General features: G+C 22.5%; 8 protein-coding genes across 31 annotated transcripts; 4 read left to right on the forward strand and 4 right to left on the reverse strand.

The window, feature by feature from the left end:
* The first annotated feature begins 6,279 nt into the window (after positions 1-6,279).
* On the forward strand, positions 6,280-16,424 carry LOC107994051 (homeobox protein 2). Of its 5 annotated transcripts, XM_062074052.1 has the most exons (5): positions 6,294-6,426; positions 6,492-7,035; positions 7,729-8,843; positions 11,036-11,161; positions 11,262-16,424. In XM_062074052.1, the coding sequence occupies exons 3-5, from the start codon at positions 7,802-7,804 to the stop codon at positions 15,293-15,295; spliced, it is 5,202 nt and encodes a 1,733-aa protein (XP_061930036.1). In that variant the 5' UTR covers positions 6,294-6,426; positions 6,492-7,035; positions 7,729-7,801; the 3' UTR covers positions 15,296-16,424. The 5 variants fall into 5 exon arrangements, with proteins under 5 accessions (XP_061930047.1, XP_061930066.1, XP_061930071.1 ...); XM_062074063.1 differs by having other exon boundaries at positions 6,280-7,035; positions 7,626-8,843; XM_062074082.1 differs by having other exon boundaries at positions 6,280-7,035.
* A 1,009-nt stretch (positions 16,425-17,433) lies between these two features.
* On the reverse strand, positions 17,434-19,832 carry LOC107994040 (cdc42 homolog). Of its 5 annotated transcripts, none has more exons than XM_017050777.3 (5): positions 19,695-19,832; positions 18,951-19,152; positions 18,502-18,611; positions 18,236-18,433; positions 17,434-18,136 (listed from the first exon to the last, which is right to left on the reverse strand). In XM_017050777.3, the coding sequence occupies exons 2-5, from the start codon at positions 19,126-19,128 to the stop codon at positions 18,131-18,133; spliced, it is 492 nt and encodes a 163-aa protein (XP_016906266.1). In that variant the 5' UTR covers positions 19,129-19,152; positions 19,695-19,832; the 3' UTR covers positions 17,434-18,130. The 5 variants fall into 5 exon arrangements, with proteins under 5 accessions (XP_016906266.1, XP_016906263.1, XP_061930098.1 ...); XM_017050774.3 differs by having other exon boundaries at positions 17,434-18,140; positions 19,695-19,831; XM_062074114.1 differs by having other exon boundaries at positions 19,648-19,797.
* An 810-nt stretch (positions 19,833-20,642) lies between these two features.
* On the forward strand, positions 20,643-22,902 carry LOC107994039 (peptidyl-prolyl cis-trans isomerase). Its single transcript, XM_062074119.1, has one exon. It carries the CDS (start codon positions 20,643-20,645, stop codon positions 21,135-21,137), a length of 495 nt encoding a protein of 164 aa, XP_061930103.1. The 3' UTR covers positions 21,138-22,902.
* On the reverse strand, positions 21,539-25,538 carry LOC107994038 (sodium/potassium/calcium exchanger 3-like). Its single transcript, XM_017050771.3, has 9 exons — positions 25,233-25,538; positions 24,372-24,602; positions 24,047-24,234; positions 23,804-23,951; positions 23,389-23,490; positions 23,247-23,300; positions 22,936-23,145; positions 22,630-22,731; positions 21,539-22,155 (listed from the first exon to the last, which is right to left on the reverse strand). Exons 1-9 carry the CDS (start codon positions 25,369-25,371, stop codon positions 21,821-21,823), a joined length of 1,509 nt encoding a protein of 502 aa, XP_016906260.1. The 5' UTR covers positions 25,372-25,538; the 3' UTR covers positions 21,539-21,820.
* An 817-nt stretch (positions 25,539-26,355) lies between these two features.
* Positions 26,356-34,589, forward strand: LOC107994035 (sodium/potassium/calcium exchanger 4). Of its 6 annotated transcripts, XM_062074180.1 has the most exons (10): positions 26,482-26,497; positions 26,651-26,751; positions 28,268-28,401; positions 30,414-30,587; positions 30,698-30,885; positions 31,043-31,280; positions 32,027-32,152; positions 32,443-32,658; positions 32,784-32,885; positions 33,019-34,589. In XM_062074180.1, exons 5-10 carry the CDS (start codon positions 30,706-30,708, stop codon positions 33,360-33,362), a joined length of 1,206 nt encoding a protein of 401 aa, XP_061930164.1. In that variant the 5' UTR covers positions 26,482-26,497; positions 26,651-26,751; positions 28,268-28,401; positions 30,414-30,587; positions 30,698-30,705; the 3' UTR covers positions 33,363-34,589. The 6 variants fall into 6 exon arrangements, with proteins under 6 accessions (XP_061930128.1, XP_061930135.1, XP_061930175.1 ...); XM_062074191.1 differs by lacking the exon at positions 26,651-26,751 and having other exon boundaries at positions 26,480-26,497; XM_062074169.1 differs by lacking the exon at positions 26,482-26,497 and having other exon boundaries at positions 26,513-27,111.
* LOC107994037 (voltage-gated potassium channel subunit beta-2) lies at positions 33,648-44,520 on the forward strand. 8 transcript variants are annotated; one of them, XM_062074231.1, is made up of 11 exons: positions 33,648-36,184; positions 36,563-36,682; positions 37,475-37,553; positions 38,405-38,664; positions 39,920-40,133; positions 40,680-40,807; positions 40,905-41,111; positions 42,411-42,508; positions 42,697-42,753; positions 43,235-43,444; positions 43,531-44,520. In XM_062074231.1, the coding sequence occupies exons 3-11, from the start codon at positions 37,513-37,515 to the stop codon at positions 43,630-43,632; spliced, it is 1,317 nt and encodes a 438-aa protein (XP_061930215.1). In that variant the 5' UTR covers positions 33,648-36,184; positions 36,563-36,682; positions 37,475-37,512; the 3' UTR covers positions 43,633-44,520. The 8 variants fall into 8 exon arrangements, with proteins under 8 accessions (XP_061930215.1, XP_061930223.1, XP_061930191.1 ...); XM_062074239.1 differs by having other exon boundaries at positions 43,238-43,444; XM_062074207.1 differs by having other exon boundaries at positions 36,563-37,553.
* A 3,606-nt stretch (positions 44,521-48,126) lies between these two features.
* Positions 48,127-56,288, reverse strand: LOC107994034 (sodium/potassium/calcium exchanger 3-like). Of its 3 annotated transcripts, none has more exons than XM_017050762.3 (6): positions 55,735-56,287; positions 52,892-53,388; positions 51,356-51,575; positions 51,039-51,230; positions 50,612-50,920; positions 48,127-50,490 (listed from the first exon to the last, which is right to left on the reverse strand). In XM_017050762.3, the coding sequence occupies exons 1-6, from the start codon at positions 55,817-55,819 to the stop codon at positions 50,171-50,173; spliced, it is 1,623 nt and encodes a 540-aa protein (XP_016906251.1). In that variant the 5' UTR covers positions 55,820-56,287; the 3' UTR covers positions 48,127-50,170. The 3 variants fall into 3 exon arrangements, with proteins under 3 accessions (XP_016906251.1, XP_061930110.1, XP_061930116.1); XM_062074126.1 differs by having other exon boundaries at positions 52,892-53,422; positions 55,735-56,286; XM_062074132.1 differs by having other exon boundaries at positions 50,451-50,527; positions 55,735-56,288.
* A 740-nt stretch (positions 56,289-57,028) lies between these two features.
* Positions 57,029-58,771, reverse strand: LOC107994033 (solute carrier family 35 member B1). 2 transcript variants are annotated; one of them, XM_028664911.2, is made up of 3 exons: positions 58,494-58,745; positions 58,177-58,412; positions 57,029-57,790 (listed from the first exon to the last, which is right to left on the reverse strand). In XM_028664911.2, exons 1-3 carry the CDS (start codon positions 58,561-58,563, stop codon positions 57,212-57,214), a joined length of 885 nt encoding a protein of 294 aa, XP_028520712.1. In that variant the 5' UTR covers positions 58,564-58,745; the 3' UTR covers positions 57,029-57,211. The 2 variants fall into 2 exon arrangements, with proteins under 2 accessions (XP_028520712.1, XP_016906250.1); XM_017050761.3 differs by having other exon boundaries at positions 58,177-58,771.
* Positions 58,772-60,948: the final 2,177 nt, after the last annotated feature.

Raw genomic sequence — 60,948 nt, forward strand, 5'->3', positions numbered from 1 at the left:
ATATATATATATATATATATATATATATATGATTGAACAATGAAAGCAAATTTATAAAAAAAAATTTAAAGCATGATTAGAGGGAAAAAGAATAAAACATATATCTTTTATAATAATATTTATATATTATATTTTTTATACAATGTGAAAAAAGCAAACAAACCAATTATTGAAATAATAAAAATAATGTGATTCAAAATATTATTGTTAATATTATTTTTTTGTTAAAATGTTATCATAATGCATATAATATATAAAATAATCTTATATATAGATATGAGATATAAAATAAATTCACATGGAAAAATTTCTTATAAAATTTGAAATAATGGAAAATATTATAAATAGATAAATAACAGAAAATTATTTGAAAAAATTTGGATGCATAGTTTATTTGTTGGATAAAAAAATATCAAAGAAAAAATTTAAATTGAAAATGGCTAAAAGAATCTTTATATAATACAATAAAAAATATATATTAAATATATTAAATTTTTTATTAGAAAATAGAAAAATTAAATATAATAGTAATATAATAAAAAGTCAACAAAAAAACAATGACAAAACAAATTATTGTATAATATGAAAAATGGAGATGAAATTAATGATTTAAAATTTATAATTAGATTGGATTATGAGACAAAAAATAAAGAAGAGAATTGATATATGAAGAAAATAGTAACTATAAAAATTCATTATGCACAAATCTAATATAAAACAAAAATAAAATGAATATTAATGTTATTGAGCAAACTTAGAAAGAAAATAACATTGAATAAAACTAAAAAATTGTAGAAACATAAAAAGAGTTACTTAAATTAAGAAATTTAATAAGAATAATAAAAAAAATAATAAAAAAAGAGATAAGAATACTTCGAAAAGATGAGATATGAGCTAAATTCTTAAATTTAATGTGCATTTTTGCAAAGTTTCATTAAAATTGATATGTATGCATTATCCTTTAAATATTTTCCTACATATTATTAAAAAAAAAAAAAATTATTAAAAAAAAAATTAAAAAAATTAAATTATTAAAAAAATGTTCAAATTTCAATGGCAATTTCAATGGCAAAAAATAGCAAATAAAACTAGTTTTTTTAGATTCTCTCTTCCATACTTATATGAACAAGTTCTATAAATCAAAAATTTTTAATATATTAACACAAATTAAAATTTCTTTTTCAAAGATTGTTAAATTACATAAATTATAAATCTTTTTTATATATCTTTATTTATAAATAAATAAATAAATAAATGATTTTTTTTCAGATGTTTGTACTTATAGTTCATGTTTGAGTTTATCACAAATTAAATATAAAATAGCTTTGATTATTCTTATTTATTATCTATCATTTATTATCATAAAAAATTTCATTTAAATACAATTATTATTAAGCTTTTTTATAATTTTTTTTTTAAATTTGATTTTTTACGATCATTATGATTTATTTGTATTTAATTTGTATTTTAAGTAATAATGGTAATAATAATGGTAATTTTAAGAAAGAAATTAACATGTTTAGCCAATTTCTACCTTTTCTTTAAATACATATGAAGTATAACATAAGATAAAAATTTAACGTAAACGTAAAGATATCAAAAAATAATTGAATATATGTATATTGTTTTACGTTATATCGTTTTTTCTATGAATCTCTATAAGAAAAATTTAAAAAAAAAATACATTATAATTTATAATTTTTCTATATAAAAAAAGATGATGAGTTTCTATATTATTATATCAACTAACATAATTATTTCGAATAATTAAATGATATTGATGATAGATTGATGAAAACTCTAAAACATAGAATTTTAATAGATATTATGTATATTATATATATTATATATATTATGTATGTTATGTATATTATGTAATGTTACATATAATATGATATAAGTTATGTACTTTTTTATGATGAAAATATTTCAAGGATTTTAAAATTATCTTGATTTTCTTAATTTTAAATTCTGAATAAAAATATATTCACTTCATATATTTTAAACTTAATAATTAATAAATACTAAGATATTAAGGAAATAATTTAAATAAATAATTTTTAATATACATATATTTAATTAAAAGCTAAAATAGGTACTCAAATTAATATTAACTTCAAAAAGTGTTTGCGGAGATAAAATAAAAGAAATAAAAAAAGATAGACGCAATATTCAGCGGAATATTAATATAATATAATATAATATAATTTGATCTATTCAAAAAAATAAAAAAATTAATAGGAATATTATTATTGAAAGCTAACTAGAAGCATTATTAGAAAGAAAGAATAAACGAAACCACATAGAGCAACATGTCATTAAAAGAAATAGAAATATCAAAGATATTTAATATGATATAAATATGTTATTGATCATATAAATCGATATTCTTTTATTAGCATTTAAATATAATTAAATTATAAATAAATGGAATTCCTATAATATATATTCTATAATTTTTTTCTTTATAAAAAATATATTTCTGTAATATATAAATATATTTCTGGGATAACTAAAAATGACAAAAAATTAATAATTAATATTCTAAATCTTTATATATCTCTTATTTTCTGTTCTTTATCATCATCGATATAAAAGAATCAAAGAATTATTGTTAAAAATAAACATTCAAAACATTCAAACATTTCCGAAATCGAATGAAGTTGTGAAATTCAGTCAAAGTCTGATCTCGAATTGCTATCATTTATATAGGCATTACTGTAAATATAATTTCTTTGTAAAAAATATTTAAATTCTTCAAATGAATTAATTTTTTTAGTTAATTTTACTGGTTGTACAATTTACATTTATAGTTTTTATATAATAGCTAACGTAATATGTTTTAAGAATTTAAAATATTCAATTTGAAATTTTTTTTAGAACATGAAAATTATATACATATATATAATTCGTCAAAAATTTTATATTCATTTTTTATTAACACATCAAGATATTTTTTATTAACACTGTAAGAAGCGACAAGAATTTAATATTGTTTTCATTATCAATTTAAAGAATATTAGTTTAAGAATATTAGTTATTAAGAATATTAATTTACAAATAAGTTCAAAATATTTTTATACAATGTGTACGATTAAAATTGCAAGTTTTTACAAAAACTTGCTTTAATTTATGACCATGTTATAATATAAATTACAATTTATAATTAATATATATACTATATATATATATGATTTAAATTTTTAAAGAAATCACATGATGAACAAATTATTATTTTTATTATTAACAAATTATTAACAAATTATTATTTCATAACATTCTATATAAATTTTTAAAAATTTTAAAACATATCATATATATACGAAACTTATTTGTTCAAAATTACAAAATAAATTAATGCACAAGATAAAATTTAAATATATATAATAATTTAATAATTTCGTAAATTTCATATTATTTCAAATATTTGTTTGGATACTTAAAATATTTTAAATATATTATTAAAATTTTTACTTATAAAAATTATGAAAAAAAATATACTTATAATTTTTTTCATTACATTTAATTATATAGAATTCTTAAATTTTTTTGTATAATAAAAAAAAATAATCACATTTATTGGATTAATATTTTTAAAAATAAAAATTTATCATATACAATTATAATATATTAAAATCAAGATAAATATAAAAAAACTTAAAAACATGATATTTTCAATGCGAAATCATTATTCTAAATAATTGCTTTATAAGGATGTATACATTTTAATATAAAATTATACACGTTGTTTAAATTTATAAAAATCTATTTTATATTTTATTCGTAATTTATATTAAAATGTAGTTTTAATTCTAACCATTACAAATAATATTACAAATAATATTGTAGTTTAATGTTTAATCAATAGCATTGAAAATGGTAAAATGATAAAGAAATTTTTAAAAATCTCAAATTGTAAGACAAAAAAATGCATGCTTGTCGTATTATAAATTAAATATAAGAATAGATTAATTATTCGATGTATTTTTTGATTCAAATAATTAGGATTTTTCATTATCATTTTCGCATTGTTATCAAGAAAACACAGAACTAATTGTGATGGGATTCTTAGAAGAAATTATATATATCATAATGAATGGATAACATACAAACATTTTGAAACAATAAAAATCTATGAAGCAATATAAGACAATTTAAACAATCTCACTATATATAGGATGGCAATGAGATCCATTAATGAAATTCCTTTAATTTTTTAAATAATAATAATTATTAATATTTAATTAATATATTATTATATAATATTTTAATTAATATTTATATAATTAATTATTATATAATAAATAATGGATAAATTATAAATGATATCGGTTATCATATTTAGAGAGAGAAGAAGGGAAAGAAAGAATCCAATATAAATATAAAATTTTATTTTCAAAATTTATTTCTAAAATATTAAAAATTTTCAGTATTACACATTACAAAGCTGCAGACATTACTAACACATTCAATATTATTTATCTAAATATATATTACTAACATACATGTATAATAATTGTTAATGTCGAATTAAGTTAATCTTTATAAAAGCTTTTAAATTATACTTTATACTTAATATTCAATACATTTATAAAGTATATACTTAAAATAATAATATTTATTATTTTTTTCTATTCCTCTTTGTATTTGATATCCCTTTAAAAATAAAATTATTAATAACAGTATTAAATCTAACTTAAATTTATATAATGATGGCATAAGTTAAATATTTTTAATTTTTTGAAAACGAATACAAGGAATTTTAATTTTAATTTTTATTTCATAAAAATATAAAGTAAAAAAAGTAATTGAGCGAAATTAAAATGACAAAAATGTTTATAAAAGTTTTTATAAACATTATTATTATAAACATTAACATTATAAACATTATTTTATAAAAGCATTTATTAGAGATGTTTTGCTTATAACTAATGTCTCTTTCAAAATTAATTAGGCTTAATTTTGTTTTTTTTGATTTTCGAAATTCCATTATTTGTGAAAGAGAAAAGAGAAAATATGCGCCATGGTACTTTTTATGTCTTAAATTTTTTCTGATATTGTCTGGCATCGTTAAGTGCTTTACAAATGATTAGATTTTTGGATTGTAAATGATACATTTCATAGATATTTACTTTATTAGTTATTCTATTTAATTTGTTGACAATTTGTGACAGCTACTACAGCAAAAACAGTTGTAACTTATATTAAAAAAAAGATACGTTAAAAAAATTTTTGCAAATATTTATTTTTTTAAAAAACTATTTTTAACTATTTATTTTAAAATAATTATTTTAAACTATTTATTTTAAAAGCGTTTTTCTGCATCAAATAATAATTATTTACCGAGCACATAAATATATTATAGAGTACATTATATATTAGTTCACTTAATTCTTACTAATGCTTTAATAATTAATTCATCATGTAGCTGTTATTCATGAGCAATTAGGAATCGATATAAACAGTCAAATGTGGTTTTCAAAAATTCAAGTTGATTGGTTATATCTAGTCTATAATATGTAAATATGTATATTTACATGATAATTAATTTTTAATATTTTATTAGTAATTTATTAATTTTATCATTCATAATATAATGTTATAATATAATGTATACATATATATACATATAGCGTATATATGTATACATATATATGTATATATATATATAAAATTAATATATTACATTATAATGTCTACAATATTACAATTTAATATTAATTTTTTTTATAAAATATTTAATATTTTTATTACACTAATAACTTTTTAATTCAATTCAATCATTTATTAAATTTATTATTTTTTAAAATAATAATATAATAATAATTTAAATAACAATTTATTGTTTTTAATTTATTAAAATTAATCATCTTAGAAATGTAAAAAATGCATTATTGTTATGTAAAATAATCAAGTTAAATTAAATGATAATCTATAAATTAATTACGATATAAAATAAAAGTTCTATTTAATTCAGAAATAAGAAAGCAAGAATATATAATAATAATAATGTTATATCCTCAAATCTATATAAATTTTTTCAATTAAAGTAATTATATTAGAAAAATTTGAAATTAAAATTTTGTTTAATTATGTATGTAATAATTTATATTGTTTATAATTTTAATCTTGAATAATTCTTGTTATTCTCTGTTATAACTGATCTTTTATTAATCGTTCCTATTGATTGTTACGCGGGATAAATTGAAACAAATGACGCAATGCGCAATCATGTTGCGCATTAATGATCTATTTGATGCAAGATTGTAAGCTAGTGTCCTCTCGAGGTTGAAACGCTCCGATGATAGCTTCACTATTCATTTCGAATGAGAAAATCTATAGTGCATACTATTCGGATTGTTGTATCGTGATAATATTTGCTCCTGATACGTTGTGAATTAGAATTCTAATCAATTTTACTGAATAGTTAAGTGTATAAACATTCATTTATATTGCTAAATTAATAATAATATTATTTCTTCTCATTATAGTTTTCTTATTAAATTTCATTTCATAAATAACATATCATATTGATATTAATTATATTTTTCGGATATAATACTTTATTCATATGACATAATTGAATATAAAATTGTATGAATATATAAATATGCATATAGTGAAAGTACAAGTTACAATGATAATCATGGCAGTGCATTGTGTCAATTAGAAGTGCGCCTACGTTCGCCGTCCAAGATCGATAAACGGTAGAGTTATACCTGAAACGAGCGTTCGCTTGCGCACAACGAACGAAATACTGAGTGTTCACTATTGAAAGAAAACGATGCCAATGACGAAAGCGACGACGCAATATTAATGACAATTGTGACGAAAACAGCAACGGTGGTCACAGCAATACGGTTAATGGCCATTCTATTACCGATAAGTATCAATAATGATGTGTTTGTGACAGTGATTGGTGAAAATGTTTCAAATAATCTTCGTTATGAAAAAATAAAATAGGTGTATAGAAAACATGAAAGTTTTAAAATTCACGGAGAAAGCTTTAAGTTGCATTGCTATGGCGTAAATACGGTATGGGATTTTAAATATTTTAATTGTTTAATTCTTTATTCGTTTATTCAATATTGCACTTCTTGTTAATTTTATAATTAATTTAAAACTAATAATTTTGATATATGTGATATTGAATAGCAATAACAACACTAGGAAATAATATATCGATTTAATGGAAATAATTTCATTTCACTTTTTTTGTTTTTATTGTTTATAATGTTGAAAAAAGATTAATTGATATTTGCTTCTTACAAATATGAATATTTTAATTATTAAGTTTTAAACCACGGTTTTATATATCTTATATATTTTTAATTTTTAATTTACGATTATTATTATTTTTTTTTCAATATGATTCATCACTATACAATTACTTATTTATCCATGTTAATGTTATCGAATTAACAAATCAACGGAAATTGAAAATCGGAAAGTATGGCATGGTTACTCGATGATACAATTACTTAACAAGATCACTCAATTGATCGTATAAACGATCGATTATATATATATATATATATTATATATATATTATATATATATATTATATATATATATATATATATACAGAATATGAATATATAAGTAAACTGAAATATTGCAAATAGAGTTGGAATTTCATTTGACAAAGAAATGTTGAAAACACTTGGTAATTATGATAGGACAAAAAACCATATATGTATAGTGCTATAACCTATACGTGCACAACAGGTGGAGAAAGGAGTACTCTACACATAGAAAAATATATAGGTACAGAGAGAACAGAAGGAAAGAAGCCACAATAATGAAGGAGCACGGAAGCAAACTTCCGGCGGAACAGCCTGCGAAAATTCTCAAGTCCTTGTTAAAAAAACCTGGTCAATCTAAAAGCAGATCGCAGAAAAATCGAGTTGTAATAAATGAAAAATTAAATGAATTTTTCGCTGCTGATTATATAATATTAATAAAAGAAGAATGTTGTGCTGATTATGAAGAAGATTGTGATTGTTGTTGTCAAGAACATGAATTAATGCGTTTAGGAAATTGCAAAGAATGTCGAGCCGAATTGAATCTTCATTTTGATCTATCGGATAATAATCGGTATCATGATATGGAAAGAGATGGAGAAATAATACACGAGAATACATTAAGAGAAGAAAATTGTGGCAATAAAAGATTCGAATGTGTAGAATTGCATTTAGAAGATGAAGACGATGAAGAATATGAAATAGAAATGGAAAAACATAAAGAGATCAAAAAAATAGAAAGAGAAGAAGAATTAATAGATAATAAAGAAATGAAAGAGATTGAAGAGAAAAGGGAACAAAAAAAAAACGAAGTGCGAAAAAGTGCAGAAACTGAAGAAAAAAAATTTAATATAGAAGAAGATGAAAGAAAAAGAAGAAAAATAACAAAATCGCAGAATACATGGGATAAAAATAAACGGATTGATGAAGAAAAGGATATTGAGAATCATAAACGAATGGGTGAATTTATATTGCCATCATTAACAATTACATCGTCGTTATCTTCGCTATCGCCACCTCCTCCGCCACCATTACCACCGCCGCCACCACCGCCACCACCGCCATCACCACCACCGCCACCGCCACCACCACCTCCACCACTGCCACCGCCACCGCCACCGCCACCACCACCACCACCACCGCCACTATCACAATCGTCAGTAGATAGACCATCATCGCTTCCAAAACAAGAACATCTACAAGAAACATTAAGTCCACCAGAAGGTTACAAAGATGTTTATTCTAATGGACAACTTTCTAACGTAGCAGAATGTTGCTTACAATCATCCTTAGATTATCTTCATTGCGAACGAAAGCCAGGTAAGTTCTATCTCAATAAAAGTATCTAACGATTCATAGCACTTTATTATTAATAATGATTTTTCTATTAATTTCCAAATACTTTCTAATTAACTATAAATGCAAATGAATAAGAAAATATTCGAATAAGTAAGAAATACATATTATATACATATATTATAGATTGATAATATTTACACACATTTCCATACCATTTATTTGTATAATTCATATCATATATTTGTATAAAATATATTATAACAAATAATATATATTTCGAAAAAAGTTATAGCGTTTTTATAACAATTTTATTTTTTCGATGTATTTACATATTTTTTATATATATGTATTAAATCAATATATTTATTTTTTAATATATTCATAGAAAATTTTTTGTAGGATTTTAAACACTAAAATGAAATTTGTAATACAAAAAAAAATTAATTGAAATTTATTTATTATACAAACAATTGAAATTTTCGTTCAATGAAGCGAGATGATGATAATATGGCGAACGATTGTAACGGAGCAATTTTCATCTAATGTTTATTATATTAGACTTTAATTACTTAATCGATATTTTTATATTATATTATATTTTATATATATAAATATATATAATATATTTTATATATATTTTATATTATACAATTTTTATATTTGTTTTCATTATTGGAATCAGTTTTTGAAAGATTCTATGAATATATAAACATTTTATATAAAAAACATGATTTCATACATTTCAAATTTTTATTTTTATTAATATTTATTAATTAATAATAATAATTATAATAAAAATGTAGTACATATAAATAATGAATAATTATTAATTAATATAAAAAGTATTCGTAATTAATTTCAACAAAAATTTCATTTATTAACAAAATATCAATAAATAAATAATATGTACAATAAATAAATAATATTTTTAAAACTTCATAGAATAATTTATATAATAATAAGAAATAATAATAATAATAAGAAAAAAATTACGATATCTATATCTATTGTTTAATATTTTTTCAATAATTTAGTAATATTTTATAAATATTATTTTATAATATAAACAAGTAATATTATATATTTTTTTAGAAATCTACAAAAATCTACAATTCACACAAATAAATTGCTATATCTATGTTGAAATATAAACAAAGAAATATCTAAGAAAAAGTAAAAATATATGGGTAATAAATATTTTTACAGTCATATATTTCGTTAAATACGCGAAATAAATTTTCTAATTTGAACATATAAAAAGAAAAAAATTTATTTCAAGATATATGTTATAAACAAATAACGAGAATGAAGAAATGATAAAATCAGTATATTCATTAATTTTTTTTAGTTCATATTATTCAATAATGTTTTCGCAATTCATTATTTATTAGTCCTATATGTTAATCATAATTAAAAATAAAATGTATATATTCTTTTTACACATTCGTTTAAATTTAATAATTTTTTTAAATTTAATAATTCTTTATTCTTTTTTATATTTACATTACTATATTTATATATACATTTAATAAAATATACTATACGAATATTTATTATAGATATATTTTTACCTTTTAGATTTTTGTTAATATTTTATATTTTTCATTTTATAGACATTTATTAATTAACGAAATTCTACATTCTTATTGAGATTAACTAGTGCACTTACAAATATTTCTTATACTAATTGTATATATTTGATAACAATATTAACGAAAACTATTATCAAAAATTTCGATTTCATTTTAAAATATATGTAAAATATATATAAATAATTAATTTAATTTATTAGTAACACATTGATTATTATTTTTCAATTATGCGTAATCATCATTACAGTTTTAATAATCTAATAACATTTTTAAAAAATAAAAAATAAAGAAAATAAAAGAAATCAAGAACTACAAAATTAATATATAAATATCAATCGCATAATTAATAAATATTTACCACGAATTATTATTTTATATATACGAATTATTATCTCTATATATCTTACGGGAAATATCAAAATTTTGATATTTATGATACAAAAAATGAATATTTGAATTTTGTAGAAAACTGATTTTAATCGTATTATATAAAATATATATATATATACATATATAAAGTAAGATATCAAATATTATATATATATTTTATATATATTTGCATATACTTTGTATATATTTTTTGTATTAAAATTAATTAAATAATATAATATGATTTTACAGATACGGAAATTGATGGAGAATCCAATCACAAAATAATGGAAAAAAGATGCAATCATAGAATAACAGAAAATAATAATGAACACGTACAAAAAACGGACGAACAATTACAAAATGCCACTTCTAATGGTATAATTATATTTTTCTTAATTTTTTTTGTTTATACAAAAAATATAAAATTAATTTCTCGTAAGAAACAATATACGTAAATATTTTATTTTTTTTATAGAATCTCATCATCGGTATCTCGTGGAGACTATAACTATGACAACTGTTACCGAACACCGAATTGTACGTGAAATCAGTGAAGATATTGATTTGCAAAATGGAAAGAAAATTAATCGAAAAAATATTTTGGAAGAAAATGTTACTTCCCATAATGTAACAAATAATCATAACACAATCAGTGAAAATAATTCTATTGATTGTATCGGATATAATAAAGAAATTCATTGTCGCAATGTTACCGATGATCATAATACGCAACCAATAATAATAAACGATATTGAAAATGATAATGAAAACCAGTTTGCGATAAATCAAACTCCATCTGATATAAAAGAGTTTTCTCTTATTTTTAAATTAGGTAACTCTTCTTTAACGGGTAATAGTCTTAAACCCAATTCGGCAGTTAGACAATTATTTCCTAATCCAAAATTTGTTTCGCCGCCACCAGTTCCTTTTGGAAAATTGATTTCTTCGACGCATGCTCTTGATGATCCTCAAGATAACTCGACATTTCTCGTTACTACAGATAATTCACATTTTTATGATGCAATGAAAAAATCGAAAATTTCTGAAAATCAAACTGTATTTCTTCATGAAGAGACAACGAATCCAATTAAAAGAACAATCGAGAGAAACACACTTCGAAGAAGTCTTCTTGATAAATATCGTACAAATTCTCGAAAGAAAATTCTTCCTTCCAAGAATTTATCATTAGAGGAACGAATACGTCAACTCACTTGCGTGGATCAAGAAGAAGATAATATTTGTCAAAATTCTATTAAAAATGTCATAGATTCATCGAATACGGAAATCGATGCCGAATTTTTTGCTTCGATACATACTCCATTATCAGAACACAAACAAAATAAATTATTATCAACGGAAACACTTATTCGTAATACAGCAGGCATCAATGAAATGTCAACAGTAACAACATTATCGACATCGATACCGATTAGTACAAAATTCAATACATTGTCTGATTTAACAACAATGACTACCACCACAATAACTACAACAACAATGGCAACAATGTTAATATCAAACTCTTCATTTGTAATGACAACGGCGACGACAACAGCTATGACAACAACTATTGCAAGTTCTAATTATTATAAACAAACTTCTTCAGTTGGTAATAATCCAATTCTGGATAACATACACAATCATTCGACATATAAAAAATTATCTGATTTGTTTGTACACAAAAAAAATATTTCTTCAAATTTACCTGATTTAGGACTCGGTAATAATGAAAAAAACAATATCGCTAAAGATAATCAACAATCAAAAAATTTATTAAAAACGAACAATTCTGATGTACGTAAACAATTTTTAGCCAGTCTTGCTCCATTATCATGTGTAACTGTTAATGATACAGATACTCAAGAAGACTATTATCAATATAATTCTAGAATGGAAACTCGTGGTTCTACAATTTATAATACTTATAATGCTTTTTCGCCGTACAATCTAGAAGATATTAAGGCAGTATTTTGTGAAGATCGAAATAATGTAGAACCAGATATTACCAAAGGAACACCAAATATTAACAAACCAGATGTAGGAGATAGTACAACAGATGAATTATTGGCATTTATAGAACAAGACAAATTTAGAACTGAAAAATTAAAACGACGTTATAATGAAGTCGAAAATCAATATCATCCAGTAATGAATAATATTATTGATTATAATACTGAAGATAAAATCGATAAAATTGTTAATGGAAGAAATGAAAATGATAGTCGAGAACAAATTGCAGTTACTTATAATGAGAATATTAATAAACATGAAAACAATGGAAACAAAAATCGTGCACTAATTAATGAAGTGCAAAGCATTGTTAATCGCCATTACAATAACAGTAACGACAATAATATTAGTAAGAATAACGATACTGAAAACGATAACGATGATAATGATGATGACGATGACGATGAACTAAATGATTATGGATTTAACCGTAGACCGTCAGTAACCGGAATCAAACGACGTCAGCAAGACAATAATACCGAAGAAAAATTTCACCAATGTGGAAGTTTGGAAAATGATAACACAAACGTTCTTGAAACAAATTTTCATTCTTCCTTACCGGCATATTATGAAAATAATTCTATTAAAGTTGATAGCCGAATCGCATTATATAACGAAACGATAAACGGTTCTACATCAAATTCGTTTCTTGACACTGTAGTTGCTGATGAACAAGATGCGAACACAATTAATAGAATAAATACAATGCAAAAACAAATTGATGATATCTATCAAACTATTGTGGAGAATACTAATGTTACTGCTCAAAATTCTTTGGATTGCACACAGTACATGGATAATGTTTTCATACAACAATATTCTCGGTTACCAGCAAACGATAATAACTTTCGTTTTTATCAAGATTCCAGAAATAGTCAGCATTTTCAAGAACAATTAAATATTACGAATACACGATCAATGCGAGGTATTGCAACCGGAGCTGAGGAGATTGATGGCAATAATGCTCTTGCTGGTATTAGTGAAGATAGAAATACAAATGGATTCTCTGGAAAAACTCAACGAAGAGAATCTATTGCAACTCCTTCTAATTATCGTAACATAGTGCCTACAACTACGTATAAAGGAGTTCCTACCAATGGCAAGTGTTACCGAACCATGTATTTTGTTCCATATAATGGTATATCCGATCCAACTTATCAAAATATTCAACGTATTTTGCCATCTCATCCTTCTCCTAGTTATGCGAATCATATTGAAAGATATCCATATCCTCGATCTAACAAAAATGATCATCGATTGCAAACACAAACGCAAACACAATCGCAAACACAACCATCATTATCAACAGCGCAGCAATTGAAATATTTCCATTTAGGAAATCGTTCAGTATCACCAATAACAAACATTTCTCAAAATCTTGATCATGTTTCGCCACTTCCTTCTTCTGGTTCATTCAGTAATCATTTTTCGAGATCTTCTTCTCTTTTTGATTCTCGGCTCACATCGTCTAATCCAATTACATTACAACCTACACAACAAACTTTGCATCTTCATTTGCATCATCGTCAGCAACCAGATGATTTTCGAATTTCTGGAGTAGCTTTTTCTTCAGTTCCTCATACTGCGAATCATTCGTTGCAATTTCATCATCACACGCAACAACAGCATCATTCATATCATCGGCACAATCATCAACCAAGCTTTTATCATTTACCATCCACCATATCTGTAACATCTTCTTCTTCATCCTCCTATACCGTAATAGCACCATCGAGATGTGCTTCCTTTAATGGTAGCGGGATAGCAACATCCGAGGGCTCTTATCGATTTTATCAATTACATTTAGGACGTACAGTTCTCACACCTTCCTCTGATCTTCAATCAGCTCAAACATTTTTATCCTCATCTGATTCTATTTCAAGTCCTACTAATTCCACTTCATTTTCTCCTTTACCATCATCTTCATATTTATCATCATCTTCTCTACAATCCACTTTTTGTTCGCCAACAGTTACACCTCAACAAATACCTCAACAAATACCTCAACAAATCTCGAACTTTATTCTTCCAAATCACACAGGAATTATTCATTCTGTTTCTAATAATCTCGTAACTTCTTCACCATCCACTGTCACTGTTTTCTCTTCTTCAACTATTTGTACCTTGTCTTCTTCATTGACATCATCATCATCTTTAACATCATCCTCTGCTTCTTTTTCTTCTTCCTCCTCCTCCTCTTCTTCTTCAACTTGTTCCTTTTCTTCCCCTTCGTCGTCTTCCTCCTCATCTTGTTCATCATCTTCTTCGTTACAAATTCCTTGTTCGCCTTCGAAATTACAACAACAACAAATAATTAACAATTATACAACAACAATGGAACGTGGAGTTCCTGAAGGAGCAGCTAACGTACCATCCCACAATGTTTCGCAATCCGAAATTTTACTTACGACAAATTCTTATATCACACACAATTCCAATGGTATTCAAGCTTTACCCACTCATGCGCAAAATTCTATATATTATGCCATGAACGTTTAAATCCATACATCGTTAGATATACATATATACGTTTATATATATATGTATATATATAATCCATAAACCATAAATCACAATATAAAGAATCATATAATGCAATCATTATTTAAATATTTAAATAATAATGAATTTATTATTCTTATTACACATGCTTAAAACACATACATATTTGAATATCAAAATAGAAATGTTCTGTTTATTTCTCTTAAATAAAGAGAACGAATTCATTCATTTTTGTTCATATAAAACAACAATAACCGATGATAAAAATTTGCATTTATATTAAGGCACGCAAATAGATAAACTGCCTTTTTTTTGTTACATTTCGAGTTAAATACAAATTGAATCGAATATAAATTATAGAGAAAAAATCGATTTGTATAATTTTGAAAAATTGTTTACTACTTATCATATGGCAAGATTCTAAATATATTATAATCGATTCTAGTCACGACGATATACTTACAGGGATATCAAATAAACCAAAGGATATTCACAATCTTGATGTGCAGATGTAAGTACAGCTGATACAAATTATTTTCAATAAATTGAAATTAATTTTTGCAGTGGAATTGAGAGATAAATGAATTAGAAATTTTATAATTAAAAAAAAAGAAAAGAAAGAAAGATGAAACATGTAAAAATTAAAAAAAATTAGATTTAAGTTAATATCAATATATACGTGTGTGTGTGTTTGTGCGTGCATTATATATATATATTATTTTGTGTGTGTGCGTGTGCGAGTATGCGTGCAATATATATATATATAAGATATTAGATATATATATATAATGCAATATTACATTGCTTTGTTTTTATGTTCAAAAATATCAGTATTATATGTATTATATAATTAGATGATAGAAACTTCAAACGATCAGAAATTTGATGAACGATATCAATTTAACTTTATAAAATATTTTTAAATATCAATTTCTATGATTTGCAGATCATTATTTTATTTAGAGAGAAAAAAGAAACTTTGCACAGAATTATTAAAAATAATAATAAATAATAATAAAAAATAACATTAAAATAATAAATAGCATTTTGCTTTTAGAATTAATTTGTGTATTTCATATTCTTTGTATTATAATAAAAATACAGTGTTTAAAAATAAAATAAAAAATGAGTAATTATTAAAACAATATTTTCGCATAAAACATTTCATAAATATTACTTATAAAATTCAAAAAAAATGTAAGTATTTACGATATATATGTAAGATCATATTTTTTGTAATACTCTTTTCATGAATATTGCATTATTATTGACAAAATATAAGAAAATATATCTTGTTTTATAAAATTTATAATAGATTTTTGTCAATAACAAATTTTAGCATGAATTATTTAGATATATACGTATCAATTATTGAATTATAACAATTTAAAAAAATAAAGTATCAATATAATATAATAGAAAATAAAATAATATTTGAATTTAAATGCAATAAATTTTAATCTAAAGTTAAAATTTTCTGATATACGCCAATTTTAGAAACAAGTTTTACATATATTATAATTTACTTAATTATTTCATATCATCATGAAAAAAATGCATGTAAATAAATAATTTAACCATATATTAAAATTTGAAGTTTTATTATTCTAAAAAAAATCGAAAAATACTTAATAAATAATGTAATTATATTAAAAGAAGTATCTATCTATCTTATAACTTTAATCATTTAAACAATAAATAAAATGTGAAAATTTTTTTATATTTATTAAATAAAAAATTTAAATTTTTTCAGTTGAATTTTTTTTCAATTTTTCCTTAAAATATAAATATTATAAAAAATGGGCATTATTTACTATATTTATCTTTTTTTCGATAACTTACCTATATTTCCTATGAAAATTGAAATGAAATGGAAACGAATTGAATTTAATAAATTGAATTGAATAAAAAACTTTTTTTCATTTATAAACTAAAATTAAAAATATAATATTGAGAAGATTTTAAATATTTTTATTATTTAATTTTTTTAAAAAAAAAAAATTTTTTGTCACTTTTATCATTTGTAAAATTTATTTATAAAGTTTGTAAAAAATTCTATTTAATTTTTTAAATGCAACAAAAATAATGTAATTTAAAAACATAACAATAAAAAATTTATAAAAAATTAACACACATTTCTATTTTAATCTTTTTTTTTTAAACTGATTTATTAAAAAATTCACACTACTAATTTATCAATAAAAACGTCTTACATATTAAATAGAAGAATGTTTTACAAGTATTTTTGATACGAAATTTGTATAGTTGTTCACAGTTAACGATTATTACAATTTTTCTTTCGCGCTATAGCCAAAAAGCATCAATGCTCGCTCGCTGCTTTAGATTGATTAAAACAAAAACCAATCATCGATCATATTTCTTCTATGAGTATCTTCACAAACGGATAAATGTGTATATGTATAAGTGTGAAAGCACGCATGCGAGCATATATATACATATATATATATATTGTATTTATATATTTATACATATGCATATATGTACACGTGCACATGTAAACACGTAATGTACGTGTATATAATGTGTGCATATCTTTTATATATAAAATGCTTGTTTTTACTTCTTTGCGAATCGAGCGTATGTCGAATGAGACGAAAACGAAAGATAGATCGTACCAATAATCAGACGAACTATCGTCAATCGAAGTATTTTCGTATGCACCGTATGACAAACTCACACAGTCATTGTTCGAACAGTGCTAATAGACTTTAAAAACGATGTTAAAAGCTTTCTACAAAACAATACATCGTCTTCTTCTAACTGGTTCTGGAGGTTCTAATGCTGCTAAAATTGCTTCGTCGAATACGTTTTTTAAACCTTTCTAAAAAAATAAAAAAACAATAATATCATATTAAGCAAATATTTAAAAAATAACTATAAAGAATACATTTTTTGAGATCACAAACAGAGTCATACTTGTGTAAGAGCACTACATTCGACATATTTTACTGCTTTGAGTTCCTTGGCAAGTTTTTCACCTTGTTCAGCTGATATAGGCTTTTGTTTATTTTTTGCAAGTTTTTCAATAGTTGCTGCATCATCTCTCAAATCAATCTGAGTTCCAACTAGCAAAAATGGAGTCTTTTGGCAATGATGAGTTATTTCTGGAACCCACTGATAAAAGATTTCTAAGTTGAAAAATCATTTTTGTAAATAAAGTTAACAAATATATATATACATACCTTTTCCTTAACATTTTCAAAAGATGATGGAGATACAACCGAAAAACAAACAAGAAATACATCAGTTTGAGGATAACTCAAAGGACGTAATCGATCATAATCTTCTTGACCTTTAAATAAATTATCAATATTTAATATAATATTGTAATTATATACATATATATATATATATATATAATTAAAATCATAAAATATATAAATATAATAAATGATTATATAATGGACAAATTTATCAAGACTATCTTAATAATTAATAAAATCTTCTAAAGAAATAAATACAGAAATATAAGTTCTTAAAAAGATTAAAAAGAAATTATTTCATTCAATAAAATAAAATGCTATATGATCTTATTTTTAACAATATCTATCAATATGTGTATTTATTTTTATAAATGATTTCTTTTTTCTAATCTAATAAACTATAAATTTAATAAATATACAACATTTACCTGCTGTATCAAATAATCCTAAAGTATATGGTTCACCACCAATCATAACAGTTACAGCATAATTATCAAATACTGTTGGAACATATTCGGATGGAAATTTATTGGTAGTATATGAAATCAACAGACATGTTTTACCTACTGCACCATCTCCAACTACAACGCATTTAATAGTCTGCATTTTTTTTATTTCTTTCAAATATTCCTGTTCAGAAAAAAAATATAACATGTTAGGTATACATATGTTTTGTACATAAGAAACTTTCTTACATAAGTATTCATATTAATCAACAATATAAAGTTATGTTTTATAATATGTAGTTTAATTCAATATAATTAAATTTTATCATTTTTTGTCATGTTCCATTATATTCCGTCATGTCCAATTATGTTCTTTAATGTATATTTTATTAGATATATTTTATTAAAAATATATTTTGAATTTCAAAGACTATATTTGTCAAACAAATAAAAAAAAATATTTATATAATAAATGAAAAGAATAACGATCATTAATATTCAATAAGTCAATGTAATTACAGAGATAGATTTGTGATGAAATAATTGTTTTTCAGATCGCCATTTTTGGTATTTTGTCAAATCTATCGGCTTCTATTTCGATAAATTATTATTTGAATGTATAATCAAATATATTCAATGATATTTTTCATAATTTAATCCATAATAAAATGTAAATTACATTTAAAAAAGGAGAAAATATACACGAAATTTGACTAAAACACTCACAAGTAACTGGGCGTCGACAACACACTTTACTGTCACAAATTTTTCAAACAAATATAGAAAGCCAACGATCAACGATTCATTATTTCGAAGATATAGAGTCAACTGCCATCTAGGATATTTTATCCTACTAAGAATGAATTATTTTTCCAGTTTCATCGATTCTATATAATTTATTATGATAATATATTAAAAATAATTCTATTTATCAATTAATTTATTTTATTAAAATTAAAAAAATAAATAAAAAATAATATGAAATATTTAAAAAATATAATTTATATTATGGTTAAAAATTTATAAAATATTTTTACTATTCAATTTCTTTTTAATATTAATTTATATTTTAATTTATATTAATATTAATATATATTTGCATTAAATATTAAAATATAATATATATAGTATATAGTATATACAAATTAAAATATTTTATGTATTATATATAGATAATATACAAAATTTGATTAAAATAAATTACTGGACATTGACAACATATTCAAATTTTAATAAAAAAACTAACGATCAATAATTCAATATTTCAATATTTCGAAGATATAGAGTCAATATATATATATATAGATAATATAATCTCGAAATAATATGTAATATATACATATATATATATAAATAAATATATTAACTTAGTTACATATCATAAATACAAATAATTCATGTTTAATTTAATATAGCATAATAATATAGATGGCGTATCGATTATATTTTATTCTTGTTTTTTTTTAAATGGAATGAAATAACCTAATTATTTTTATTTAATAATTTTGTTAAGTTAAGTTGTCTTTTATGCATAATAATATAAGCATAAAATAAAAAAATTTAGAAATTTCATATTATATATAAATTTAATTAAAGGAACGTATTATTTATTTAATATTGTTCATTATCTGTTATCCGTGAATATAAAGTGAAACTAAAGTGATTTTTGCGAATATGGGGTTACCTCGTGTATATTTTGATATATCGGCTGATGATAAATCATTAGGTCGTATCATAATGGAATTACGAACAGATGTAGTTCCAAAAACAGCAGAAAATTTTCGCGCCCTTTGTACGGGAGAAAAAGGTTTTGGATATAAAGGAAGTATCTTCCACCGAGTAATTCCTAAATTTATGTGTCAAGGTGGAGATTTTACTAATCATAACGGCACAGGAGGAAAATCAATTTATGGAGAAAAATTTGAAGATGAAAATTTTGAATTAAAACATATTGGTCCTGGCATATTATCCATGGCAAATTCTGGACCTAATACCAATGGTTCTCAATTTTTTTTAACTACTATAAAGACTACTTGGTTAGATAATAAACATGTAGTTTTTGGTTCTGTAGTGGATGGTATGGGTGTAATAAAAAAAATTGAAAGTTATGGTTCTCAAACTGGAAAAACTCATCAAAAAATTGTGATTACCAATTGTGGTCAACTCTAAAATATTTTAGTTTAATTATTTATAATATATTGTATACATATATACATAATATATGTATATATATACATACATATATACATATATTTTTTTTTCTTATTAAAATATATCCATTAAATTTTTTTAAAAATGAATATAATATAGAACAAGCAACAATAAATAGAATAATTTATTTTATATGTGAAAATAATTGACAATATCATATTTTCTCTTTTTAACATATTCTTTCATTCATATATTTGCATTAGAATTTGCTTCATATAAAATATATCATTAATTTGTAACGTGCAAATAATTGAAAAATAAAAGAATATAAAAAATGAAAAGATTATAAAAATAAGTGCACTTTTTTCATATTTCAATAAAATGTAAAAATAGTATAAATGAATTATTAAGTTTATCAATTTTATATATATAGATTTAATTCTCAAATTTTACAAATATATTTAAATTCATACATATTCATACATATATGTATATACATATATACAAAATACATTCATACAACTATATATATATATATATATAAAATATATCATAAAAGAAAGAAAATTATTTGCAATGAGTATAGCATTTTATATAGCAATTCATTATAGAATTAAATTCAGATATTAAATTCATAATTGAACAATTTAAATAAATGCATCAGCAAATAACAATATAACAAGTTATAAATTGTTAAAATGTCAATCAATACATATGGGTAAATTAACCATGAAAAATATATTAAGTTCCAAGATAGAAGCGAATACTAAAAAAATGATATACATAGTAAGACAAATTATTCCAACGGATCGTGTTAATTTAAATTTTCCAACTAAAAGAGATAAATAAAGGACGGTAAGAGTAGAAAATAATGATATGGAGCTATAAACTAATCCTTGAGAATTAATTGTTACATAATGATTGCCAGGTTCTTTTGAAAAAAGTGCTGCTTTTAAAAACCAAGGTAATCCAAGGCAAAGCAATACATCGAATACATTTGAACCAATTGAATTACTGATGCCCATAGCTCCATGTCCTAAAAATTAGAAGAATTATATGTCAATTACTAAATTTTATAAAACATATAATTTTAATTCAAAAATATTAAAATAAAATATTAGAATAAAAAAAATAATCATTAATTAGGAATATCAAGAAATTTTACTTTAATTATAAATATTCATGTATAAAATTGTTGACACAGTACATTAAATATCTATTATACAAATAATATTAGTTATCTATATATAAGAAAAATGAAATAAAAATTATTATTATTATTATTATCGTAACTTAGCATGTTAATATCACGATTTTTATTCGATACTTATTTTTTGATTTTTTATTCGATATTTTTTGATCGATTTAATGATTATTATGATAAATGATAGTGAAGGGTCATCGATCGTTTTCGAAATAGAAATAGCTTGTTCAAATAAAAATTAATTTTAATCGATATCCCATGTTAATACTAAATCAAAAAGTCAACATATAAAAAGAATAAAATTACCTTGATTCGCAACAATAACACTCGATACAGCCTCCGGTACACTCATTCCTGCCGCAAGGAAAGTTAATCCCATTATAGAATCGGGAATCCTAAATGTATCGCCTAAAATAACATTCATTATCACATAATATGAAATATATAGTCCATATTTAACTATTTTTTGTATTTGATATGCATTTATTATATATGCTTATGTCATATTATTATATTTTTTGTAACTACTAATTATAAATATTTATTAAAAATAAAATTTGACCAATTAAATAGACGAAACTTTTTTTAGTAAAAATTAAAAATTATGCATACCAATTACAGTAATGACCCATCCAACTATGTATGAAGTAGATGCTATCCATATTATGCACATAATAAAAGTAAGGGGATACCAAGATTTTAATGTATTTCTTCTGCAATCGGGAATCGTAATGAGAAGCACAAAATTTATAGGCCAAGTAATCAACCACCAAATTCGTTCACACTTCGATTTTGGCCAATTCGTCATATTTACAATTTCAACTAGAAAATAAATGAAGTATTTTACTGTATTTTATAATTATATGTATAATTATATGCACATTACACTATACTATATTTTTCGTATAATCCATATTACTTACGCGATTCATCTTCTTCACTCGATTCTAATAAATTAATATCTATGTTTTTAATATCTGAAAGAAATAAATGATATTTTTATAAATAAAAGTTAATTATATAATTCACAAAATTAAATAAAAAATTAATCAATGTAAATAATACCATTAGAAAATAAAGGAGTTTTTTCAGAAAGATTCTTATATTTTTTTTTTGTTCTTGTTGCATATTGAATAAATTGATGTATATTACGATCGAAACACATTACTGAAACGATAAAAATTTATATATAATTGAGCTAGAAAAGTAATCTACGCGAAAACATTTATAAATATATATAATGTTAAATATAATAATAATAGAATATAATATATATAAATGTTTTCTTTAAATTAAATTAAATTATTACATTAAATTATATTAAGAAAAAGTTTATATCATTATATCGATATTAGAATCTTAAAACTATTTGAATTTTTAATATATTCTTCTACTTATTGATCTTTTATTTATTGATAAAAAAATAATAAAAAATAATAGAGAATCAATTTAATAATATATACATATATCATAAACTTACCTAAAATATATAAAAAATATGAGAGAACAAGAATCAATGCTTCGTACCATTCAATACGACCATCTCGTAAAGTCAAAATTAATAAAAGAACAGTAATTGCATATGCAATAGTGTCTCGCGTTACAGGCCATGCTTCCAAGTTCAATATCTGCAAAGAAATTTACTTTAATTGTTCCTTTTATTTTTTTCATTTTACATATAATCAATAGCATTTTATTTATTGATAAATAAAAAAAATTATACCTGATTTGCAAATAAACCACAGCATGCAGGTACCGCTAATATATTGAAAACCGCAGAACCAACAATCGTACCAACACCTAAATCTCCCTCTGTAATAAAAGTACCTACAATATTAATGAATAGTTCTGGACTAGAACTAGCTGTTGCCATAATCGTCGCTCCTGCGACATCTTCAGAAACGTTAATCTCTGAAAAATCAAATATACATAATGATTTTAAAAATATTTTTTTTGTAATTTTTCTTCTATTTTGAGAATTAAAATTTAAAAAATTTCATTTTTCTTTCTTTTTTTTTTTTTTGAAATGAAAGTTATATGTAACTTACTATCGCAAATTTTTTTAATTGATGGCACAAAAAAATCATCACAAACAATAGCAAGTAATAAAAACATATAAATTGCTATTATAAAATGTATCAATATAAATCCCAATTGTCTTTGTTCTCGGGTAAGACCATCAGATGGAAATTCTTTGATCGCTGGAGGAGTACAATTGTCTGCTCTGTTTTTTCCAGGTTCAATAGTAGTTAATCCGATTTGTAATAATTTTCGAAATTCTTAAAAAAAATAATATATACGTTTTTCTAATAATAAATAATATATAATATGATTTAAATTTATAATAATGAAATATAAATTAGTAAAAAGAAAACATAATATTTGTTTTTGATACAAATAAAATATAATAAAAATAAAAAAAGAAATGAAATATTTGAATAGAATGTTTAAATTATACTATCTTTTGATTAAATAATATATGAATTGCTCTTAAAATTCTATAAGATATATTATTTATATATTATTGTATTAGTATTATCTATCTTATGACACACACACATATTATATATATATATATATATATATATAACATATTACGTAATCATTCTGAATTTTAGTATCTCTATATCACCTCCATCTTTTTTGTTCAACGTAACTATGAATTCATATATATACATGCACACATTGTAATCATCGAATGTCTACATAATTGCTCTTTATTACCTATCTTTGTTATTAGACGTTCGTTTATTTTGTATGTAGACATAATTAATCGTTATAGCAATAAGGGAGAAATTTAATTAAAGTAAAAAATGTAATGAGTGATATAATACATTTCTTATATATAAAACATATGAAAAAAAAGAAAAAAAATTTAAAAAATGAAGAATTAAGAAAATAAAACTTACGCATATCCGTAGGATTACTCGCACTTGTATTATTTAGAAAAAATATTGATAAAGTATTTATGAAAATTAAATACATTGTTGGAATAATAATCATGTAATATATTTTGTAACCTATCATTTGTTTGTGTTTTTTTATCATCGTAAAATCGTTATTTTAATTAGAACTAATTAAAAAAAATTTTCCTTTAGTGATCGAATCAAAGTGCCGTTCTGTATAATACTAATTTTGATTCGCTAAGTCAAATCGCATCGATGTTTTTCGTTTACTAGCATTATCGGTTTTAACTTTACACAGATAAGATATTATATAGAGCTTATAAAGACATCCCTTTACTGATAACCTAACAATAAGAATGTTCCTTCTAGTGGAAATCTTTAATTATCTATTAATTAAATATCTATTTATCATAATATATTGATTATGTCTATTCTATTTTAATATCATATATTATAAACTTTATATGTATTTTTTTTTATTTTTACTATCATTTATTTTATATAATTATTAATTATATAAAAAGGTGAAACTATATTTATCTTTATATACTTATATGCATATTTCAATATTAAAATAATATTCCATGTTTGAAAAAAGGAATAAGAATTAATTTGTTTCTTTCTCTTTCACACATATGCATGCATGCACGCATATTTCCTTCGATTTAACTATTTAATTTTTAAATCAAATTATAACTAATATAACAAATGTATTTATAATTTTTCATTATTAATTTTATTCTACATATAAAACACGAAAATAACAATATTATTTTTTTAAATTGTTTCACAACATAGTTATTTCTTCTAATTATAAATAATTTTAAATTTTTTCTTCTATTTCTATAATTTATTATTTCCTTTATTCGTTATATTATATATCTTACAATTAACATTTGCATATATAATTTATTATATTATTATGTTTTTTTGAAGAAAATAATCAAATAAAAAAGAATTGATGGCTGTTAAAACAATTGAAAAGAAAATTGAAAGAATTAAGTAAAGCAAAATAGTTGATTGTCGGAATAGAATATAACATATACGATACGACGTTCAATTTTCAAGGAAGCTATAACGACGATTAGTGTAATGACAATTTCGCATTTTGACCGCGGCACGATTCAGCGGGCGCGATGCGCGAGAGATGAGAAGAGTTAGAGGGAGGGGCGATTCTAACAAACGCTGTCGGACTTCGGAGTAGTTGTTAATGTAGTATATGTGTGACAACGGGATTGACAACATGGATACGTCTGACTTAGGAGGAGGTTCGTTAAAATATATTTTGAATATTATTGTAAAAAAAATGTTCTTTTATGGTACGACAAATTTGATTGATATAAAGATAATTAGAGTGATGGGTTGTGCTTCATTGACGGTGAAAAATAGAATGGAATAATATTAAAGAATTGAAATTAAAGTATCGAACAAGGTGGAGGAGTCGTAGGAAGAGAAGGAGTAGAAGGAGGTGGAGGAAGACGAGGAGAAGGAGGAGAAAAAGAAGAAGGAGGGATGCAGGATGGTTAGCATCAGCATTAGCAGCAGCAATAACAACAGAGGAAAGACTAGAAGAATATGCATCATAAGGAAAAGCGAGATAAAAGAGGATAAGTATGGGGTGGAAAATGAGGCAGAGAAGAAGAAAGAAACAGGAAGGAAACGAATGACAATGCAAGAAGAAAAACTAGAGAAAACATTGCAAAGAGTGCATTTTAAATTAAATTAATTTTTCTATCTACAGATGTGTCGTGCGGTGCTGCATATTGTGCAATAATATTTGTGATTTAGTTTTTAATGATTATTATAAAGAAGTAAAAACAAAGCAATATATGTTGAAAATAATTTTATATAGAAGATTTATCAAAGCATAATATCGCGTAAAGTAAAATATTTATTCTTATAAATTAAATTATATTCATTATTTTTCTTTTGTGATCATTATTTTGACGAAAATCGTGACATGCCATAGATATATTCAAAAATTTACAAAGGGATTTAATTGGCGAGCAATCTTATTCTTTGCCCATATCCCCGCTTTCTTTTTCTCTTTCTCTTTCTTTTTTTTCTTATATTCTTCTTTCTAACTCTTTTTAATGTTCTTTACTTTCTATTCTTTTTATTAATTTAACTTTAATTTTATATTTCATTTTTTATAGTGCATGACATTTTTATATATATGTATTACATATAAAAATATAAATTTTTTAAAATTCTTTCGTATATAACTTAATAAATCATTTCTTTAAGTATCTTTTAATGATACATTAAAAAATTTGATTTATTTATATCATAATATAATTTATATGGATATATAAAATATTTGTATGTTCTACATAAGATTTTTGTATTTTTATCAATTATTATTTTTTCTTTTAAATATATTTTTTGTTAAAATACATGCGATCATGTATAATGTTAGTATTACAATTTTTAAGAGCATATTCAAGAGGAAATGAATAAAGAAACGAATTCGAAAAATGAGCAATATTGTTCATAATGCTCTAAAATTCAAAATTCAAAAAATTTTAAATGTTAATATTTAGAATTCGCTAAAATTTTTGTAATAAAAATTCTTTTTCCTCTCTTTAAACAATTCATAAATAAATATATTGAAAGAAATATATATCAAATAGTTGAAATACAAATATTCAAAAATGAAGAAATAAAAATGCATGTATAATATTGAATAATAAAAAAATATTAATTACAGAAATGCAAAGAGAGATAAATTAAAAATACTATTATATCGCATCATACACGATAAACTTTATTAATAATAAAAACACACAACATATAACAAAACTTTAATATCTTTTAAAAGAAGTATGCTCTATTCAAAGAAAAATCAAAAGATTGTTGATTGAGAATCAACGTTTAATGATTAATGATCGAGTCGATGATCATCGTTTGTTTCCAATGAGACAAAATGGTTCGACATCGAATGGTCAAGCCACGTTATATCTAGTTTATACGACGTACATTAGACATGAATGGCATCTCCTCTGCCAACTTGAATGAGAGCAATTTAACTTCTTTAGGTTGCTTAATCGGTAGGAAGTCACATCAACTATACAGCTGTGTAACCTGTACAAGACACCAATACGTGCATTTTCTTCATTACATCGGCTGTAAGAAGTCATAGGAGAAGAATTACTAAGATCTAAGAACGAAGGTGAAGAAACAAGGTCTTTCACGTATATACACCAATTATGGAATATTATTTTTCGAGTCAAATCTGATTTTTAATGATAGATAGCTAATACATAGCTATACATTAATTAAATTTTTATATTATTTTTAATTTAATCTAATAAATTAATAAAGGTTAAAACCAATATAACCAATAAACTATAAAAACCAATTGAAGAAACAATAATTTTTTAAAACAAAATTTGACAGTTTTGTTTTAAAAAAATTATTATATAAATATCTTAATATCTAATATTGTCTTTTATGTGACTTTTGAATATATACAAATTTCTATATATGAAATTTATCAAAAGAATGCATTTACAATGACTTTAATTAACAACGATTGATATTAGTATCTCTTAAAAGAAAAAATTTAACGAAAACATGGAATTTTAAATATAACAAATTTCTTACAATTTAAAATAAAAAATTCTGACAAAATATTTATTACTAATTTGGACGTAATACAATGTTTATTGGTTTATTTACTATATTAAATGATTTTTTTATTATTACCAGTAAAAATACAAATCATGTTTATGTTTATATATTCCATTTTTTCAATCGCTTTATTAACTACATATTATTACATATTATAATTACATATTATCTAAAATTCTTATATAATTAATAGAATTTATGCAAAATCTACGTATAATCTCTATAATTTTATGCACACACATGTTTTTATATGTAAGTTTACACATATTTGTAATATATTTGTAATTAATATATATATATATATATATATATATATATATGTATGTATATATGTATATATATCGAGAATTAGATACCTATAAGTATGCATGAAAATGATTTTCATTGAATTCTTCGTGTAACCAAGAAGCAAATCCTTGGTAAATTTTGACATGAGCGATTATATCCTATATATATTATTATTAGTTTTGTTTTAGCTATATTTCAATATTATAAAGTATAACAATAGAGAAACATGATGGTATATATTCTATTATTATATATATAAAATTATAAGATACATCATATTAGTCTTTATTTTATTTATTTAAATTTATTATTTTGAAATGAATTAAAATAAGATGAAAATTAAAAAAAGAATCGAAGATTTATAAAAATAATTCGCAATAATTATATTACATAATTACATTACATATATATGTTTTTTTCACTATATATATAATATATTTTGTATTCAATAAACATGATAAATTTATTTTTGTTACATACGATCATTATCATTATAGTCGTTACATCATAATTTAAATTTCTCGAAATAAAAATTTTTTAAAAAGTAAATTCAATGAAAAAAAAATGAAAATCGATAAACTGATTATATTTGTATTCTTTATATTTGTATTCTATTATATTATATTATATGTGATCTTTATAATTTAATGCAATTATGTAAATTATGTAAATTCGTAATCACAGAACAAAGCTTGATATTGTACCCAAATGTGTTACATATATAAAAAATATGTAAAGTCTTTGAAATTTATGTAAAATAGATTTGACCAAAATTGTATACTGATAGAATATAGACAAACAATATCGATTTATCGAGAATAACTTTTAAATTTTTTTTGAATAATACTTTATTTGAATACTTTAACATTGCAATAAAGCGTCAAATAAAACGTTTTTTTGAATGACAAAAATTTATTAAGTAATTGAACGAATCAATCAAGCGAAATATAATAGATAATCTTAAAAATAAAATATGTGATATGCAAGAATTTTATCCACCATCCTTCTCTTTCTTGCGATATTTTATATTCTCCTTCTTCGATACAGTAAAGAAAAAAATAGATGAAAGTAGAACAAAAATTGATGAGAAACAGAAACTAAGAAAAAAAAATTGATAATTCATGGTGAATCATTCAATTGATAATTTTAATTGATTGGAATTAGATATTTATTTTTTCGATTCACAGATATTCATTTAATTAATTTAGTTTTAACGGTATATGTATATATATACATAAATGTTAAAAATTTTTCACATTTTAGGTACAAATTGTACACCTGCAGCAATAGAAGACTTTCCACACGATCTTTTCGATGAAAAACAAAGGCAAGGAGGAGCTGTCGTAGTGCACGTAATCGTTTCGCTTTACTTGTTTATCGCGTTAGCAGTAGTTTGTGACAAGTTTTTTGTTCCCGCCGTAGAAAAGATATGTCATGGTAAGAACAATTGCAGCTATTCAATCTAAGTTGTTTATTAGATAAAGAAATAACAAATAAACGATTCAAATTTTTCAATGCTTCTTAATGCTTTGAAATTTCAATTTCAGCACTTTCGATGTCCAAGGACGTAGCAGGTGCTACTTTTATGGCTGCAGCAACGTCGGCACCGGAACTGTTCGTAAACGCAATCGGTACATTTATCACCGAAGGTGACATCGGTGTCGGAACAATAGTAGGCTCGGCTGTATTCAATATCCTCGCAGTACCGGCTTGTTGCGGTATTGGTGCTGGTATGGTAAGTTCCTAACAATCTAACCAATAACAAATCATCCCATGAAATTTTATTATTTAATTAAAATGAGTTTAATAGCATATATATATATATATATATCATATTTATCATATTATAACTAAAATTATAGATATTGTATATATTAATTAAATATGTACAGGTAGTTCCTCTAGACTGGTGGCCAGTTAGCAGAGATTGTCTTGCTTATGGTGTTACAGTCGCTATTCTAATATGTATTATACACGATGAACGAGTAGAATGGTACGAAGCGTTAACGCTAGTATTATTGTACATCGTATACATCGCTGTTATGTATTGGGATAAATCGTTCCAGCGATGCACACGATTTCGTACGCATAACGCTGACCGATCCTCGGATGACCACCGACATGCGACAGGTAAAAGTTATATTGTTTTTGAAACGCAACAAAGCAAATAAATTTTAAATGATAAATATTTTCTTTGAATAGATTTAAATATTAATGGAAAATCACATTATTAATAATATTTTAATCTTATAATTAGAATCGATTATTTTATTTTAATATATACGCATATATGTTATTTATATATATGTTATATTTATATACATAGAATGTAAATATAAGATATTAATATATTTGTGGAAAGAATTACAGATCGATCAAAACAAATACAAAAGTTAATGTATAAAAATCGGTTGAAGTTTATTTATTAAGTTATTAAGCAATTAAAATTTTCGTTAGATGATACAAGATAAAATGATACAATTCTATCCCTTACATTTTCTCAATCTATCTCTACTTTATTTTTATCTAATACAAACTTAAATTATTTATAACTTAATAAATAAACTTTAACTGACATTTTATGTAATATCTTTTATTCTTATTTTTATCTCTAAAATCTATTCTTCAAAAGTATTCTATGAATATATTAATACTTATATATATATGTATTCATATATATATATATATATTCATACGCATATATATTCATATGTATTCATATATTTATCTAAAATATATTATATGTATATATATATTTATATGTATAATGTATAATTGTATTGATCTATTTAAGAAGGATATTTTATAATTATAATTTTCCTTTCATTTTTTCAATATTATAGAAAGTATATAATATAATATGCTAATTCTTCTAGAAGATAGTACAGAAATTCATATGGCAAGATCGGATAAATTACAAGCGACCAGTGAACAAGTCGAACATATAGATGTACCATTACAAAATGGAGGTACAAAAACACAAGAAGAAAATCCTGACCCTAGTAAGTACAATAGGAATTTAGTTATAATAAAAATTTAGTTATAATAAAAATTTACTATTTCATAATTTAAGCAAAGTAATAGTTGTTATATATAATATTTAAATTTGTTTAATGTTGTCTTTTGAGAAAAAAAATGAAGCATAAGAAGGAAGAGGGAAAGGAAAGGGAAAATTAGAAAATGAAAAAATACAAAAGAAAAATAAAAGAAATCGAAGATGAGGTTAAAATAGGAAAAAGAAAAAAGAAAGAAAAAAATAAAATAAAATAATTGCATTTTTTTATTGTTTTAGATTATGAATACGAATTATTGGTATGGCCAGCAAGAGCTGGATGGATAAGAAAAACAGCATGGATTATGACTTGGCCGATTCATTTGATTTTTATGTGTACAATACCAGATTGTGAGAAACCACGATTCAAGAATTGGTTTCCAATAACATTTCTTATGTGCATTATTTGGATTGGATCCTTAAGTTATGTGGTCGCATGGATGATCACTATAATTGGTAATAAAAAAAATATCAAGTAAAAAAAAAAACAAAAAAAACAATTAATTTTTTTGAAATGGCTTAAAGAAAAATTAAAAGAAAAAAAAATGTAAGAAAAGAAAAAATCATAATTTTTATTTCAGGAGATACTCTTAAAATACCAGATTCCGTTATGGGTATTACTTTTCTTGCTGCCGGTACTAGCGTGCCAGAGGCTGTATCAAGTGTAATAGTAGCAAAACAAGGTAAAGTGTTATGCGAATATGAGAAAAAGATAATTCATTATTAGTATTCTATAATAATATCAAAAAAAAATATATATATATATAAATAATGAAACTTCTTACATTAAATTTTTTTCCATTTATTTTGTTTCAGGACATGGTTCAATGGGTATTAGCAACTCGATAGGATCAAACACTTTTGATATATTGTTGTGTTTGGGTTTACCATGGTTAATCAAATCTTCATTTTCACCAACACAACCAGGAAAACATTATATCAGTATAAATTCTGGTGGGCTTGAATACAGTGCTATATCGTTGTTATCGACATTAATGTTACTTTACATTGCTTTCGCTTCAAATAAGTTTCAGCTCGATAGAAAAGTCGGCCGAGCTTGTTTATGTATGTATGCTGTGTTCCTCATATTAGCCTCGTTGATAGAACTCAATGTATTCTTCAGGGTAAACTTACCCACGTGCCAGAGGACGGTCAAATGATCTGAAATCAAAAGTAGACTTGCTTAATGATATTTGATACGGTGTTTAGTTGACCTTCGTACGTTCTCTTGAACTTACGAACAACATTGTGAATTGAAGAATGCTGTTTTACATTATATAAAACTATTTCTTCTCTCGTCTCATTTCTCAAGGAGACAGCCTTTTATTTCGAGGCTTCGCTATTCCATATCATGTTCTTTTCTTTATAATCGATAACCAATTATACATATCTTTTATCTTTTAAATTCATAGTTTCCATCAATTTTTTGTCCTTTTTGCACGTTTTTTTCGTTTTTTTTTTCGTTTTTTATTCATCATTAATCATTATCATTCGGTTTTCATACTTTTTTTCATACATTTTTTCATTGCGATCAAAATATAACAAGCATTTTTATCATCTTCATTTCTCAAATTCTTTCTCTTGCGCTATCGTCTAGATATTTGATTTATTGTGAACAATGTCAATTTTTAACGCAATTAGAAAATATCAAATGTAAATAAAAAATAGAAAAGAAGAAAATTTCATTTTTTGGTAAATAAATAAATAAAAATTTGTCACTTGTGCGTATATTTCAAAGAGTAAGATATATTCACATGTTCATAACAGTGAAAAGTATTAATATGTAATTGGATTTAGAAAAAACAAGATTATAATATAATAATAATATTATTAAAGATATTAAATAAAATAAGATTATAATTCTGTCTTAAATTTTCGATAAAAAAATTTAATTATAAAAAAATATTGCAAAATATGATAAAGAAACAAAAAATAATGTGTCAATATAAATAATACATATAAATAATACATATATATATTAATGTATATTACATATACATATATATATTGTATACTAAACATCATATGTAAATATACATATGCGATACAATATACGATAGCGTAGAAAAGACTGCCGCTTTTACATTTCATTTCGAGAATATAACACATATGTACATCAAACATTAAATATAGATACGTATGTTATTAAGTATGAATAATTAAATAAAATTTCGATAATCGGTTATCGTTGCGAAACACCATGATAATTGATTATCGGAATAAAAAAATTACAAAAGTTTCGATAATTACACATCGAACTGATATCAAGGTTGTTTGATAAAATAAAATTGACGTGTACTGAAATTCGTCGCAGAATGTATATTTAGGTAATCTTTAAGAACTTAACATGTTTAATAAAGTACTGTAATAAGTTATTAAAAAAAAAATAATCGATTATTTCGCTTGAATCCTATCGCGATTTTTATTGAAAAAATGTCAATAACTCGAAAATCCTATTGATAATCGAAAAATTACACAATTGCAATATAGTTATGAGTTGAAAATTGTAATCAATATTTCTGAAATCTTTGGCACGATTTCAACGAAAGAGTCGATCTGTGAATTGAGAAAAGCACACAACTGTTATGCGGTGCAGATTCGTTTCAGCAAGGAACAGAAACACGTCGGAACACGTTGTGGAATTTTGATAAGTAAGTAAATAAATAATTGTCTTATACTTTTGAAAAATGATTTGAAAAGATTGAAAAGCATTTTTATTGTTTCGAATAAAACACAGATAAATTTTAAGTATACATTTTTCTATTTTAGCATTTTGACATGTTTTAATATAATAAACATAGAAAATAATCAAAATCTTTATAGCATATGTATTTGATAAATTTTTGCAATACATTATTATTCGTTATATTTAAATATAATTGTTAGATATGGCACATATATCAAACAAACGTAACAAAGAGTGAAAAATATTAAGGAATGAATCTTTGATATTCTCCTGTTTATCCTCGACAATAAGTCGAGCGCATATTAGGTTGGTAGGTCGAACAACGTGACTGTAAACCGTTCAAGGGGTCAGTTGTACGTCACCACGCTAAATCCGCAATGCAGTGTTGTCGAAAGATGATTATTGTTACAATTTCTAGCAATGAATCCTTATATCATTAACGTTCACAATTATGAATTTTAAATATGTATTTTACATACATTTAGATTTGTTATATATTTCTATACATTTGTATGCTATATATTTAGTAAAGTTTTAGAAATAAATTTGTGTACATTATGTATATTTATATAATTAAAATATATTTATATTGAATAAGAATTTATTGATAAAACATTAAATTTTGACTGAATAAGTGAACTAATAAATAAAAACAAATAAAAAAAATAACAAAAAATCAATTATATTCTACGCGAAATCAAAGTCGAAAAAGATGAATAAGAATATAATAAGAATTAAAGAATGAATGAGATATGGGACAAATAGTAAGCGAGTGAGAGATATAATTCCAAGAGAGGCTCGATGCGGCAAATGCGGCGAATGCGCTGAATGCATTGAATGCGACGATGGTAATGTCATGCGCTCTGAAAACAACCGCAACCCCCTGTTAGAAATCGAGGAAGAACGGTAGGGATAACGTGGCGTGATGCACAGGCCACGAGTGATGCGCAATCGGTACACGAGCGCGCATGCGCGCATTATAGTCTCGAAGTACCCGTAGCGAACAGACGCAAAGGCACGCACGCTCGTAGCTCGTAGCTGCTGTAAAGGAGGGAGTCGCAGTATATCGAAGTTGTGCAGTGTTGCTTACCACGTAGGAGGCATAACACTCGCCGTCTCTACAATAGGATCCTAATATTTTCATAAATTTTTTTGTTCTACGTTTCGGTGTCTTTATTTTTTTAACATTTTTCTCTTTTTATTATTCTTCAAGAAATGTGTCATCTATATCTTCATAAATTGTTATACAAGATCAATCGTTAAGAAAATGGTATTTTGATAGACACATCGTGAAAGGCAAGTACGATTTGAAACAACAGTTAAAACGAAGGATCACAAAGATAATTATTCGCATCGAATATTTTTATGAAGAATATTTATATTTATGCTGCGAATAGTAATGAGAATTGATTTGAAATTGTCATATATTTCATAATTACAAATCGGATAAATAATTAAATCGATATCAAAATCAAGATTGAAATTTAAGAGTGATAAAAAGTTGGAATTGGAATTCTAAACAGAAATATAGAAAAAAAAAGAAAAAATGGAAGAGTTTAAAATATCACTATTATAAAAATTAAAATTAAGATCCTTTCTTTTTATAAAATTATATCTGTTGGATTTTCAAAGTTACCAGTTGGACCAGAGAATAATCTATAAATGGATTTTTAGTGACGGATTTAGTAATGGATTGTTAATATCAATTTGGGATTAATAATCATTGTGCCCTATCTCTCACGCCAACAATTGTACCACATATCGATACTCATATCGACCATCGTTCGTTTTTAGGTAACGACGTCTATCTTTTAAAACAAAATATTCATTGTGTTATAGTGTTTGACCAACATTGTGATTGAAAACCGGAAAGACATTTTACAAAATGTTACAATATCGCGTATGAAATTAATCGCGAACAATATCTATATATACTTATGTTCTTTACTGTGGTGCCTAAATATTTTAAAAGTAAAGAAAAATTAGTGCCTACATAACGCACGATAAATGCGATATATATATACGATACGATATATATATATATATATATATATACATGTACATATATATATCGTAATTCAAAAATACAGATTGACTCGTCGAACTGAATCGCTCAATGTTTCATTCTATTCAGTTCAGTGATATAATAATGCTTCTCGACGTATATTAATAATTTTATCTCTTTAATATTTAAGTTTTATCAATTGTGTGAGAAAACTTTTCTTTCTGAAAATAAAACTTTTAATCGCCGGACTAAGATTAGAATTAGAATCAGGAAATGATTCACGAATTTTATTGATTTGTTAATAAATATGAATATAGAATTTATGAAATGATATTTTATAACATTTATCTCCGAATTCGAAAAAATAAGCGAAATCGGATTTGAATTAAATCGAAATTGTTTGATTAAATCATTCTCAATTAAATCTTTCATCTTCGCGTCTTTTTGCAATTTTTGTTCTCTTCAAAAATTTTCCGTTTACATCGTACGTATACGTGTGTGTATGCGTATACAAATATATTGAAGATATAAAGAAATGTCTCGTTTAATGTTATGTAACCTTGGCAATGCATCCACGGCAGGAAATGATACGAATAACAATGCGAATACAAATAGTAGCATGGAGGACGATGACTACTATCCGCTACCTACTATTTATCGGTGAGTGAATTTTTGATCGACAACATATATATATATATATATATATATATATATATATATATGTATGTATAGTTATATAAATAGATTATTATCTATTTATTTATTATTCGTTTTCGTTCTTTGTCGCATTAATTTCCTCTTTCTATTAGCGTGTAGTATGCATATTTTATAATATATATATATATGCATATCGCATATATCGATATCATAAATCAATCATAAAATCATGAAACAAATTAATCGTTTTGATCGTTTAATCGTTTAAAAATATAACAATTGATATTTTAATTGATTTAAAAACTCATAAAGCATAAGAGACAAATATTACATACTAATAATTAAACTAATACAAAATCTCAATTAATCATTAAAATAATTATTGTCAATTATTGAATTAATGAATATTTATTTTTACAGTCGAAATTATTTATTTATTTTATCTATCTATTTTATTTATTCATCTTTTATATTTTAATATACATGCATACACACGCATATATATAGCGAGAACATTGATAATATCATATGTGATATTTGATCTATATATGATATATTTGATCTTCGAATTTAAGAATTCTACTTCGTTATGATAAACTTTTTTTTCGAAATTGGATTCTCCATATATATGGGAAAAACGATAAGATAATATGAAATCGATTCGTAACGATCATATATATAAGTATATAATAAAAAGAGAAAATGTTCATAGATCTATGAATTTTTAACTTAAGCGTATCATAGATTAATGAATTTCATAAAATGCTATGAACTAGCTGTAAATGTTTATATGGTTGTATCGAGTATTCTATCGATCGTGTTCTATTAATACTCCATATATTTTATTCGCGCAGCTGCCGTGCACCTATAGCGAGTCTAGATTGCATGGAAGAATTCAACGGTGGAAGCGGTGGTGCCGGTGGTGGTGGCGGTGGCGGTGGCGGTGGTGGTACTGTGGATTCTGGTATACACTGCAGTAATACCGCTGGAACGAAGGAACAGCTACTGACTAACTGCATTGCCGCACAAGCGCAACGCTTACAGCATCCTTCGCCAGGTATTCGCTACCGCAACTTGGGCAAAAGCGGTCTACGTGTTTCCAATGTTGGATTAGGTACGCTGAATGTTTTCCTCCACTTTCGTAGAAACGTACAAAATCGCGATTACCTATCTACTTTATTCTTAATGTATGCTATCTTTTTCTTAAATAATATCTTGCCAATAATATATTAACAATATTTTTTTTATGCTATAAAATAAAATAAAAAATGCTTTTCTATGATTTATCAGCAATTTTTCGATACTTTTAGTTCTTTCTTAGTTCTACTCTTAGTTCTTCTATTGTTTCTATTATTTATATTTTTATTTTCTTTTTTATTTATTTTTTTTTTCTTTTTCACATTGGAATTGATGGAACCTTATCATCTATTAATGTAAGCTTTTGATGTAAGTATGTTCTTCTAAAATCTATTCAACAAATCAATTATTTTGAACAAAAATACACATGATTAAGTAGAACGAGAATATATTATAAATAATTATAATTATTGCAGAAATTTTACTATATTATTATTATTATTATTATTATTATTATTATTATTATTATTATTATTATTATTATTATCAGATTAATTATTGTAAATAAAAATATAAATACAAATAATAAAAATAATAAATAATAACATAATAAATATAGAAAAAGCAAAAAATAAAAAATCAACTATAATGATTTAATTTATTTTATGAAATAATATAAATTTTATATTGGAATCAATAATAACGACAATTCATGATAATCAATGCTATATGTATATAGATACATATTTTGTTTATAATTATATAATCTCGATTCGTTGAATAGATATTAATCAAATTCATGCAATAAATAAAAAATAAATAAAAATGTGTATTATTATTATTTTTGTCATTGTTGTTGTCATTGTTATTGTATTCGAAACTGCATCAAATATCAAAATTGTATATAGAAAATGCAATAAAAAATGATATTTAAAGTTTTAATTTAAGATAACATTGATACAATAAATGTGTTTATGAATATATAAGATTTAAGAATGGATTTCTTAGGTAAGTAATGAAGGAAAGAAAGAAATGAAAGAAAAAGTTGATTATTATATATGAGAGATAATAAATTATAATCTTGTAATTAAGCATATTCATGGATTATGTAATAGTGATAATAAAAAGAGGTAAGTAGGTATGTGTAATGATTTAAAATCTATTTTTGAATTGATATATGAAAACCGTGTATAAGAACATGGAAATATCATAATAATTGTTAGAAATGAAAAATTAAATCATATGTGGCAACTGAAAACGGTTGAATGAACAAAATTGCTTTATATCTTTAGGTACATGGACAACTTTTGGCATGGGAGGTTGCAGTAATGAGGAAACAGCAGAAGCTGTAGTTGCGCTAGCTTACGAAAGTGGAATAAATGTGTTCGATCTAAGCGAAGCCCATAGCGGTCATAGAGCAGAAATTCAATTTGGACGAATTTTATTACGTCGTGCTTGGAATCGTTCAAGTTACGTTGTTACTACTAAAATATATTGGAATACGAAGTAAGTATCGATCAAATTATTACTGAAGTTATAAATATGTACAAAATGTTAATATGTTATGGAATATCATTTGAGGATCAATTCTAGAAATTAAAACAAATACAAATTAAAATAAATAAAAATAAAAATAGAAATGATTATTTATTAAATTATAAGTAATTTAAATTTATGTTAGATAAAACGAGGAAATATAGAATGATATAGCTCTTTGTTATACTAGCGAGTTGATTTGATCTGTTTTTGTTTTGCTTCATCTACAATTGTTCAATAATTTAATAAATAAGCTATATTTTTACATGTCAACTGTTTTATTAAAATTAGTTTAAAATTAAAGTTCTTTAAAAATATATCATAAATATATTATAGAAGAAAACTCTAAGAAAATTATTACATTTAAATATGTATATATTATATTATATATACATATTTAATATAAAAAGGTTAATTTGTTAAAAATGAAAAATGTTTGTCAAATTATTGAACAATTGAACAAATATTATTTAATATTTTATATAAAATTTTATAATTGATAAAACTTGATCGTAGAGCGGAAGGTCGTGGATTATCACGAAAACACATAATCGAATCAGTCCAAGCATCTTTAGTCAGATTACAATTATCGTACATCGATATTGTAATGATTCATAAAGTAGATCCAATGTGTCCCATGGAAGGTTCGTTGCAATTACCGCATTACCGCCAATATCAATATTATTAAATAATTAAAAATACGATTGTAAATTTAATATTTCTAACTTTTGTTTTTTTCAGAGATAGTACGTGCTATGAATTACGTAATAAGCAAAGGATGGGTGATGTATTGGGGAACGTCTCGTTGGACTCCAGTCGAAATTATGGAAGCTTACACGAATTGTCGACAATTTAATTGTGTCACACCGATCGTAGAACAAGCCGAATATCATTTATTTTATAGAGAAAAACCAGAACTTTATATGCCAGAATTATATAATAAAATCGGTAATTATATTGGAATATATGTTTATTTATCCATTTTATTCAATTATATATATAATGTAATATACATATATAAGAATTAATATATTCGTAAAAATATTGATTATAAAAATCAAAACAAAATTGTATATAATATAATCAATTGAGATTTTATTAAGTTAGTGAATAATTTTATGTTAAATCAAACGAAGAACTGAAAACTGATTAAGATGATACAGTGATAGAGATAAAATTTTCATTCTATTCTATTCATTCATATATATTATATATATATCTCTTTTTATTTGATGCGAACATAAATTGCTTATAATTTAATAAATAAAACTTAATTTTTGTATTTGTTTTGATTTCTAGAATCGATCTTTCAAAGATATTTCATAAATGTATAAATTCACTATATATGGAAAATATATCGCTTAACATAACAATTTTAAAAAAGATAATAATTATTCGAAATAAGGAAGTTTTCATCTTTTAATGATTTTGGATATTATAAAAAACAAGATTTTGAACAATTTTTTCTTTTGCATATTACTGCCGTTTTTTAAAGATATTTACAAAAAAAGATTATTATTATTATTACATAGAATTTTTCTCATATGTATATATACATTAGTGATTGAATGATCACCGCTTATTTTATATTTCCTATAAATCAGATCCAAAATATCCAAAATATAACAAATAGATCGATCAAAAAGCTATTTGCTTATGAGTTATGGCTTAAAATATCTTATATCAAGTTTGAACATTTCTTTTTTCGGATTCACGAACTGCAAAAATAAAATATAAAATAATTTTCGTGAAACAATGAGTAAAGTTACAATGAATATTAGCATAATTTTTGCTATCTATTGTTAGAATTTTGATAGATCATTATAATAGCGATCATCCAAAATTCATATTTTATTTTTCATAGATTTTTCAAATTCGTTTAAATTCGGCGTTAGATTTAAAATATTTTAAACTTATTATAATCCATAAAAAAATAGATTTTTTTAGAATTTCATTCACTTCATGTGTTTAAATTAGTGTAATATAATTATATAATTAAATTAATATAAGAAAATAAATAGTTATTATATATTTATGCATATGCAATTGCGAACATATAGATATAAAAAAATGTAATTATGTAATAATAATAATTTTTTTTTCAAATATTTCTAAAATTAAAAATTTTTTAATATATAATATGCAAAAGAAAAATTCATTCAAAATGTTGATACAACATATCCAAAAATCATCGAAATCAGTGAGGATTTTCTTATTTCAAATTATCAAAGAAATTATTTATCTTAGGTGTTGGTCTGATGGCGTGGTCCACGGTAACGATTGGTATGGTTTCTTCGAAACCTGAAGATTGTGGTGTCTCTTTTTTTTCGAGATCTTCCTATAAGGTAACGTTCAAAAGATAATTTTTTTATAATATAAAAAAATTGATAATTCACAATGCAAGAATGCTTGGTTTAATAAATATATGTAGGTAATACATACATATACAACACGTTAACGACGATGGAAGAATATGTAGAAAGATGACTATTGCCACCGACTCTCTCTCGCAACGTTTATTTTTTACTTCCAGAACAAGTATTCGTCATTCAGTTGGACAGAAGACGAAACACAATCTTTGTATAAAGAAGTACGTACTTCTAGCTAATATAGCTAATATAATCTGTTATATTTTATATATATATATATATATATATGTATATTACCATTCAAAAATTTAATTTAAAAATAAAAAGATTTTTAAATAAAAATTATATATTAAACATATTTATTACAATTTTTTATAATAATAGAAAAGTATATTTTGAACGGAAACAATAACAAAATAAATATAATTAAAATCAAATTTTTGTTCATCAAAAAAATCATCTTTTTAATTAACAAATTTTCTAAACAAATTTTAAACATATTATTTGAAAATTTTTTTAAATCTAAAATAATTACTAATATTAATAAATATTTATTTTTATATTTGTTATTATATAAAAATATGATATATAAAATACATATATACATATATATAATATATATAATATACATAATTAACATTAGGCATAAAAGAAATAATGTATAAAAAAATATTATTTATACATTCTTTTTTTTTGTTTTAGCAGGAATATGGTTGGAAAGAGAAATCAGCCGATGACGAAACACGAAAATATTCAGATAAACTACGAGACGTATGTGCACTTGCCGAACGACTCGGCTGTTCCTTTGGACAATTGGCTATCGCGTGGTCTTTAAAAAATGAAAGTGTTCAGTGCCTTCTTCTCGGTGCATCAAATATTGATCAATTATACGAGAGTCTTCAAAGTTTACAGGTAAAACATAAAATACATTCTTGAATAAATTCAAATTGAAGTTTTATTGTGCATAATGTATTATAATAAACGCTATATCGTTTCAGCTAATTCCAAAATTAAATGCTAACATAATGAATGAAATTGAAAGAATTCTCGATAATAAACCATCGCGACCTCCAATGATTTCAACTTTGGCACTCAGATGACAATCAATTTGCCCTCACGGAAGTGGTGGGGGCTCTTTAGAGGATGGAGGTAGCCCAAAAAGCGAAGGTGCTAATAGTCAAGATCAAGAACAGACTAAAGAATTAACCGGCAAACTACCATTTTGCGAGATACAATGAAACAATGTTAGATATATTTACGTATATTCAGACGTAATTTGATCTTGATGAATGAAATTGAATCGATTAAAATTGAATTCAAGATGACAAAATTGTGCCAAGAAAGGTCACATAAAGTTAAACGAAAAAGAAAAAAATATTAATTATTAGTGCACGTTGTCCCATACTCAACGTGTCAAACGCAAATGCATGTACATATTATGTACTTATATCCACGTAAAAATGAATCAACGACAATACTTATAGATATGATTGCAATTGCAATTGCAATTGCAATTAAAATTATAAATAATTAGCGAGAAATATTTGCAAGATAAATTCCAAACATAATTTTCATTCCTTGATGCATCTGTACAATTATCCTTTTTGCAATTTTCTTGGAATAGATGAATTTAAATATAAGAAAAAGAGATTTAAAATTATTCGATTATAAGTTTACATTTTAAAGAAAAATGTTCTTTATGAATCTATTCACAATTTCCTATGCAAAGTATTCATTCGAAATTAGATAAAATTATTGTAGATTCTTTATTAAAATTATGTAAGATAATATAGTTATTTTCTTCAATTTTGAAAACTTTGAACTTTGAAAAAATTCTTTATAACATTTTATTTTATTCTTTCACGTATTTTATCTATGCTTCAAAAAAATCAAATGTGTACATCAGAATAAGTTGAATGAAACGCGGCAAATTTACGTACATTATGATCTCGTACATTATATTTTTCAATATATTAATTCGAACCTTACCACTACTGTTCCTTTCACTATCAATCATTTGTTCGACCCTTTCTTATCAAATGTCACGTAAATAATTCTTGCTATGCCCTTCATAATTACAGATCAGCTCGAGTTAGTTAACTAGTCATTTTACTAGTTAATTAACTGAATAAATTATGTAGGATAGGTAAGTGGTATAGGCGAATAAATATATAAATAAATAAGCGTATTTAAGGTAAGTTGTTAAATAAGTATGTAAATAAATAAATAGATAGATAATAAATAAATAGATATATGAAAGCACAAACAGCGATAAACATAAAAATTATATGAAATTTCACGTAAGAAAAAAATACGTGAAATATTCGGAAAAAAAAAATAATGACAAGGAATAAAAATTTTTAGATTGTTACATATATATATAGCAGAAGTGTGATATAAGAACGTTTCAATTCTACTCTTGTTGGATTCGTTCAACTATCTGCTGTCTCTTATGAGTATTTATAATGTATCTATATGCAATGTCTTAGAGCAATGTCTTTTTTGCATTTGATTCTTTGAATGAAAACCGTCCTAATGACATGATACTGCGTAAAACCTCATAAATTAATAAAATCATTTTCAAATTATATCATTCACAAATTGGATAAAATGAAATATCTATAAAGATGAAATTTGTACATTTCATGCATATATAATAAAAATGAGAATAGGGTATGAAAAAATGAAATAAATAAATAATAATTAAAAAATGAAAAAGAGATGAGATGAGAAAAGAGAAAGAAATGATAAAATTGGATAAAATTTGAATTAAATTCGAATGAATTTAATTAAATTTTGACAAAATATAAAAATGATGAAATAATAGGATTCCAATCGTTAACGATTGTAAGTATATAATACTTTAGTATTATTCATAATTATTAACTGCTACAATTACATTGACATTTAGCGATTCTTTGATCTGTAGTGTGTATTAAAGTAGAATATAATAGATATACATATTACATACACACTCAGATATTATGGCATATCTTGTTGATGAGATTGGTCAGTAACTATGAGATTAACTATCGGAAAAAAAATTGATAAAATTCGAAATTACCAATCATTAGCATATGAATATGCTATAAATATGCCAATTATGCTGACTAAGTTGTAGCTAAGCTTTCACTAATTACGCTAATTATTTAGCGATTTTTCATGCAAATTACAATCTTCATATTTTCCACTCAAATTTTTATCAGAACATAATATATGATATATAATAACTTCATAATATGAACAAATTCATTAAATAAAAGTACAGAGACGAGATCATATATATTTATCAAAAACATGACAATTGAACAAATTAGAAAACTGTCAAAACATACAAATTTTTCAGAGAATCTAACAATTTCAAGAATTTCAAATCATTAGAAAGAAATTAAACTGCCAAAACGTCGATCATTTTGTTGTTAATTAAATTATTATGGTGCGAACGATCGTTAAAAAACACGAAATGCCTCAATTGTGTTCCGCACCAATAATCTCAGTGTAATCAATAATAATTGATAAAATATGATTTAAAGCTAGATAAGAAAGAATAAATAGAAATGTAGAAAAGAAAATAAAAAAAAGTAAAGGTAAAGAAAGAGGTTGGAAAATAAGAGCAATATAAAAATTGTCAAGATATTTAATTATAAATCAAATTAGAAATAAATAGATAAATCTTTTATATAAATCGATAAAAATCTTGATACTTCTCAAACATTTTTATTAACTTTATGTTCAAAGCAAAATTGTTCATTCATCATTTAACTTTTAACGATTCTTTGAATTGATTATATTCAAGGTTGATATTCATTCAAGGTGTATTTATTTTAAATAACATGATTTATGCCTTTTATAAATAGATAGGTAGAACATATATATAAAAAATTGATATAAGATTCAATATTTTTATTTTGTTGAAGTATATTGAAAGTTTTTAAGAACAGATATATTCGAAACAAATACATGATTAATTACAATTACAATTGAAGATTGATAAAATTTTATGTGATTAAATCAAACATATTTATCTATTCTTAATGAAATCTATTGATATAATTTATCATTAATAAATTGATATAATTTATCAATCGAGTATTTAATTAAAAAAATATTTAAATAGAAAAAAAATTTAATTAACAAGTATACTATACATGTATAAGTCAAGTATATAATGTTATCAAATTGGATTCAATTAACATCGTATTATATATATAAAATTGAAAATTATATTTATACATTATATTATATATATTACATATATTATATACATACATACATACATACATACATACATACATATATATATATATATATATATATATATATTTATATTTAGCAATTGTCACAAAATGAAAGTGCTCATATACTTAATAGTAACTTTTTTTTAAATTAACATGTCTTCTACCTATCTATCTTTTTTATGATAAAAAAAATATATAATAGGACCCAATTCAAATAAAAATATTCAACATAAGCATAATTTTACCAATTATATATACAAATATATTATTTACTTAAAAATTTCAAAATGTATATCTTTTACACATATACATTTCGTAAAATATTTTATTTTTTTAAAATACAATTATATTGTCATACTGAAAAAAACCCTAAAATCCTAGGGGCCAAAAATGGGATTATTAATGATTATCCAAATTGTTGTTATTTATGATGTATCGAATGTGTTTTCTATACTGCCAACTTCTTTCTTTCCCTAAAATTACAATCGAAATAAACAGAATTCATTGAATAAGTAATATTAATTTGATTAGAAGAATGTAAAACACATTTTCCTAAAACATTTTCAAAATTTTTCAAAAACTTATACATTCTAAGCAATGTATTAAGTATTTAGGAAATTATTTTGAAATGATTATAAATAAAAGAAATATGTTATTTTGTGCATTACTCTATTACACCTTCTTTATTATCTTATTATCTTGCTAGTTACATATAAGTTTATATGCACATATGTGAACACATGAAAAAATAAAATTTATTTTTTTCAATTTGTAAATCTGGTCAAAACAAATTATGTATACATTAATGATATATTATTTTGATTAATTATCATATAATATAACATTTTTTTCAATTCATTTTTTGAATAAAAATAAATTATTTTTTATATTGAAAATATATTATATTTATTATTTATATTAACGTTCATAATTCATAATTATTAAAATATTAATTTATTTTTTTTATATATACTATATTTTTTTTATTTTTTTACACATATTATATCATTATGTATCAATATTATCGGATAAATGTTTCACCATACATGTTAAAATTTTGTATAAAAGTGATTGAATATATTACTAAATTCATTTAGACAGAAAATCTTATTTTGTTTGTTTATTTCTGACGTGAATGAATTATTATTTCCACGTCATAGTTTTTTTTTTAATATGAATATATAGTTATGATATAATAGAATTTAAATTGTATCATACTATTGAATGACAATCATGCATATCGTGATATAATATGATAAAAAATAAATAGATACTCGTTTTTATAATTTATATATATTATGACATATATATTTTATTTTAAGTGTTTCTCTTTTCTCTTCATTCCACTTTTATATCTTTTATATCTAACTTGTATTTTCTTTTTTATTTTTAATTTTTTATTTTTAATTAATAATCTTTACTTATTAGTTTTGGTACTGAAATTTCAATAACAAATCTATCATTAACATGAATATAATACGAAGGTACTATATTAAGGATATTGTACACAAATGTTGATAATAGATTTGCTACATAAGAAAAGTACCACAAGATAATATATCTTAATACTTGAACCTTCAGGAATTAATTTTTTCTTTTGAACTTATAGAATTAACGAGATTAACTATTTATAAGATTAATGAGATTAATGAATAAAACAAGATTAATCCTTAGCATCTAGTATTCTTTTAAAAAATATTCATAATTATTCATAATTATGAATACTTATCTATAGTAATCATATATTTACAAAATTCTGAATTTTGTCTTTATTATATGTCAATAATTTATTGTATTAAACAAATTAAACAAATCTAATAAAACAAAAATGTAGTAAAATAAAAATAATATTGTTACAAACTATTGCTTTTCTAATAAAATAGAAAATAATTAATAAAAATAAGTTATTTATTTTAAGAATCTATAATAATTTTTTAAAACAAAATTTATTCTTCGTTATAGATAATTTTACAAATTTTATAGTTAAATACAAATTATTAAATTTGTTTATTTTTAATTTTCATTTATTTTTTAAATAAACTTCTATAATATATTTTTAATAATTTATTTAATATCACATATAATATTATAATAATTTTTTTAATATCACAAAATTTCTTCATTGTGACTTATTGATCGTATTTGCAATAATTGTTAATTTGCAATATTTTATTACAAAAATAAAATGTCATTATTTTATATAAACCTTCTCTATTTTTTCTATTTTATATGTTTTTCTATATCGATTCAAAAAATCTCTATTCAGAAATAAATTTAAATCCAGAAATTATACAAGACATTTCATGAAATTAATATTTTAATTTAAATTTTATTTTAGTTTAGTTTGATAATACGAATAAAATGCCTTGAATCATTGTTTATCCAATAGAAATTTCCATCATGTAATTGTAGAAAATATTAGAATATTTTTTACAAATATTAAATCATTGTATATAAATCATTATATCAGTTGAAATCTATTAATTCCATTCATTGTAATTGCATTTCAGATATAGATTTATTTGGAGGGATTTATTATAAAGATAATAAATTTGCCATATTAATTTTTAATTAAAAATATATCAAATTTTATTTGTCAATAGAATTCTTTATATAGAATTAGAATTCTTTATTTTTTAGATTTCATTCTATTCAAAAATTTAAAAAATAATATATCAAACCTGCAATGAAAGATGATGGAAGATCTGTACTCGTGATTTAAATAAAGATGCTTTGAATCAACATAAATAAATATAATGTAAAATATAAAAGAACATATAAAATAAAAAATATATGAAAGACGAAGTAAAAAAACTTAGTTATTTATTTTTATAACAAATTTAAATTAATACAACAAAGAAATGTTGCAGTGTTAAAAAATAAAAAAGTATATATAAATTATTAAAAATATATTTAAAAAATTTAGTTAAAACAAATAAAAGTAGAAAATAAATTCATTTAAATAATGTTTGCATAAAATCGTTTATGTAATAAAACATTTTTATATAATTCTAAATTTTTAGAATAAATAATTTATTTTTTGCTATTATATATTAAGACATATAAAGCTTTTATTTTATAATAACATTGTTTTATTTTTATTTGTTTTATTTTTTTATTTTACTAGAAATTTAATTTAATATGAATTTTTAATGTAATGAAGATAAAATTCAAAGTGTATGAAAGTATATGATCACTATTCTATGTGTCATTAATTATCGATATTATTTAGTTATGATTGTTATCAGTGATTGAAATCGCTGAAAAATAAAAACAAGTTTATTTTCGTTCATTTCGTTTTAAATAAAATCCTTATTTTATGAAAATAAAAAAATTATAAAATTTTTTCAATAATGAAATCTAAAAATTGCATATGAAATGTATGAAAGAAATTAATAATTCATTGATCACACATTGGTAAATTTATAATGAAAAAAACATTCAATTCTATAAGAATAGCAAATATTATAAATATCGTATATAGAAATAAACATATAATTCCTACTTTCTTGTTCAATTTAAATTTAAAACATGCTATAACTGTATAAAGAACAATTACGCAAATAACTGTCGAAAATACACTATATTTTAAAGCTCCTGATTCAATTTCCACATATCTTTTTTCCATGAGACATTTTATTATCCATGGTAAACCCAAACAAAGTAAGATGTCAAGAATATTTGCTCCCAATGTATTACTCATTGCCATATTTCCGTCGCCTATATATATATATATATATATATATATTCATAAAATCTTTTATTCATTCATTTATTTGAGTTTTATAAAAAATATTTAAAGATAAAAAATAAAAGAAAATAAAAAAAATAGAGAATTTACCTTGTCTTGCTAAAATTACAATTGACGCAACTTCTGGCATATTTCCACCAGCTGCTAGAAATGTAAGACCCATAATGGAATCGGGGATACCTATGATATCACCGATAACTGTTGTCATCCAAGAAACTAAATACGAAGATATCGCAATCCAAATCATACACATGATAAAAGTTAACGGATACCAATGTTTCAATCGTTCAATTTTAGGATCTGGTATCGTTATAAATAATAAAAATTTCAATGGCCAACCAAACATGAACCAACATTTTTCAATAATAGTTCGCTCTATTGGCCAAGTGAATAAATATTCTGGGAACATAATATAATGCATTTTTTATATTTATATTTACATTTTTTATCCTATTTAAAAAACAATATCATGTAGATAATATAATATTATATAAAGTTATAATATAGTACAATATACCAAAAATTGAACGCTTTATTGATTTCTCAAAATTCTCTATATTTTCAGGATCATGTATCCGGTTCTGTTGCTTTTCTAATTCCTGGATATTCAAATTCTTTCTATGGTCAACAACTGCATTATTTTGAGAACGCAGCTTATATGAACAATTAGAAGACAAATTCTCATTCAAATTCTCATCAATAGTAAATACTATGATCAATAATAAAAAATATTTTTTATTATTTAATATATAATTATTTTCTAAAATTTTTCAACAAACAACCGAGTAAATGATAAATGATTGAAAAATATATATAGATATTAATATCACTTACGCTTTGTCATAGAGTTGGAATTAAAAAAAATTTTATCGCAACACAATCTAATATGTTTACCGCAAAAGAGCAAAATTACATAAAAACAAAATAATATTAACAAGATCATTGCTTCGTACCACTGAATCTTTGCATCCCACATTATTATTACCAATGTTCCAACAGATATCACATACATTATACAATCTCGCGACAATACTTGCCATTCTAATGATATTGCCTATATCAGAAAGAATAAAAAATCAATTAGAAATTATTAGAAATTAAGAAACAACATCATCAAAGATAAAGATATATATACAAATAATATAACGTTAACAATAGTAGATAATAAATAAAAGAAATAAATATTCAATATGATCGATTTAAATACAGTTAAAAAAAGATGTTTATTGTCCTTTATCTTTAAAACTTTACCTTGACGAGAAGATTGTATGAGATATTGATATATATATTTACATATCAATATTTGTTAAAAAAATACTTCATATACATATGGAGATATATCTATATGGATATATTATACAATCAATCACAGAAGTTTTCATACATCTTATAAAAAAATTCATAATCTAGTTTTAATAAACTATATATAAAATAATTATTTTTGGTGGAAAATCTCTTTGAAGAAATGAAAAATTTTAATATTTTTTATATTATTTTAAATATAATTTCGAATATTTTTCCCATTAATATGATAAAAGATAAATTTTAAACATTTTATAATTTAAGATTTCAATTTATATTAATTTATCTTATCAATAAAAAATCTCACTACTATTATATTAAAAATTATATTTTAAAAAACCAAAAAAAATGATTTTATCTAAGAGTAATATTTACTAAAAAAGAAATTGTAAGATATTAATATATTCAAGAAACACTTCTAAAGGATCAATGTTAAAAATCCAAACAATATTTGTTATACAAAAATATTAATTGAAACTTATTTAACAATTGTAATTTATGTTAGATGAAGCAAAAAAAAGAAATAAAATAAAAATATTCTTCGTTATATCATATTTTTTCTTTATTCTTGTCTCTCGGTTTTTTTTAACTTTGAATTTAAATTGCTTATAATTTAATAAATAAATTTTAACCGACATTTTTGTGTATTAACTTTTGTTTTGATCTCTAAAATTGATCTTCCAAAAATGTTCCATAAATATATTTACATATATTTTATTCTTGCTTTATATACTTAAAATTAAAATTATACTTAAATAATAAAATTATATGTATATATCATTAAAAATTGAATAATTAAATTTTTATTCAACGTTATATTATTTGATAAGATATATAATGTATGAAAATTTTTTAATTGATTATATATATATATTTGATTATTATGAATAAAAAGAATATTATTCGTTAATTAATAATATGATGATGATAAGTGATAATATCATTTACATAACAAACCACTTCATTTTCGATCATAATTATAATAATTTTCAACAATTATTTTCAAATATATAAATACAATTATTTTAATAAATATTTTAATAATATTTTAATAAATAATACACTTACATAAAAAGTCATCAACGCTCCACAAGCTGGAGTTGCGAAGGTATCGAATACAGCGCTACCAACAACTGTACCGGCACCAAGATCTGATTCGGTTAAAAACGTTCCAATAACATTCACAAACAATTCAGGAAAAGAACTAGCCATTGCAAGAAATGTTGCTCCTGCAACATCGGTGCTTATATTCAAACTAATGCATATACAATCAACGGCTGGTAATAAATAATCGTGACAAACGAATGCCGTCAATAGAAAACAATATAATCCAAGGAAAGCATGTAATATTACTGCTCCATGACGTCGCTGTTCATGTGTGAACAAATCCTCAGGAAAATCATGTATCGAACGATCCGTACACTTCTTGTCTTCTTTTTTCTGTTCAATTATAAAGTACTTCTGTTTTCCATTATCTTTCACGATTTGTTTTATCATTTCATTTTTCACTAATGATTCATTTACTTCATATGCTCGAATAATATTGGCCGAAATCGGGAACGATTCTATAAGTGAAACATTTCTTTCTCTTTCTCAAAGCTATAAAAAATATTAAATAGTAAAAAACAAGTGAATACGTAAAAATTTTTAATTTATAGTTACTGCAGACTTGTTCAATTAATTTAAACGCATCAATCAATATTTTTATAAAAACATAATCTTTTTGATTTGGATATCATTTGAATGCGGAGAAATTATAAAATTAATAAATTAAATATCCTCTATACAGTGAGAACTATATGATATATATAACTATATATATTCCCTTAAACAATATGATAGAATCAAATCATCTCATTTCATAGAAATAAAAAAATATACTTTATATAATTCTCATTATTATAGTATTTGACACTATTAAATTATCAAATTATATGAATGTCCTTTCTGACAATTAAATTTAAAATATATTATAGAATAAAACAGTTTAGATTATATTATTATATATTATTTTATTATAGAATAAAACAGTTGACGAATAAAATATGTAGTATATTTTTATATCATCAATTTATTTGATTGTTTTAACAAATTTGTCAAAATATTGGTTTCATTATAATTTTATATTAGTTGTGAAACAAATCTCATCATATAGAGAATATTTTATAAAATATTATAATATTTTATAAAAAAAGGATATTTTACTATTATTACATAATTATGAATAAAAAAAAGGATAAAATATTTTATTAAAAAATTGTAAAAAAATGTGAAAGAAACATAAATAATATAAATAAAGAAAACGGTAATATACTTGCGTTATTATATATATAAATTTATTATATATAAATATTATATAAAACAAAATGATATTTTTATTGTTTTATGATATAAATATTTTTGATATATTAATCAATGTAATCTTCATTAAATTATAATATTCCATTCAAAAATTTTTCACAATATCTTAGTAGATACAAAAATGATACAGAAAAATTATTATTTTGCATTTTATTTTTTTGCAATTTTGATTATGTTCTTCAATACATCAATCAATCATTCTTATCGTTTTATATTATGTAATTTTTTTTTAGGTAATCTTTTTTTATTTACATTTTTTTACTTAATTTTTTTATATTCATTCAAAATATTTTAATTAAATATGTAATTTTAAGATCAATATATACATTATTCGCAATAAGTATTTCTTTCATTTCTCATTTCTTTTTTATTATCTTTTAATTAAGCTTCAATCAATATATTTTTATCTTATTTATTCTTTTAAATTTAGATTTTAAATTTTAAATTAATTTTAAATTTTATTATTATTTATACGCATTTATACATACCACATAACTGGCATATATATTATAAATATACACAAGCAAAAATCTTTTCCAGAAAAACTCTATACACATATATTAGAATTATATGAGATATATTCCTTTAATTAGTTCTAAAAATTAAACAAATGAATAAGTTGCTATATAAAAATATTAGTATTTATTTAATATAAATATTTATTAAAACTTATTTATTCAGTTTTAATAAATTGAAGTTTCTTAAAAACGAAATAAAAATAAAATGATACTATTTGATCTGTCTCTATTTATTACTGTCTTTCATTTAATGCAAATCTAAATTGTTTATAATTTAATAAATAATTTTATTTGTAACTTAATAATATATTTAGTATATTAACTTTTATATTTAATTTAATGTCTAAAATCAATCAATGATATTATACGAATATATTATGATACTTTGTGTATGTGTAGTACGCGCGTTTTATTTAAAATTATCATTATAATTTTATTATTATTATTATTAATAAATTTGAATGGAAGTTAAATGATTTAAAAAAAAAATGTTTATTCTAGTATTTTTTATGTTTTTATGTATTAAAAATTTATGAAAATCAACTTTGATGTAGCTCAATACTTTTTATAAAATTATTGATTTACGTTAAGAAATGATTAGTTTAAAATATATTTCAATTTGAATTTTGTAAAATCTTATTGTATGAAAGATAAAAACATGCGGTCATATTTGCTTGTCATATTTTTTTTATCTTTCATGTAATAAATTTAAATTAGTATCTCCTAAATTTTTAACTTTTTTACATGGTATTTAATATTTTTTTATAAAAAATGTCAAATTGCATCAAATAATATATTAAAAAATATATGATTCCTTTTAAAAAACAAAATTGATCTTCATAAATCCTTGAACGTAAAAAAAACTAAATGCTAGAATATGCATAATATAACGTATTAGAATAATAATCTTTTGCAATCATTTAATTTTTTTCAAATATTTTTTACTGCAATATATATGTATATATATATATATATATTTATATTTATATATTTGAAATTGAAGAATTACATATTAAATTAATTGAACCTTACCATTTTCAAAAATCGCATAAGTTATCGAAACAGATATCAAGAGCACAATGATACACGTGTAACTTTTCAAGGATTGTATAATCATTTCGCGTGTACTTTTCGGATGTTATCTATGAAATATTGTTTTTCAATGTGAATTGTTTGCTAAAATACGTTAAACTACTTTTTAAGAAATGGTCTTCTCATTTATGTTACATTACGTTCAACTGATTACTCCCTTCCTAACGGCCATCTAGACACTGTTATTATCTTTTTAATCATTGTCAACATATTGTCGTTAGTCGATAACAATAACGAAATCCGATTTTAAAATCTCTTTACAAGTAATTGCAAGACAAGTTAGATATCTTCAGTAAAAGAAAACCATTAAATAATCTCTCAATTAACAGTGACAATAATTCCAATAATTTGACATACTAATCATAATCATGTTTTACAAACATCATTTTTATATTTTTGTTATTTATATTATATTGTTTTTTTTTATTTTTGTTTACAAATTACATTACATTAACCAAAATTGTTTTTTCATATTATTTATTTTATTCTATTATATTAAAAATATAATTTAATAATCCCGCACATTTAATAATCTCAAATTACTAAAATTTCTATTATCAGAATTTTACCATACTTCGTATTTCTTTTTGTCAATTTATATATTTCAATGTAAATCACACTAATTTTATACATTTTCATTTGATTTTATATAATTTCTATATAATAATAATGATACAGAAAAATATTTAGTTATATAAATTATATAAATAAATAAGATAAACTAATCTCGCAAATGATTATATTTCTCTTTTATTTCATACTAACAATTGCGATACTATTTATATTTTTTATTATAAATATCACTTATATGTTATAAAAAAAATTAAAAAACTATTTAATAAAATTAATGTGAAAAAGACGCATATACCTATTTATATTATATTTATATATATGATAAATTTTATAATGATAAAATAGCAAGATAAAAAATTCATTCAAGCAAAACTATACATTTTTTGATTTATAAAATAGAAATTAACAAAATTTTAGAAAGGATGAAGAAGTAACATTAATCAATACTTATTATATTGTAATCTTGCTATTTCTTCATCAGTTACATCTCAAATGTTATGTAAATATAATATGTATGTAATATGTTATCCAAATGAATAAAATATATACATATATATATTCTCTAATATATGCAAGCATATGTTTATATATATTATACATGTATAACATACAAAATATGTTGTGTAAATATATAATTTATGATTTTTTCTTCAAAATTTCCTTTTTAAGTACATATGTTAATCATACACTAATATCAAACGAAATAAAGCTAAAGTATTTTTATAATAATCGTAAAATATAATTCAACATAATGCAAGATATAGTATATATACAAACATTATGATATAAAATTATATCATTTGATAAATTAAAATCTTTTGATTAATATGCTTGCATTCATTTGCTATTTCGTTGTATCTTTTCTAAGAGATTTATCTTTACCATACATAGAATCTAGGAATAATCCCGAAAATACTATTAATGTACCCATCCACTGTTTAGAAGTCAAGCTATTACCAAAAATAAGTATTGAACCTAAAACTGTAAAGAATTTTCTAGTTGTAGTTATAATGGAACATGGTAATGGACCAAATTCTGCAACAGTAAGAAATATAAAATATTGTCCAAATGCTCCTGCTATAGAAAAAGTAGCTATGTGCCATATAGTAGAAGGATATTTATGTAAGAATTCAACAAATTCTAAAAGTTCTCCTGAAGCTATAATGACGATGCCACTAAAGATCACAGACCAGCCATTCATATTCAACATCATATGGCCAGATTTAGAATTATGTTCAGATTTCATTCTTTCTTGTACAGCACTAGTTAAACCATCCATTGTTAATGAAAGTAATAACAATAATTCTCCAATGACTGTTTGTCCTTCTGAATGCTTTTTTAATGGATTGACATCTTTATACATAAATAAAGCTACTCCGATGACTACCAAAAAGACAAACAAATATTTTCTTACTGGATAAACCTATAAAATAATAAATTTTTATGAAATATAAAATAACAGTTTATGGCAAATCAAATTTATAATATATATATAATATATACATAATATAATTATATATATGAATAATATTTTTATATTATATTATTACATAAATATAAATAAAGTTTAAATATTAAAAAAAACAATAGATATTAATAGAAAAGTAACTAAAAATTATTATTTAATATGTAATAATAATTAAAAATTATGTATATACAAATTCTGAAAATCCTTTTCTTATGTATTAAATAAAATATTAAAATAAAATCAAAAGAAACATGAAAAAGATTGCAATGAATATATAATAGTTTTTATATAATTTATATATCATATAATTTATTATATAATATATAATAAAGGAAAAATACCTTATTTCCCAATAATACACCAAGTATCATTACAGGAATGGGTTTGCCAGCTTTTCCAATAACTTGTGTTGGATAACTAACAAATTGTAATGCCATGTTACTACATACCATAGCAAGCAAATAAGTTAAGGCAGAAAGCGCATAATAAGTTTTTGGAGTAGTATCTTCGTCCTGTTTCATGATTGTTAATAAACTTGTCTTGGCAAATAAATAATTAACTAAACATTGGAAGAAAACTAAAGAAAACATATACGTAAATTTTTCACTGTTTTTTTCATCTCCATATTGTCCCCGTGTGATTTTTTCTTGTAACATACCAAAATGAAAATAACATACAAAAATGCCGAGAGCACAAAACAGGAGTTTGAATTGTTTCGTAGAAGTCATTGTACTTATATATGCATCAATATATTAGAATGACCATAAATTCTATGATATAATTATTATTTTGATCATGAACCAATGTCACGATGAAGAGAAAAATGTTCGAGACATTCTACATACATAGCTTGTAAATGAATAATACGTGGCATTTAACTATAGGTTATGTTTTAAATTGTACTTAAATTATATATATGTATGTAGATATGAAACATTAATATCGAGTAAGATATCGATGAACTATCGATTTTTAAAAGAAAATAATAATAGTACTTCTAATTATATCTATATATATATATATATATATATATATATATATAATATTTTTATAAATAATATTCAAAATATATACTATGTATCTAAAAATAAGATTTATAAAAAAAGAAAAAATTATTATTTATTTTAGAATATCATTTTCATCACATAAATTCATATTTAGTTGATATTTAATTTGAAACTAAAACTGTTATTAAAACTTTTTGAATGTTTTTATATATATATTATATATAGTTTTACATATATTTATATATATTTTATATATAGTTTTATAAATTCCATTATTTATAAATTTCTGATAAAATCCAAAATGATTTTTTATTTTAAATATCGGAATATATTCAATAATTCAATTATTAAAATTCAATTATCAAAAATTATTTGCACAAAATTTTTTTATTTCTAGGATTTTTATAAATTGATATTATATGATATTATATGATATTATATTTTGATATTGAATTTTTATCCAATCCATTTGAATACAAGCATCATATATCTGCCAAATTTATATTATCTTTCAATTAAATAATTTAATTAAGGAATTATTTATGTATTTATTTATAAATATTAATATATATTAAAATTAGATTAATATAGTTTATAAAAATATATATAGTTTATAATTATATATAATAATATTAAAATAATTTGTTATATAAATTTCTGTATGTATATATATATGTATATATATACATATATGTATAAATATATATATATGTATTACTTTCATTGCATTGTAAGTTATATACAGTTTGTACATATAAAGAAAAAAATTATATTTGCAAAATTCTCATTTTTAATTTTATAAAATATAAGATTTTAAAAAAAATATTACAATCTAACTTATATTTATATTTATATTAGAAAGTATTTTTTTAAATCTTAATACTAATAACTGAGCCTAATAATAAGACATATTAGATTCAAATTGATTGCTTTCACTTAAACTTGATTTCAATTATATTAAAATTCATGCAAATTCTGAGCGAAATTTAAACTATATATATAACTGTATACTAAATATAACATGATAATAATAATAAATACATGTAAATGCACTAATCCACGATGAGAATTATACTAAAAATGATACTAAAAAAAAATTGAAATTCAATAGCTAGAAAATTCCTTATTGAAAATTCCGAACTAAATTATTATTGTTATATAATAAATTAAAAATTCACTAAATGTTTTTAAAGCATTATATCTTCTGACTTTTTCAACTTAAATTTCTTTCATGTATTTTTTCTTGTACATTTTACATCTTGTATGACAATCAAATATTGAACGTAATAATGAAATGTTTTCATTCTTATTAATCTAAAAAGAATTTGATGGTTGATATATCCATGATTGATTGATTGATATATTCTTCGTAAATGGAACAGAATCTACTATTGGAATATAGAAATGAAAAATGGATCCTGAACATCAAAAAATTCTGAAACAGAAATTTTAAGAAAAAAAATTTTTATGGAATATTTTTGTATTTTGACTACATTTCACAAACATCTATAATAAAAGTAATCTTATGATCAAAAATTTTTAATTTTTTGCGCATTTTGTCGAGTATTCCATAACTATTACATTAACAAACAATATATATCGAATAGTTATTTCCTTGACCGCTAAATACGACATAATTAAAAATATAGTTGAAATTTAATTTTTCTTTTCTATATTTAATTATCAATTCTTTGAAATTATTATTATTATTAGATTCTAAATTTGCAAAATCTGATCACATTTTAATTAGAAATAAAATAAAGGAAAGAAACTAACTGAAGAAAGAATGAAACGATACAATTATTATATCATTTTCAAGATACATAAAAAGATGCGTAAAATACGTTATAATGTTACATAATAAATTATGATTTTTACGATTGTAATATTAAATGTCATGATTTTGTCGCATTGTCATAGCATTGAATTCAATATCATATAAAAATATCATGATAATGAAAATTATAATACTTAATTTCACATGAAAACACATCTTAATATATATGCATATTATATATATATAGTAATCATATTCTATTAGTTCTTTTTCAATTAGTTTTTTTTAAATAATCCAATCAGAATGTACAAATGCTGCAAAGAACTTGC

Source organism: Apis cerana, linkage group LG1, assembly GCF_029169275.1.
Source record: "Apis cerana isolate GH-2021 linkage group LG1, AcerK_1.0, whole genome shotgun sequence".
Lineage (NCBI taxonomy): Eukaryota > Metazoa > Arthropoda > Insecta > Hymenoptera > Apidae > Apis > Apis cerana.

What these genes read in the sequence shown, in the direction of transcription:
- LOC107994051 (XM_062074063.1), top strand. Translation starts at nt 7,802, where the DNA reads ATGAAGGAGCACGGAAGCAAACTTCCGGCGGAACAGCCTGCGAAAATT. An exon ending in TCATTGCGAACGAAAGCCAG is followed by an intron (nt 8,844 to 11,035) that starts GTAAGTTCTATC and finishes ATGATTTTACAG; the next exon opens with ATACGGAAATTGATGGAGAA. An exon ending in ACAAAATGCCACTTCTAATG is followed by an intron (nt 11,162 to 11,261) that starts GTATAATTATAT and finishes TTTTTTTTATAG; the next exon opens with AATCTCATCATCGGTATCTC.
- LOC107994040 (XM_017050774.3), bottom strand. Translation starts at nt 19,128, where the DNA reads ATGCAGACTATTAAATGCGTTGTAGTTGGAGATGGTGCAGTAGGTAAA. An exon ending in AGGATTATTTGATACAGCAG is followed by an intron (nt 18,612 to 18,950) that starts GTAAATGTTGTA and finishes ATTTATTTAAAG; the next exon opens with GTCAAGAAGATTATGATCGA. An exon ending in AATGTAGTGCTCTTACACAA is followed by an intron (nt 18,141 to 18,235) that starts GTATGACTCTGT and finishes TTATTTTTTTAG; the next exon opens with AAAGGTTTAAAAAACGTATT.
- LOC107994039 (XM_062074119.1), top strand. Translation starts at nt 20,643, where the DNA reads ATGGGGTTACCTCGTGTATATTTTGATATATCGGCTGATGATAAATCA.
- LOC107994038 (XM_017050771.3), bottom strand. Translation starts at nt 25,371, where the DNA reads ATGATAAAAAAACACAAACAAATGATAGGTTACAAAATATATTACATG. An exon ending in GAGTAATCCTACGGATATGC is followed by an intron (nt 24,603 to 25,232) that starts GTAAGTTTTATT and finishes ATTTTTTTTAAG; the next exon opens with AATTTCGAAAATTATTACAA. An exon ending in AACTCCTTTATTTTCTAATG is followed by an intron (nt 23,301 to 23,388) that starts GTATTATTTACA and finishes TATTTCTTTCAG; the next exon opens with ATATTAAAAACATAGATATT.
- LOC107994035 (XM_062074144.1), top strand. Translation starts at nt 26,449, where the DNA reads ATGTGTGACAACGGGATTGACAACATGGATACGTCTGACTTAGGAGGA. An exon ending in CGTAGAAAAGATATGTCATG is followed by an intron (nt 30,588 to 30,697) that starts GTAAGAACAATT and finishes TTTCAATTTCAG; the next exon opens with CACTTTCGATGTCCAAGGAC. An exon ending in ATGGATGATCACTATAATTG is followed by an intron (nt 32,659 to 32,783) that starts GTAATAAAAAAA and finishes TTTTTATTTCAG; the next exon opens with GAGATACTCTTAAAATACCA.
- LOC107994037 (XM_062074207.1), top strand. Translation starts at nt 37,429, where the DNA reads ATGTCTCGTTTAATGTTATGTAACCTTGGCAATGCATCCACGGCAGGA. An exon ending in CCGCTACCTACTATTTATCG is followed by an intron (nt 37,554 to 38,404) that starts GTGAGTGAATTT and finishes TTATTCGCGCAG; the next exon opens with CTGCCGTGCACCTATAGCGA. An exon ending in TCCAATGTGTCCCATGGAAG is followed by an intron (nt 40,808 to 40,904) that starts GTTCGTTGCAAT and finishes TGTTTTTTTCAG; the next exon opens with AGATAGTACGTGCTATGAAT.
- LOC107994034 (XM_017050762.3), bottom strand. Translation starts at nt 55,819, where the DNA reads ATGATTATACAATCCTTGAAAAGTTACACGTGTATCATTGTGCTCTTG. An exon ending in TTATGCGATTTTTGAAAATG is followed by an intron (nt 53,389 to 55,734) that starts GTAAGGTTCAAT and finishes TTTCACTTATAG; the next exon opens with AATCGTTCCCGATTTCGGCC. An exon ending in TGTAATTTTAGCAAGACAAG is followed by an intron (nt 50,491 to 50,611) that starts GTAAATTCTCTA and finishes ATATATATATAG; the next exon opens with GCGACGGAAATATGGCAATG.
- LOC107994033 (XM_017050761.3), bottom strand. Translation starts at nt 58,563, where the DNA reads ATGACTTCTACGAAACAATTCAAACTCCTGTTTTGTGCTCTCGGCATT. An exon ending in GTGTATTATTGGGAAATAAG is followed by an intron (nt 57,791 to 58,176) that starts GTATTTTTCCTT and finishes ATTATTTTATAG; the next exon opens with GTTTATCCAGTAAGAAAATA.